The sequence below is a fragment of the Nicotiana tomentosiformis genome, chromosome 12 (assembly GCF_000390325.3).
Source record: "Nicotiana tomentosiformis chromosome 12, ASM39032v3, whole genome shotgun sequence".
NCBI classification, from domain to species: Eukaryota; Viridiplantae; Streptophyta; class Magnoliopsida; order Solanales; family Solanaceae; genus Nicotiana; species Nicotiana tomentosiformis.
In genome coordinates this window covers 63,360,612-63,432,700 of record NC_090823.1, presented here as the reverse complement: position 1 = coordinate 63,432,700, position 72,089 = coordinate 63,360,612, and the positions used below count along the sequence as shown (strand labels likewise).

Genomic DNA, 72,089 nt, shown 5'->3' with positions numbered 1-72,089 from the left:
CGAATTTTGACCAAGCGGGCCCGGGGTTGAATTTTTTACTTTTTTGGGAATTTTGTAAAGATCAAAGCTTTATTTATTGTAATTGTTTTTCCATGCATTGGTTGATGATATTAAGTCACTTTTGGTTAGATTTGAGCCGTATGAAGGAGAATTTTAGGGGAAAAGCTAATTCCGAGGGTTGAGTTGTCCTAGTTGAGGTAAGTATCTTGCCTAACTTTGTATGGGGGAACTACCCCATAGGATTTGGGATTGATTGTGCTATTTGTATTATGTTAAAGCCGTGTATGCAAGGTGATGAGTGGGTACACATATTATATCTAATATTTGACCAGTTTAAGTCATTTAGACTCTTTCCATGTCTTTATTTGAATTGTCATAACATGTTATATTCATCATGGTTAATCAACTATTACATGTGTTAAACTACCGTTACATGATTTATTTGGCATTGTTAAAACTTGTTGTACCTTTTACTTGTTATTTTTCTCTTATATGGTTTAGTCAAAGTTATTGTCTTCCTTATTTCCTTGTTGCATCTTTAATTGATGACTTGCTTTTACTTGAAGTTGTTATTTCATTAAGTATCTTCTTATTGAGTTATTGGTGTTGAAGTTGTGAAAGCCGTTATCACATTGAGGTGAAGTATTAATTGTTGAGATATCTTTCATGTTGAGCAATTCACATTCATTTTATTATTGTTGAGATTATTGTGGGCATTGTGGTTGAGCCATTGGCTATATTTAGTGGAAACATTGATATTGCTAACTTTTCGCAAGTTGTGGCATATGGGTTCTTGTGGTGCGAGTTGTTATTGTGTTGTGATTTTGATGCACATGTGGCGGTATAAGAATAGGGGTTAATGTGCACGCGGCGGTATAAGATGGGATTTATGTTCATATTGCTAGTAAGGGAATTACTTGACGCCATGCGGCGACTTAAGGTGGTCTAAAGTGCGTGTAGCTATTCGGAAAAACATTTTCAAAACTATCTAAATGTAAGTCTTCGCAATTGCAACATCTGCAGCTGAACAAAAGGTTAGAAAGTCAGATTCTTATCATTTTATCATATTTTAGAACCCTAGGCTCTGTAGGAAGCGATTTGGAGAGGGAATTTTCATCTACAGACATTGGGTAAGTTATTATAATCAATTTTCAACAATAGTTCATGAATATATCTTAGATTAAACATCAAATTTATGTGAATCAAATAGGAAAATTGCGAAATTTTATCAAGTTTTTGAAAAATAAGAATTTGAGTTTTGAGAGTTAATTTGGACTCAGATTTGAAAACTAATCACATAAATGGGCTCGTGGGGTTATGGGTAGTCGGAATCTACCCTTGGACCCAGGTTTTGACCAGGGGAGCCCGGGGTTGAATTTTGTTGACTTTTTGGGAATTTTGTAAAGATCAAAGCTTTATCTATTGTAATTGTTTTCCCTTGCATTGGTTGATGATATTAAGTAACTTTTGGTTAGATTTGAGCCGTGCGAAGGAGAATTTTAGGGGAAAAGCTAATTCCGAGGCTTGAGTTGTCCTAGTTGAGATAAGTATCTTGCCTAACTTTGTATGGGGGAACTACCCCATAGGATTTGGGATTGATTGTGCTATTTGTATTATGTTAAAACCGTGTACGCAAGGTGATGAGTGGGTACACATATTATATCTAATATTTGACCAGTTTAAGTCATTTAGACTCTTTCCATGTCTTTATTTGAATTGTCATAACATGTTATATTCATCATGGTTAATCAACTATTACATGTGTTAAACTACCGTTACATGATTAATTTGGCATTGTTAAAACTTGTTGTACCTTTTACTTGTTATTTTTCTCTTATATGGTTTAGTCAAAGTTATTGCCTTCCTTATTTCCTTGTTGCATCTTTAATTGATGACTTGCTTTTACTTGAAGTTGTTATTTCATTAAGTATCTTCTTATTGAGTTATTGGTGTTGAAGTTGTGAAAGCCGTTATCACATTGAGGTGAAGTATTAATTGTTGAGATATCTTTCATGTTGAGCAATTCACATTCATTTTATTATTGTTGAGATTATTGTCGGCATTGTGGTTGAGCCATTGGCTATATTTAGTGGAAATATTGGTATTGCTAACTTTTGGCAAGTTGTGGCATATGGGTTCTTGTGGTGCGAGTTGTTATTGTGTTGTGATTTTGATGCACATGTGGCGGTATAAGAATAGGGGTTAATGTGCACGCGGCGGTATAAGATGGGATTTATGTTCATATTGCTAGTAAGGGAATTACTTGACGCCATGCGGCGACTTAAGGCGGTCTAAAGTGCGTGTAGCTATTCGGAAAAACATTTTCAAAACTATCTAAATGTAAGTCTTCGCAATTGCAACATCTGCAGCTGAACAAAAAGGTTAGAAAGTCAGATTCTTAGCATTTTATCATATTTTAGAACCCTAGGCTCTGTAGGAAGCGATTTGGAGAGGGAATTTTCATCTACAGACATTGGGTAAGTGATTATAATCAATTTTCAACAATATTTCATGAATATATCTTAGATTAAACATCAAATTTATGTGAATCAAAGAGGAAAATTGCAAAATTTTATCAAGTTTTTGAAAAATAAGAATTTGAGTTTTGAGAGTTAATTTGGACTCAGATTTGAAAACTAATCACATAAATGGGCTCGTGGGGTTATGGGTAGTCGGAATCTACCCTTGGACCCAGGTTTTGACCAGGCGAGCCCGGGGTTGAATTTTGTTGACTTTTTGGGAATTTTGTAAAGATCAAAGCTTTATCTATTGTAATTGTTTTCCCTTGCATTGGTTGATGATATTAAGTCACTTTTGGTTAGATTTGAGCCGTGTGAAGGAGAATTTTAGGGGAAAAGCTAATTCCGAGGCTTGAGTTGTCCTAGTTGAGGTAAGTATCTTGCCTAACTTTGTATGGGGGAACTACCCCATAGGATTTGGGATTGATTGTGCTATTTGTATTATGTTAAAACCGTGTACGCAAGGTGATGAGTGGGTACACATATTATATCTAATATTTGACCAGTTTAAGTCATTTAGACTCTTTCCATGTCTTTATTTGAATTGTCATAACATGTTATATTCATCATGGTTAATCAACTATTACATGTGTTAAACTACCGTTACATGATTTATTTGGCATTGTTAAAACTTGTTGTACCTTTTACTTGTTATTTTTCTCTTATATGGTTTAGTCAAAGTTATTGCCTTCCTTATTTCCTTGTTGCATCTTTAATTGATGACTTGCTTTTACTTGAAGTTGTTATTTCATTAAGTATCTTCTTATTGAGTTATTGGTGTTGAAGTTGTGAAAGCCGTTATCACATTGAGGTGAAGTATTAATTGTTGAGATATCTTTCATGTTGAGCAATTCACATTCATTTTATTGTTGTTGAGATTATTGTCGGCATTGTGGTTGAGCCATTGGCTATATTTAGTGGAAACATTGATATTGCTAACTTTTGGCAAGTTGTGGCATATGGGTTCTTGTGGTGCGAGTTGTTATTGTGTTGTGATTTTGATGCACATGTGGCGGTATAAGAATAGGGGTTAATGTGCACGCGGCGGTATAAGATGGGATTTATGTTCATATTGCTAGTAAGGGAATTACTTGACGCCATGCGGCGACTTAAGGCGGTCTAAAGTGCGTGTAGCTATTCGGAAAAACATTTTCAAAACTATCTAAATGTAAGTCTTCGCAATTGCAACATCTGCAGCTGAACAAAAAGGTTAGAAAGTCAGATTCTTAGCATTTTATCATATTTTAGAACCCTAGGCTCTGTAGGAAGCGATTTGGAGAGGGAATTTTCATCTACAGACATTGGGTAAGTGATTATAATCAATTTTCAACAATATTTCATGAATATATCTTAGATTAAACATCAAATTTATGTGAATCAAAGAGGAAAATTGCAAAATTTTATCAAGTTTTTGAAAAATAAGAATTTGAGTTTTGAGAGTTAATTTGGACTCAGATTTGAAAACTAATCACATAAATGGGCTCGTGGGGTTATGGGTAGTCGGAATCTACCCTTGGACCCAGGTTTTGACCAGGCGAGCCCGGGGTTGAATTTTGTTGACTTTTTGGGAATTTTGTAAAGATCAAAGCTTTATCTATTGTAATTGCTTTCCCTTGCATTGGTTGATGATATTAAGTCACTTTTGGTTAGATTTGAGCCGTGTGAAGGAGAATTTTAGGGGAAAAGCTAATTCCGAGGCTTGAGTTGTCCTAGTTGAGGTAAGTATCTTGCCTAACTTTGTATGGGGGAACTACCCCATAGGATTTGGGATTGATTGTGCTATTTGTATTATGTTAAAACCGTGTACGCAAGGTGATGAGTGGGTACACATATTATATCTAATATTTGACCAGTTTAAGTCATTTAGACTCTTTCCATGTCTTTATTTGAATTGTCATAACATGTTATATTCATCATGGTTAATCAACTATTACATGTGTTAAACTACCGTTACATGATTTATTTGGCATTGTTAAAACTTGTTGTACCTTTTACTTGTTATTTTTCTCTTATATGGTTTAGTCAAAGTTATTGCCTTCCTTATTTCCTTGTTGCATCTTTAATTGATGACTTGCTTTTACTTGAAGTTGTTATTTCATTAAGTATCTTCTTATTGAGTTATTGGTGTTGAAGTTGTGAAAGCCGTTATCACATTGAGGTGAAGTATTAATTGTTGAGATATCTTTCATGTTGAGCAATTCACATTCATTTTATTATTGTTGAGATTATTGTCGGCATTGTGGTTGAGCCATTGGCTATATTTAGTGGAAACATTGATATTGCTAACTTTTGGCAAGTTGTGGCATATGGGTTCTTGTGGTGCGAGTTGTTATTGTGTTGTGATTTTGATGCACATGTGGCGGTATAAGAATAGGGGTTAATGTGCACGCGGCGGTATAAGATGGGATTTATGTTCATATTGCTAGTAAGGGAATTACTTGACGCCATGCGGCGACTTAAGGCGGTCTAAAGTGCGTGTAGCTATTCGGAAAAACATTTTCAAAACTATCTAAATGTAAGTCTTCGCAATTGCAACATCTGCAGCTGAACAAAAGGTTAGAAAGTCAGATTCTTATCATTTTATCATATTTTAGAACCCTAGGCTCTGTAGGAAGCGATTTGGAGAGGAAATTTTCATCTACAGACATTGGGTAAGTGATTATAATCAATTTTCAACAATATTTCATGAATATATCTTAGATTAAACATCAACTTTATGTGAATCAAAGAGGAAAATTGCGAAATTTTATCAAGTTTTTGAAAAAAAAGAATTTGAGTTTTGAGAGTTAATTTGGACTCAGATTTGAAAACTAATCATATAAATGAGCTCGTGGGGTTATGGGTAGTCGGAATCTACCCTTGGACCCAGGTTTTGACCAGGCGAGCCCGGGGTTGAATTTTGTTGACTTTTTGGGAATTTTGTAAAGATCAAAGCTTTATCTATTGTAATTGTTTTCCCTTGCATTGGTTGATGATATTAAGTCACTTTTGGTTAGATTTGAGCCGTGTGAAGGAGAATTTTAGGGGAAAAGCTAATTCCGAGGCTTGAGTTGTCCTAGTTGAGGTAAGTATCTTGCCTAACTTTGTATGGGGGAACTACCCCATAGGATTTGGGATTGATTGTGCTATTTGTATTATGTTAAAGCCGTGTACGCAAGGTGATGAGTGGGTACACATATTATATCTAATATTTGACCAGTTTAAGTCATTTAGACTCTTTCCATGTCTTTATTTGAATTGTCATAACATGTTATATTCATCATGGTTAATCAACTATTACATGTGTTAAACTACCGTTACATGATTTATTTGGCATTGTTAAAACTTGTTGTACCTTTTACTTGTTATTTTTCTCTTATATGGTTTAGTCAAAGTTATTGCCTTCCTTATTTCCTTGTTGCATCTTTAATTGATGATTTTCTTTTACTTGAAGTTGTTATTTCATTAAGTATCTTCTTATTGAGTTATTGGTGTTGAAGTTGTGAAAGCCGTTATCACATTGAGGTGAAGTATTAATTGTTGAGATATCTTTCATGTTGAGCAATTCACATTCATTTTATTATTGTTGAGATTATTGTGGGCATTGTGGTTGAGCCATTGGCTATATTTAGTGAAAACATTGATATTGCTAACTTTTGGCAAGTTGTGGCATATGGGTTCTTGTGGTGCGAGTTGTTATTGTGTTGTGATTTTGATGCACATGTGGCGGTATAAGAATAGGGGTTAATGTGCACGCGGCGGTATAAGATGGGATTTATGTTCATATTGCTAGTAAGGGAATTACTTGACGCCATGCGGCGACTTAAGGCGGTCTAAAGTGCGTGTAGCTATTCGGAAAAACATTTTCAAAACTATCTAAATGTAAGTCTTCGCAATTGCAACATCTGCAGCTGAACAAAAAGGTTAGAAAGTCAGATTCTTAGCATTTTATCATATTTTAGAACCCTAGGCTCTGTAGGAAGCGATTTGGAGAGGGAATTTTCATCTACAGACATTGGGTAAGTGATTATAATCAATTTTCAACAATATTTCATGAATATATCTTAGATTAAACATCAAATTTATGTGAATCAAAGAGGAAAATTGCGAAATTTTATCAAGTTTTTGAAAAATAAGAATTTGAGTTTTGAGAGTTAATTTGGACTCAGATTTGAAAACTAATCACATAAATGGGCTCGTGGGGTTATGGGTAGTCGGAATCTACCCTTGGACCCAGGTTTTGACCAGGCGAGCCCGGGGTTGAATTTTGTTGACTTTTTGGGAATTTTGTAAAGATCAAAGCTTTATCTATTGTAATTGTTTTCCCTTGCATTGGTTGATGATATTAAGTCACTTTTTGTTAGATTTGAGCCGTGTGAAGGAGAATTTTAGGGGAAAAGCTAATTCCGAGGCTTGAGTTGTCCTAGTTGAGGTAAGTATCTTGCCTAACTTTGTATGGGGGAACTACCCCATAGGATTTGGGATTGATTGTGCTATTTGTATTATGTTAAAGCCGTGTACGCAAGGTGATGAGTGGGTACACATATTATATCTAATATTTGACCAGTTTAAGTCATTTAGACTCTTTCCATGTCTTTATTTGAATTGTCATAACATGTTATATTCATCATGGTTAATCAACTATTACATGTGTTAAACTACCGTTACATGATTTATTTGGCATTGTTAAAACTTGTTGTACCTTTTACTTGTTATTTTTCTCTTATATGGTTTAGTCAAAGTTATTGCCTTCCTTATTTCCTTGTTGCATCTTTAATTGATGATTTTCTTTTACTTGAAGTTGTTATTTCATTAAGTATCTTCTTATTGAGTTATTGGTGTTGAAGTTGTGAAAGCCGTTATCACATTGAGGTGAAGTATTAATTGTTGAGATATCTTTCATGTTGAGCAATTCACATTCATTTTATTATTGTTGAGATTATTGTGGGCATTGTGGTTGAGCCATTGGCTATATTTAGTGAAAACATTGATATTGCTAACTTTTGGCAAGTTGTGGCATATGGGTTCTTGTGGTGCGAGTTGTTATTGTGTTGTGATTTTGATGCACATGTGGCGGTATAAGAATAGGGGTTAATGTGCACGCGGCGGTATAAGATGGGATTTATGTTCATATTGCTAGTAAGGGAATTACTTGACGTCATGCGGCGACTTAAGGTGGTCTAAAGTGCGTGTAGCTATTCGGAAAAACATTTTCAAAACTATCTAAATGTAAGTCTTCGCAATTGCAACATCTGCAGCTGAACAAAAGGTTAGAAAGTCAGATTCTTATCATTTCATCATATTTTAGAACCCTAGGCTCTGTAGGAAGCGATTTGGAGAGGGAATATTTATCTACAGACATTGGGTAAGTGATTATAATCAATTTTCAACAATATTTCATAAATATATCTTAGATTAAACATCAAATTTATGTGAATCAAAGAGGAAAATTGCGAAATTTTTTCAAGTTTTTGAAAAATAAGAATTTGAGTTTTGAGAGTTAATTTGGACTCAGATTTGAAAACTAATCACATAAATGGGCTCGTGGGGTTATGGGTAGTCGGAATCTACCCTTGGACCCAGGTTTTGACCAGGCGAGCCCGGGGTTGAATTTTGTTGACTTTTTGGGAATTTTGTAAAGATCAAAGCTTTATCTATTGTAATTGTTTTCCCTTGTATTGGTTGATGATATTAAGTCACTTTTGGTTAGATTTGAGCCGTGTGAAGGAGAATTTTAGGGGAAAAGCTAATTCTGAGGCTTGAGTTGTCCTAGTTGAGGTAAGTATCTTGCCTAACTTTGTATGGGGGAACTACCCCATAGGATTTGGGATTGATTGTGCTATTTGTATTATGTTAAAGCCGTGTACGCAAGGTGATGAGTGGGTACACATATTATATCTAATATTTGACCAGTTTAAGTCATTTAGACTCTTTCCATGTCTTTATTTGAATTGTCATAACATGTTATATTCATCATGGTTAATCAACTATTACATGTGTTAAACTACCGTTACATGATTTATTTGGCATTGTTAAAACTTGTTGTACCTTTTACTTGTTATTTTTCTCTTATATGGTTTAGTCAAAGTTATTGCCTTCCTTATTTCCTTGTTGCATCTTTAATTGATGACTTGCTTTTACTTGAAGTTGTTATTTCATTAAGTATCTTCTTATTGAGTTATTGGTGTTGAAGTTGTGAAAGCCGTTATCACATTGAGGTGAAGTATTAATTGTTGAGATATCTTTCATGTTGAGCGATTCATATTCATTTTATTATTGTTGAGATTATTGTGGGCATTGTGGTTGAGCCATTGGCTATATTTAGTGGAAACATTGATATTGCTAACTTTTGGCAAGTTGTGGCATATGGGTTCTTGTGGTGCGAGTTGTTATTGTGTTGTGATTTTGATGCACATGTGGCGGTATAAGAATAGGGGTTAATGTGCACGCGGCGGTATAAGATGGGATTTATGTTCATATTGCTAGTAAGGGAATTACTTGACGCCATGCGGCGACTTAAGGTGGTCTAAAGTGCGTGTAGCTATTCGGAAAAACATTTTCAAAACTATCTAAATGTAAGTCTTCGCAATTGCAACATCTGCAGCTGAACAAAAGGTTAGAAAGTCAGATTCTTATCATTTTATCATATTTTAGAACCCTAGGCTCTGTAGGAAGCGATTTGGAGAGGGAATTTTCATCTACAGACATTGGGTAAGTGATTATAATCAATTTTCAACAATATTTCATGAATATATCTTAGATTAAACATCAAATTTATGTGAATCAAATAGGAAAATTGCGAAATTTTATCAAGTTTTTGAAAAATAAGAATTTGAGTTTTGAGAGTTAATTTGGACTCAGATTTGAAAACTAATCACATAAATGGGCTCGTGGGGTTATGGGTAGTCGGAATCTACCCTTGGACCCAGGTTTTGACCAGGCGAGCCCGGGGTTGAATTTTGTTGACTTTTTGGAAATTTTGTAAAGATCAAAGCTTTATCTATTGTAATTGTTTTCCCTTGCATTGGTTGATGATAGTAAGTCACTTTTGGTTAGATTTGAGTTGTGTGGAGGCAAAGTTTAGGGCAAAAGCTATTTGCGAGGCTTGAGTTGGCCTAGTTGAGGTCTGTATCTTGAATTGAATTGTCATAACATGTTATATTCCCCATGGTTAATCAATTATTACATGTGTTAAACTACCCTTACATGCCTTATTTGATATTGTTAAAACTTGTTGTACCTCTTACTTGCTATTTTGCCCTTATATGCTTTAGTTGAAGTTATTTTCTTCCTTATTGCCTTGTTTCATCTTTAATTGATCACTTACTTTTACTTGAAGTTGTTATTTCGTGAAATATTTTGTTGTTGAGTTATTGGTGTTGAAGTTGTGAATATCGTTCTCACATTGAGGTGAAGTGTTAATTGTTGAGATTTCTTTCATGTTGAGCTATTCACATTCATTTTATTGTTGTTGAGATTCTTGCGTGCATTGTGGTTGAGCCATGGACTATTTATAGTGAAATTATTGATATTGTTGATTTTTGGCAATTGTGGAATATAGGCACTTATGGTATGAGTTGTTATTATGTGGTAATATTAATGCACATACGAATGTTTAAGGATAGGGGTTAATGTCCATGTGGTGGCATAAGGTGAGATTTATATGCGTGTTGCTAGTAAGGGAAGTACTTGAAACGACGCAGAGTCATAAGGTTGGCTAAAGTGTATGTAGCTAGTTCGAGAAAAATGTTTTAAAAAATATCTAAATGTAAAATTCACGCGGCGGTATAAGGAAAGATTGTGAAATGAGGAAAAATGGGTAAGGAAAAATGTTTTTATTATGAAATGAGGAATACGAGGCGACACCTCGGTTGTGATTCTTGTTGTGTATTTCATGTTGAAAAGTGTTATTGGTTGGGCAAACTCTTGTTGTTTTTATTCTTCATTGTCTTACCATTTTTTTTGTGATTGACTAATTGTGGTTCTCATTAATAGTTTCATTCTTGTTATCTTATGCCTACCATCCTATCATTAGTTTGCGATTTTAAATTTCTTCGTTATCATTCATTTCTCGGTTTTCCACTACTTCTTGTTATTATATTTTTGTTCTGTTTATTATGTCCTAGTAGTTGTCTTGACTTGGCCTCGTCACTACTCTACCGAGGTTAGTCTTGATACTTATTGGGTACCGTTGTAGTGTACTCATACTGCGCTTCTATACATTTTGTGCAGATCCAGGTACGTCAGCCCGTGTCGGACGCTAGAGGTTGATTGGCTATCTGCTTTTGGAGACTTCAAGGTATATCTGCCTGACGTCCGCATGGCTCGGAGTCACCTTTTGTTTCTAGACATTCCACTATTTATTTATTATTCCAAAATAGTATTGTATTACGAGACTATTAGTACATTCTTGTAGAGCTTATGACTCTGTTCCACAAGGTTTTTGAGAGTCGTTGTCAGCTATACTGTTGAGTTCAATTTTAAAAGTTTAGATGGTTTAACTTTGAAGTTTTTTTATTATTTCTACTATTTCTCCATGCATGTTAGGCTTACCTAGTCTTAGAGACAAGGTGCCATAACGACATCCTCCGGTGGAAAATTGAGGTCGTGACAGAAACACCCTTCGTGCCATGATCTCTTGTCCTCACATTATATTGTAAAAGCGATTGCACGGCATCACACTTCGTACTTTTACTCTCATCCTCACATATAATAATGTGAAAATAATTGCACGGCATCACCCTTCGTGCTTTTACTTTCATCCTCGCATAATAATGTAAAAAGAATTACAAGGCATCATCCTTCGGGCTTTTACTCTCATTCTCACATAATAATATAAAAACAAACACGGAAACACCCTTCGTGCAATTCGTCTTCCTTACCAAGCATATACACATCAACAACAAGCAATGTATGAAGCATGGATAACATCAAGAAGAGTGATTAAGCAAAATACACCACGTGAACGACAATCAGAACTTTTTTTACAACTAAGAAAATCAATAAGCTTCAAGAACCCCATTATTCAAGTATCTCAACAAAGCTCAAACATGATCATCCACATAAGTGTGGAACCCAAGTATCTCAAGAATAATGGACATAGACATGTATTCCTGATTTAGGTATAGTTATGACCGAATTTAGCACATCAACAGTCTCACAAAGATCCATTATATTTAATCAAGTTGTAATAAGTTGAAGCATGATATCTAGTATTGGTATTCGTGCTCAAATTATTAAAGAAATTAAGTAAAATATGAGGCAGTAAAGTCATAAGGTTTAAAAGCACGAAGAATCATATAATCTATCCCGAGTATGGATAACCCTGGTACATGCATATACGCTTGTCACCTCGCATATGCATCAACCCCGCATGTAGAATACAATATTATTTTATTAGAAAAAATTCCCCCAACAAAGCTAGTCAAGACACTTACCTTATTCTACAAAAAATTCCACAGTCCAATACCGCCGTCCTTAGAAATACTCCTCAAAACGATCAAAACCTATTCAAATATCATCTAAGGAAGTCATACAATGCTAAAGGAAACAACCCCAATCAATAAAAGTTCAATTTGAGCAAAATCCCAAAAGACAACAAAATGTTAACCCGGGCCCACATGGTCTAAATCCGAAATCAAGACCAAATCCTGATGACCATAATTCCACTAATCCAAATGTATAATTTGTTTCGAACTTCAACCTCAATGTGAGGTCTAAATCTCAATTTTACAAAATTCCTAAATTCTGCTCAAAATCCTCAATTTCTACCTTGAATCCTTAGATTTGATAATAAATTTCATAAAAAGTAATTGAAACTGAACAAAAACAAGTTAAGATTACTAACCTATAAATTGGGAAAGAAATTTCTCTCAAAGAATCGCCTCTATGGAGTCTATGGTTCAAAAATGGTGCAAAATGAGCTTACTCACGTGCTAACGACAAGCCACGAGTCCTAAATTACAAATCATACATACATGGCACCTTACAGAAACACCCTGAGGTACCACACCTCCTAGCGACAAGCCACGTGTCCTAAATTACAAATCATATATACATGGCACCTTGTACCCACATTATCAATCACAGCCGCACGGACAACTCACGTGCCAATATCTCAATCCACCCGGTATAGTAACATGCTCAATATCTCAATCTGCCCGGCATGGTCATAGGCCCAATATCACAATTAAAGCAGATATACAAGAATACATATGCATGATCAATAAAACTTTTTAAATTTCATACTCCTGAGCTGGTGTAAATGACATGTTACAGCGTATGCATGTGCGAGTGTACTATTAAAATCCTAGTCAACAAGTAATATAAGAGACATCGAGTACTCCATTAGAAACAACACAACAAGTCACGTAATGTGCATAACCCACACAAGATAAACCACACCATCAAACGAATATCATCAATAATATTCCCCTAGGCTATCATGTATCAACCCTAACATAGCCACCCTTATCCCACCCTGCTTACAATATCGTATTAGCCACTCGTATCGCTCTACCCAGACAATAAACACAATACCCACCCATATCTCTCCGCCCATACAATATATCAATAGCCACACGTCTCACTCCACCTAAATAAATATATCAGTAGCCACCCGTATCACTCCGCACGTCAACAACAGTGAAATTCCACACATATGCTCTACATAGCACCAACCAATCTACACATCAAATCCACACGTGCCAACATCACAATAACACGACATACCAACTTGTACCACACGTACCCATAGGTCAAAACGTTACCAAAATAAACAATACCAATGTTACCACAACACATAGCCTACGGCTCAATCATAATGTGTTCAAGAATCTCAAGAAACAACAAAATGAAACGAGAATTAACTCAATAATGAAGTATACTACATAAAACAACAACTTCAACTAAAACAGGTTAACAACTCTCAATAACTTCAATGTCAATTACTTGCTTAAAGAATGAACTTAACAATCAAAAGCATGACGCGTATGTCACGACCCAAAATTCAACTAGTTATGATGGCACCTAACCCAGTCCGCTAGGTAAGTAAAATAATAGTAACCACAATTTAATAATAAAATTGTAAGTCAAAAATGAAATAACTGAATCTTTATATAACTCCCCAAGGACTGGTAGTACAAGTCATGAGCCACTAAGACTTAGATTTATAAACTAAAATGAGAAATGATACAATATCTGTTTGAAATTTACATGAACAGAATCTCAAATCTAGAACTACCAAGAACTAGTGGTAGTGAAATCTGGAACACCGTACATCTTCAATGCTAGCTCCCGCCACACACAGCAACATCATGTCCAAAATCTGCACGCAAGGTTCAGAAGTCCAGTATGAGTACGACTGACCACATGTGTTCAATAAGAATCCTAACTAACCTTGGCGAGGTAATAGAAGCGGGAACTATAAATGATACTCACTATCAGCTGTACAATTCATAATTTCAACAACTATAGAACAGATATGTGATCAAAATAGGAAATTCTTAGGTAAAACCACTTTGATGGTCACAACTTTTTGTTTTAACGTTTTCTTCCCAGTCATCAATCTAGCATATAAGGAAGATATGCAAGTAAATCAGGTAAGCAGTCAAGGAAATTGCAAGTAAAGATGAAATGCAATAACCGCATATTAGTCTATTGCGGTGCACAACCCGATCCAATAACAGTAACCAGCTCTCCCAGAGCTCATATCAACCAGAAACCCGTCGGTTTCTCACAATCTGCATGTACACCATCAAGAGAGAAACATGAAAGGGTGACCCTAAGGGGATGGATCCGTATCCAAACGTTGTATGAACAACTGACGTGCTTCACGGACAACTTACATGCTAATAATATCAACCACACGGACAACTCACATGTTACACGGACAACTTGTGTGCTATAGTATCAATATCTGGATCCGCACGGACAACTCACATGCTACTAATATAATAACCGCATGAACAACTCACGTGCTGCATGGACAACTCATGTGCTAATTCTCACAAACCACCCGGCGTGGTCACAGGCTCAATATCAAAATCCGCACGGCATGGTCGTACGCATAACAACACAATCCGCCCGGCGTAGTCACATGCATCAAGTCCAAATCATATCACACAGAAGCAAATATACAAGAATACATGTATGTGATCAACGAATATCATATTTCTTGCTTCTGGACTGGTATAAGTGACATGCTGAAGTGTATGCATGTGCAAAGTGTGCTATCATAGCTCAAATCAGAATTTCATCACAGAATTAGCAATTACCAAGTTAAGTCAGGGAGTTAACCTCTTCTTATCCTCAAACATGGCTCAAATAGTTCAGAACAATGTTACAAATATGAGAAACATTATAATTTAAAGTTTGACAGTCAATTCTTGGCATATGATAGCCTAAGCACTACCACGGGCATGGATGAATACCCCGGTGCTCTCACATGGGATCAAACCACTCTTATATGCGCACCCATAGCACGTAGCTATCACAAATAATTCAGGCAACTAGTGCCTCAACCAAGTTTAGATAGGATATTTACCTTAAGCAAGCCAAATGAACTACCGAGCAAGCCAAAAAATACTCTATAAGCTCCATCCCGCAAATATCAACCTTCGAACAGCTCGAAACTAGCCAAAACCAACTCAAAAACATCAAATAATCCAATCGGAGACAAACCCAAACGATAAAGATCGAATCTTTAATCAATTACTCAAAGCCAACCAAAACATTAAACTAGGGCCCGCACCTCGGAACCCGACAAAACTTACAAATTCCGACAACCAATTCAATTATGAGTCCAATCATAAAAATTTCACTCAAATCCGACTCTGAATCGATATTTAAAACCAAAAATTCACTTCAGGGAAGTTTAGATAAAAAACCTCAATTTCACTTTCAAAATCACCAATTTATTACCAAAAATCGAAGATGGAATCACGAAATAAAATCAAAATCGAGTCAAAAATACATACCCCAGTCCATGTAGTGAAAATCGCCTAAAAATCATCCAAATGCGAGCTCCGTAGCTCAAAATATGATAAAATGACTCAAGGACCGGAAATAGAGTACTTATAATCACTGCTTAGAAATATGAATCGCGATCGCGAAGAAGATGAAAAAACCACACTGCCCTGAGATACTCTAAGCATTCACGAGCCTACTCATGCAAAGGCGATGCGCAAACACGGCCAAATCCACTTGGACGCAAAAGAGGATTCACCATATCCCAGCAGCCCAGCTCAACACTACGCGACCGTAATTTCGCATACGCGAATGCAATGCTCAAGTCCCCACAACCTACACGAACACGGTCTCCCAGTCGTGAACGTGATGAAGAAATTGCCCAGCTCCAAACATAGCCTATGCGATCGCAAAGAATAACTCTGACACAAGACAACAACAGTAAACTAGCTATGTATGAAGCTCCGAAATGATCTGAAATCTGTCTGAAACTCACCCGAGCCCCTCCGGACACCATCCAAAAACATGACAAGAAGTTCCAAAACATAACACGGACATAATCGAGGCCTCAAATCACACATAGCAACGTCAAAATCATGAATCACACCTCAAATCGAACTTTATGAACTTTTGAACTTTCAACTTCTAAATCTCGTGTCGAACCATATCAAATCAACCCGGAATGAGCTCAAATTTTGCACACAAGTACCAAATGACATAATGAAGCTATTTTAATCCCCAGAACCACAATCTGAACCTAATATCATCAAAGTCATCTCTCAGTCAAACCTATGAACTTTTCAATCCTTCAAAATGGCAACTTTTGCCAATTAACGCCAAAACTTTCAAGAAACATCCAAATGCAAATCCGGAAATACGCCCAAGTCCAAAATCACCATCTGGATCTAATGGAACCATCAAAACTCCAATCCAAGCTCAAATACACAAAATTCAAACTTGGTCAACTCTTCAAAGTTAAAGCTTGTAAGATGAGATTCATTCTTCCAAATCAAATTCTGAATCACTTGAAAACTAAAACCGATGATTTACACAAGTCATAATACATTATACAGATCTACTCAAGACTTCAAATAGGTGAACGGAATATAAATGCTCAAAACGACCGGTCGGGTCGTTACATTCTCCCTCACTTAAATATATGTTTGTCCTCGAACGTGCCAAGAGTCGTTCATAAGCCATCCAATCACTGTGTAATCTCACCATGCCCATACACGTGGGTGATATCACGTTACCCCAATCCATATAAGCCTGACAACACAACCCAACTAAAGATCTTTTCTTCAGCCTTGGCCCATAAAGCTTGGAATCATTTCTCCCACATCGGAAATCCAATTAAAAGAATCGGTTCTCTTATCTATACACTGTATCAGTCTGAACAAGCTGTACCAAGCCATAACTATAACTCAAGATGTAATCACATGATATACCACATAACTCAGATACTCTCCGTATTAACTTTCGGCCACAATAGCTACTCAAAAACAAACCCGGTACCGGTAACAAACCTCACATCAATTGAAACCTTGTTCCAAACCTTCATACACTGCCAAATGGTGAATGAAACACGCAAAAATGCATAACCACTCATCAGGTCAACCAGTCATGGAGCTCTCACGTTCGACAAGAACCATATCCAAATTCTAAGCCGATAGGTGACATTATCATTCCAAATATACCGCAATCAAATCTGATAGTACTCATTCTAGGTCCAATGACCTCATCCCATCAACTGCAGTTACTCTACTAACAAGCCACACCAATACCACCTCAAGCCACATATCGTGCAATCCATGCACCAAACAAGCAACAACTTAAATTCTCCCAATAATGGAAAGAGAATGAAATGAGAGAATCATCCTGCAATCTCAACAGATAGAACGACAAGCACCATGCTAAGAACCCATCACACATAGTAGAACTAAAAACACACGAACCTTACCCAAAGGATCATGACCCAACATTATTCTGTTGCGATGCGCGACCCAATTCAAACACCGGTCCACATGAAATACCCCGAGTCATAATGCTTAGAATCAACAACCATACACAAATCAACACTAAATACAAAGAGTGCATGACCATAACCATAGAGAAACGAATAGCACAATATACCGCGACCCCAGAAAGACCGTAACCAAGGTGCAATCAACCATTTGACATCTCAAGTACCATCTCGCTCTAATTCTGCCATAAGGCCCAAACAGAACCGCATCATGCCTGCAAATAACAAATAGATCACAGTCCATTGTAGCATAGAAGAGTAGCACAAAGAGAATATGAGAACACAAACAAGCTTACCGCTAATCGAATGACACACCCCTCAATAATAACAGTGATGAGTCAACAAATCCGACCCAGTGTAGAATACACATCCTCATTGAGCCTATCCATGGGACCTCAAATCAACTCCGGTCATCCCAAGATGGATAAATAACCCTCTAAAAGTCCACAATGACCTAACCATAACACGTACTACCATCTGGCTAACTCTTGCAACATCTTCACTGTCTGTAACCACGAAACAACCTTCTTCTGAGAACTCCCAATCCCCAAATCCATAGAATATATGAATCATCATAACCGATCCCAACTATACTACTCGAATGACTAACATATCTCTCATACACAATCATCCCACGAGAAATACTTCAATAATTCTCCCGCGCAGCATATCAAAATCTAAATAACAGTTGTCGATCAACCAGGCAAGTACCGCAATTTCAGTCAATCATCCTCAAGTTCAAACACAATGCACCTTTCTAAAATGTACACTCTTCCCAAATAATACCAAATAGTGCCAACATTCTTCTTTCATCTTAAACCTTCCATGTTGTCTAGAACTCATGACCTTCCCTTCGAAACTAAACCACAAACTTATATATATATAATTCTTAATTCCACATGTCGAACCGCATCTATCATTCCATCATTAAAAAACTCGAGAACCCTATTATCAACCCTGAGTCATACGTAGAATACACAACAGGTCAGTTAGAAACCTTCCACCCGATCCCATCCAGGAGAAAATCACAATACGCAATATAACCCTCATGCCGGTAGAAAATATCTATCTCAAATCCTCAAAGAAATCATCGAGAACCTTATGAATCCCATACGCACATAACCATGTCATCAGAACTGAATTCCTCTAACTCAACCAAGTCATGCAGGTCACCAAACTTAAGAGTATTGACACAAAGCACCTGTAGACACTCACCACATCATAAGAACCGAAAGAACCGATTTTACCCACTACCATGCTGATCCGATCTACCACCGAGCTGTCATAATTCTCTAAGTTCCTTCTGAATTGCCTTTATGTTAACACCTCTCCTTGCCAGAACACCACAATCCTCAATCAAAGCCCGCCACAAGAGATCCCAACATGAAACTACGTTGTCCTAAAGCTCATAAGCCAATGTATTCCCATTTAAACACTCATAATTGTGCATACCCATTGTGAAGAGACCTTATGTGAATCTAAAATTATTTCCTCTTACCTTCTGATAAATATAGAATCCATAGTGATATAGAAATACCGCCAGTCCCAACAACCTCCAACGCAAATCTCAGATCTTAGCCACTCACAAATCCGAAAATTCCTCAAATACTAGATATGAATCTTGAACCCATTAGAATGTTCTCGAGAGTTATCCACCATATTCTAATCTCAAACGCACAGCCCTAACAAGACAAACGATTTGTGCTCCATCATCACACCCACTCCAAAATAAGTAATCTCATCTTAACACAACCGAGTAAATCCATACTCCATGCACACTACACCATTTAAGAGTGACCAACTCAAACCATTTCATGTTTTCCATACACCCATAAAGGGTAAAACATCTTGTATCGAGAAAGTTCCTTACTCAAGTCATCCTCGATCTCAACCTTTACAAGTCATAACTGATCCACATACATGGCTCATACCGAAACCAATACAACACATAACTATTCAATCAAATCGTCGATAGCAGACTCCCCCACTTGGCTCATAGCCGTAGAACAAAACATTCTATAACTCACAATACCGACACTTTATTACTGCCATAATCCCGCACTATAATCCCACTAAAGTCTTCCTAAGCTCATGTTACACAAACCATAAAAATGCCTCAAATCAGCTGCTAAGCTCACATTCATCCTTATGACAATGAAATCAACTTCTTTAAAAGAACCAAACTCAAATTGAAACACATATAACCCACTGTTAGAAAGAAATTCTCCACACAAACATCATAAGGATCACACAACCTCAGATCATCCCGCAAGAGATAACCCACTTGCTTAGCCCCAAACTTGCATCTCTTAAGCTCTATCGTAGTCACAACCACTATGCATTCACTAATCCCTCCCGAGTCTAAGCTCTTCAACAAAATATAAGAATCTACTTCATCCCACAAACAAGCAACATGAAGATCCCTCAGCACGCTCATAACTTAAGACTGTACAACATATCAAGATAGAAATCAAGCACCCAATAGTCCTTTTCACATCTCGAGCAAACACTTCTCATCACATCAAAAACATCTGAGCACATCCCGCAGTCACATCATACTCATCATATAGCCATCCAACCACTCACCAAGCCATAAATCCTACTCCTAAGGACACTACCTGACATATAAGTCCGAAAGCACATGCTTGCATAACTGAAACTACCGAGCCCAAGCTGTGGTCCAACCTTGGCCTCAAGTCCTCCAGATTGTCCCATCATCAAAACACAGAAAATACATCGAACACCTCATCCATAGAATCACAAGGTGTCGATTCACAGCTGATACCTAGCGCTGACATAACATACGAGTGAGTGGGAGGAATTCAAAGAGATACGCTTCAAGCTGAATAAATGTCGCACGATAAGGAAATAAAGATAGGAAATTTATCGTAGACGCCATGTAGCCTCTCGAAGATAGGTATAGACGTCATCATACAGAACCGCAAGACTCTACTAGACATTTGCTTATGACTCGCAGAACCTATGAACCTAGAGCTCTGATACCAACTTGCATGACCCAAAATCCAACTAGTCGTGATGGCACCTATCCCAACCCGCTAGGTAAGCAAAATAATAGTAAACACAATTTAATAATAAAATTATGAGTCAAAAATAAAATAACTGAATCGTTATACAACTCCCCAAGGACTAGTAGAACAAGTCATGAGGCACTAAGACTTAGATTTACAAGCTGAAATGAGAAATGATACAACACCTATTTGAAATTTACATGAACAGAATCTCAAATCTAGAACTACCAGGAACTAGAGGAAGCAAAATCTAGAACGCGGTACATCTTCAATGCTAGCTCCCGCCATTCACGACAACATAAGCTCCAAAATCTACAGGCAAGGTGCAGAAGTGCAGTAAGAGTACAGCCGACCCCATGTACTCAATAAGAATCCTAACTGACCTCGACAAGGTAAAGGAAGCGGGAACTATAAATGATATTCACTATCACCTATACAGATCATAATTTCAACAAGTATAGAACAAATATGTGATCAAAATAGGAAAATCATAGGTAAAACCACATTGATGCTCACAATTCTTTGTTTTAAAGTGTTTTGATCAGTCAATAATCCAGCATATAAGGAAGATATGCAATTAAATCATGTTAACAGTCAAGGAAATTGCAAGTAAAGATGAAATGCAATAACCACATATCAGTTCATTGCGGTGTGCAACCCAATCCAATAACAGTAACCAGCTCTCCCAGAGCTCATATCAACTAGAAACAATCGGTTTCTCACAATCCGCGTGTACACTATCAAGAGAGAAACATGAGAGAGTGACCCTTGGGGAATGGATCCGTATCCACACACTTCACAGACAACCCATGTGCTATAGTATCAATATATATATCCACACGGACAACTCACGGGTTACTAATATAATGACCGCACGAACAACTCTTGTGCTGCACGTACAACTCATGTGCTAATACTCACAAAGACATAGACTCAATATCACAATCCGCCCGGCGTGGTCATAGGCATAACAACACTATCCTCCCGGCAAGGTCACAGGCATTCAGTCCAAATCATATCACACAGAAGCAAATATACAAGAATACATGTATGTGATAAACGAATATTAGATTTCATGCTTCTGACCTGGTATAAGTGACATGATAAAGTGTATGCATGAACAAGGTGTGCTATCATAGCTCAAATCAGAATTTCATCACAGAATTAGCAATTACCAAGTTGAGTCATGGAATTACCCTCTTCGTATCCTTAAACATAGTTCAAATAGTTCACAACAATGTTATAAAAATGGGAAACGTTATAGCTTAAAGTTTGACAGTCAATTATAGGCATATCATAGCCTAAGTACTACCCCGAGCATGGATGATTACCCCAGTGCTTGCTTATGGGCTCAAACCCCTCACATACGAGCACCCATAACACATAGCTATCACAAATAATTTAGACAACTAGTGCCTCAACCAAGTTTAGATAAGATACTTACCTCAAGCAAGCCAAATCAACTACCGAACAAGCCAAACAATACTCAATAAGATCCATCCCGCTCAAATCGACCTCCGAGCGGCTCAAAACTAGCCAAAAATAACTCAAAAATATCAAATAAAGCCATAGGAGACAAACCCAAACAATAAATATTGAATCTTTATTCATTTACGCAAAGATAACTAAAAAGACAAACTAGGGCCCCCACCTCGGAAAATGACAAAACTTATAAATTTCTATAACCCATTCAATTATGAGTCCAAGCATACCAATTTCACTCAAATCCGACTCCGCATCGATGTTCAAAACCCAAAATTCACTTTAGGAAAGTTTAGAGAAAAACCCCCAATTTCTCTTTCAAAATCACAAATTAATTACCAAAAAACGGAGACAGAGCTCCATAGCTTAAGATATGATAAAATGACTCAAGGGCCCGAAATAGAGTATTTATAATCACTGCTCAGATATATGAATCGCGATCGCGGAAATACCCTCTTGATCGCAAAGAAGAAAAACAATCCACACTGTTGTATGACACTCTACGAGTTCGCGAGCATACACATGCGAACACGATGCCCACAGATGCCAACGATCCGCGAACGTGGCCAAATCTACACGAATGCAAAAGAGGATTCACCAGCTCCCAGTTGCCCAGCTTAACACTACGCGACCGCGATTCCACATACGTGAACGCGATGCTCAAGTCCCCACAACCTATGCGAACGCTGTCTCCCAGTCGACAACGCGATGAAGAAAGTGCCCAGCTGCAGACATAGCCTACGCGATAGCGTCTATATATACGTGATCGCGATGAATAATTGTGACACCAGATAACAACAGTAAACCAACTATGCATAAAGCTCCAAAATGATCTGAAATCCGTCCAAATCTCACCCGAGCCCCTCGGGATCCCGTCCAAGCATGCCAACAAGTACCAAAACATAACACGGACCTACTCGAGGCCTCAAATCACACATAACAATATCAAAATCTTGTATCGCACCTCAAATCAAACTTTTTGAACTTTTAAACTTTCAACTTCCAAAACTAGTGCCGAACCATATCAAATCAACTCGGAATGGCCTCAAATTTTAGAATTTTCCTCTCAAATATGCCTCCAAACCAATCGAATTTAACCCAAATCGACTTAATATCATCAAACAATGCTAGGAAAATCATTTACAATAGATAAAGATAAGATCTTTACACCTTTCCCACGAAGTCAATAAAAGTCAACTCAGGGCTCGGCCGGTCAAAACATGGGTCCAATGGTAGATTTCGACTACCCATGACCCCACGAGTTCATATATGTGATTAGTTTCAAAATCCGAGTCCAAATCGACTCTCAAAACTCAATTTCTTATTTTTCAAACACTTGGCAAGGTTTCACAAATTTTCACTTTGATTTACATGATTTTGAGGTAAAAATCTAAGATAAATTGATGGAATATAATTAGAATGGATTAGAATCACTTACCCAAAGTTTGTAGGTGAAAATCCCCTCTCTAAATCGTCTCTTACCGAATCCAGGGTTCGAAAATATGAAAATGAGGCTAAAAATCTTGTCCCTCAACCTTTTGTCCAGTTGCAGGTGTCGCAAATGCGACTTGGGGCTCGCAAATGCGAACCCCGCAAATGCGAAGAATTCATCATAAAATTGAACTCCTCACATCTCTGCTGTCATCATAATTGCGATGACAGGTTCGCAAATGCAAACATTGGATCTTCGCAAAAGCGATCAAATGATCTAAATGCGATCACTGTTGATCCCAAGCCCTCTTCGCAATTGTGAACAATGGGTTCGCAAATGCGATCCTATAGACTAGGCCATACTTTGCAAATGCGACTTCCAACCTCGCATTTGTGAAGCCTGCAATACCAGTTCACACCAGCAACACCAAAACTCTCCCAAATACTTTGGAGCGCATCCGAAACTTACCCAAGCCCCTCGGGCTCCAAGCCAAACATGCGCACAAGTGTAATAACATCATACAAACTCGCTCGCGTGATCAAAACACCAAAATATCACCTATAACCATGAACTGGACATCAAAATGTATGAAATTTTCAGTGAAACTTAAGAACTTTCAAATTTACAACCGGACGTCCGAATTACGTCAAATCAACTCCATTTTGCGCCAAATTTTGCAGACAAGTTATAAATAGTAAAATGAACCTTTACCAAGTTCCAGAACCGAAATTCGAACCCGATAGCAGCAAAGTCAACTTACGGTCAAACTTATGAATTCTTTAAACTTTCAAATTATTAGTTTTCAACAAATCACGTTAAATCAAGTTAAGGACTTCTGAATTCAATTCCGGGCATACGCCAAAGACCCAAATCACAATACGTACCCACTAGGACTGTCAAAACATTAATCGGGGTCAGTTTTCATAAAACGTTGACCGTAGTCAACTCAAATTATTTTTAAGGCAAACTTTCACATTTTCTTCAATTTTCCACATAAAAATATTCTGGAACGAGACACAGACTACACACACATATTGAGGAACTCTAAACATAGCTAGTCGAGGTCTCGGAACACGAAAATAAAGGCTAAAGCTCAAAATGACCTATTGGGTCATCACATTCTCCACCTCTAAAACAAACTTTCATCCTCGAACAGATATAGAAAGGTACCTACACTGGTGAAAAGGTATGGGTATCTACTCTGCATGTCGGACTCGAACTACCACATGGTTGCCTCTATCGGCTGACCTCTCCAATGTAATCTAACCAAAAAATAACTCTTAGACCTCAACTTCCGGACCTGCCTGGCTAGAATGGCGACCAACTCCTCCTCATAAGTCAAATCTTTGTCCAATTGGACTAAGCTGAATCTAACACATGGGACGGATCACCGTGATACTTCTGGAGCATGGAGACATGGAACACCAGATGAACTGCTGATAAGCTAGGTGACAATGCAAGCTTGTAGGCCACCTCACCCACTCTCTTAAGAATCTCAAAGGGTCTGATATACCCAGGGCTCAACTGGCCCTTCTTTCCGAACCTGATCGCACCCTTCATAGGTGAAAGCCAAAGCAATACCCTCTCTCCAACCATGAATGTAACATCACGAACTCTCCGATCAACATAACTCTTCTACCTAGACTGAGCTGTGTGAAGTCAATCCTGAATCATCTTGGCCTTTTCCAAGGCATCGTAGACAAAATCAGTACCCAACAATCGAGCCTCTCCCGACTCAAACCAACCAACTGGCGAACGGCACCGTTGCCTATATAATATCTCATAGGGAGCCATCTGAATACTCGATTGGTAACTGTTGTTGTAGGCAAACTCCACAAGCGGAAAGAACGGATCCCATGAACCCCCGAAATCCATAACACAGGTGTGAATCATATCCTCCAATATCTGAATGGTGCACTCGAACTGTTCGTCCGTCTGGGGGTGAAATGTTGTATTCAACTCAACCCGTGTGCCCAACTCACATTGTACGGCCCTCTAGAAGTGCGAGGTGAAATGCATACCCCAGTTAGAAATGATGGACACCGGCACACCGTGAAGACGAGCGATCTCACGGATATAGATCTCAGCCAACCACTTTGAAGAATAGGTAACTACTACTGGAATGAAATGTGCCTACTTAGTCAAACTGTACACAATGACCCATACCGCGTCGAATTTCTTCGAAGTCCGTGGGATCCCAAAAACCAAATCCATGGTAATACGCTCTCACTTCCACTAGGAAATCTCAAGCTTTTGAAGCAAACCGTTAGTCCTCTGATGCTCGTACTTTACTTACTAACAATTCAGACACCGAGCCACATATGAAACTATATCCTTCTTCATTCTTCTCCACCAATAATTCTACCTCAGGTCCTGATATATCTTGGCGGCACCCGGATGAATGGAATACCATTAATTGTGGACCTGCTCAAGAATCTACTCACGAAGCCCATCAACATTGGGCAAACAAATCCGACCCTACATCTGCAACACCCTATCATCTCCAATAGTAATCTGCTTGGCACCACTGTGCCATACTGTGTCCTTAAGGACAAGTAAATGGGGGTCATCATACTGACGCTCTCTGATGCACTCATATAAAGATGACCGAAAGATCGTGCAAGCAAGGACATGACTGGGTGACACGACTGGGCTCCAAAACATCTAACATCACGAACTGATTGGCCAAAGCCTGAACATCTGATGCTAGTGGTCTCTCACCAACTGGAATATACACAAGGCTACCCATACTTACAGCCTTTCTATTCAAGGCATCGGCCACCACATTAGCCTTCCCAGAATGATACAAAATTATGATATCACTGTGTTTCGACAGCTCCAACCACCTCCACTACGTCAAGTTGAGATCCTTTTTCTTGAACAAATACTGCAGTGTTCGATGATCCGTGAACACCTCACACGAAACGACGTAGAGTTAAAGCCTCTGAATCTTCAGTGCATGAACTATGGCTGCCAACTCTAAGTCATGAACATGGTAATTCTTCTTATGCTCCTTCAACTGCCGTGACGCGTATGCAATCACCCTGTCATCCTGCATCAACACTGCACTAAGCCCAATACACGATGCACCACAATACAACTTAAAGGATCCTGAACCTGTGGGCAACACCAATACTGATATTGTAGTCAAAGCAGTCTTGAGCTTCTGAAAGCTCAACTCACACTCATACTTCCACCTGAATGGAGCACCCTTCTGGGTCAATCTAGTCAATAGGGCTGCTATGGATTAAAACTCTTCCATTAACTAGCGATAATAACCCGCCAAACCTAGGAAACTCCGAATCTCTGTAGCTGAAGTAGGTGTAGGCCAGTTTTGAACTGCCTCAATCTTCTTAGGATCCACTTTTATGCCCTCGATCGAAACAACATACCCCAAAAGGCTATCGAGTCTAACCAAATCTCACACTTTGAAAACTTGTCATATAACTGACTATCTCTCAGAGTCTGAAGTACAACTCGAAGGTGTTGTTCATGCTCCTCTCGACCGCCATAGTAGATCAAGATATCGTCAATGAATACGATCACAAATGAATCCAAATAGAGCTTAAATACCCAGTTCATCAAGTTCGTGAATGCTGGTGGGTCATTTGTCAACCCAAATGACATCACTTGGAACTCATAATGCCCATACCGAGTTCGAATAGTTGTTTTAGGGACATCTGATGCACTAATCTTCTATTGATAGTATCTAGACCTCAAGTAAATCTTCAAAAACACCTTGGCACCCTAGAGCTGATCAAATAAGTCATCAATCCTCAGCAACAGATACTTGTTCTTGATATTGACTTTGTTCAATTGCCGATAGTCTATACAAATCCTCATCGAACCATCTTTCTTCTTCACGAACAACACGGTCGTACCCCAAGGCGAGATACTAGGTCTAATGAATCCCTTATCAAGTAAATCTTGCAACTGCTCCTTCGGTTCCTTCAACTCCGGCGGGGCCATACGGTATGGTGGAATAGAAATGGGCTGAGTGCGCAGAGCCAAATCAATACAGAAGTTAATATCTCAATCGGGTGGCATCCCCGACAGATATGCATGAAACACTTTTGGAAACTCATGCACAACAGGTACCGAATCCATGGAAGGAACCTCCACACTATAGTCACGAATATAGGCAAAATAAGATAGACATCCCTTCTCGATCAGATGTCGAACTGTCACTAAAGAAATAACATTGCTGGTAGAATGGCCAAGAGTCCCCCTTTACTCTAATCAAGGCAACCCCGGCATGTCTAAGGTCATCGTCTTGGCATGACAATCCAATATAGCATGATAAGGTGACAGACCATCCATGCCAAAAATAACATCAAAGTCTACCATATCAAGAAGTAAGAGATCTACACTAGTCTCAAGACTCCCAATAGTAATAACACACGAGCGATAAACATGATCTACAATAATAGAATCTCCCACCGGCATGGACACATACATAGGAGCACTCAAAGAATCACAAGGCACAACCAGATGTGAAGCAAAATAGGATGACACGTAGGAATAAGTAGAGCCCGGTTCAAATAAAACTAAAGCATCTCTATGGCAAATTGGAACAATACCTATGATAACAGTATCAGATGACTCCACCTCAGGTCTAGTTGGGAATGCATAAAAACGAGGTCCAATCCCGCCACCCTGACCTTCGCCTCTCAACAGCCTCTAGCTGGCTGGCCTCCACCTCTAACGGCCTAACCTCCACCTCTAATGACATGACCTCTACCTCTGGCTTGCTGAGCGAGTGGTGAAGCAACTGGTACTGGAACAAAGGCATGAAAACTCTGTTGTGTCATGCTGCTCAATAATATAGGACAGTACCTCCTGATGTGACATGTACCCCCACGCTCAAAAAACCCATCCCGCTGTTATGGCTGCTGAAGCTGAAACTCAGCTGAATTGGCTGGATAACCACGGTGATAGCTCTGGATTGGAGACGCACTAATAGGAGCGGATGGTGCATTGTAGTTTTGCTGCCCATAATGAAATATATAGGGGCCATGACTACCTGAGACATTGTGGGATGCCTGAAGCGCTTACTGAAATGGCCTAGGTAGATGGTCACTACCAAAAGTACCCTACCTCCAGATGAGGCACCACAAAAACCACCGGAATGACGAGGCCTCTAATCAGACATCGGCCTCCTCTCCTAACCACGAACTATCTCAATCTGTCTAGCAATATCTACCGCCCTCTGGAAAGAAATATTATCTCTAGTCTCCTTGGCCATCTGTAGACTGATGCTAAAATTGAGCCCATCAATGAATATCCTCACTATCTCCCTCTCAGTAGGGAGTAAAACAATGGCATAGTGAGCCAAGTCTACAGATCGAGTCTCATACTGGGTTACAATCATGCAACCCTTATGAAGGCACTCAAACTGCCTGCGATACTCCTCTCTCAGAGTGAAAGGAATGAACTTCTCTAGAAATAGCTGTGAAAAAGGATCCCAGGTGAGTGCAGGCGAACCAGCTGGTCTATTAAACACATAATCTCTCCACCATCTTTTAGCAGAACCGGTCATTTGAAACACTACAAAGTCGACCCCATTGGTCTCAACAATACCCATGTTGCACAACACCTCGTGGCAATGATCCAAATAATCATGTGGGTCCTTAGAAGGTGCACCACTGAAATGAACAGGAAAGAGCTTGGAAAACTTATCCAACTTTATCAAGGCCTCAGAAGACATAGCGGGCCTGTCCTCGGTCTATGCCGCAAAACCTGACTTAACTACCCCTACTGCTGAGCTACTGGAGTCTAATATAGGCGAGCCACATGCTCCAGGGTGTGAGTAGCGGGAGTCTGTGCTCCTTCCCCAGCCTGAGAGATGGCTGGTGCCACTGAAAATACACCGATCTGGGCCACACTCTCCATAAGACCCACCAAGCGGACTAGAGCGTCCTAAAGCACTTCAATGGCTATGAATCCCTTCGGGACCTGAGGATCCACTGCGGGTGCTACTGCTCAAGCTCTAAGCTGAGCCCTGCCTCTGCTTCAACCTCTAGCTCGACCTCGACCTCGGCCTCTGCCATTGGTGGTAGCTACCACAAGGGGCTATGGCTCCTGTCTGGCTGCAGATGTTGTGTGTGTTCTCGCCATCTACGAGAAAACAAGAATATAATGGTTCAATCATTAATGATAGAATGAAATCGCATGATAGAGAAAGAAACAAGTGAAATTTTTCCTAAAACTCCATAGCCTCTAGAAGATAAGTACAGACGTCTCTGTACCAATCCTCTAGACTCTACTAAGCTTGCTCATGACTTGTGTGACCTAGGCAACCTAGTGCTCTGATACCAACTTGTCATGACCCGGAATCCCAACCTCAGGGTAGTAGAGTTTATTTAGTTATTGAGTAATTCAAATAGAGTTTATGAATTCTATTCTAAATTTTATCCCTTTTAATATATGTGAAGTAAAGCTCTATATAATGAATGTGTGTAGATCTAATATGTGATTACAATGAGATATTCTAAAGAAGTTGGAAATTTTGAATAAGATGTAATAGGAGATTGTTAAAAGCAGTTAAAGCAAATAAATACAATTATTTGTACTTCATGTGTACTCTGGTTTTTCCGTTCATGAATTTGCCCTCTTATTTATTAGCTTTCATTTGAATGTGCTGGATGGATATAATCTATGACTATGTGAAACAGTGAGATATTCTAGAAATGCTGAAAATTTTGAATGGGTGTAGATGGAGATTTCTATCGGGTTTGTTCTGCTTTTTATATGCTTGACTACTTGAGTAAGTTGTAGATATGTATTCTCTACTCCTTGCTGATAAAAATATGGTTGGCTGTAAGACAACGCACCAGAAAATTTACAAAGATTCTTCTAAGTAATCCAAAGAGAATCCGAATAATAAAATCAAATTAATTGGTGAAGCTAGCAACAAGCTAAAACTTTTATTTGAATGTGCTTTTTAGATCTAATGTGTGATTTTGTAACAATGAGATATTCTAAAATATACAAAATCTTATGAATGGGATGTAGTAGGAGATTGATAAGAATTGTGTAATGACCCGGCCGGCCGTTTTGAGTATTGTAGCCTCGTTCCCCTATTTATCGCTTCTTTTATGTTCATTTGTAGTTACGTGACTTGCCGGGATGGTTGATTTGGTTTTGGGGATGTTTCAGTGAATTGGGACACTTAGTCCCAAGGTTGAATGCATAAGTTGGAAGAGTTGACCAGAGTTTGACTTTTATATAGACGACTCTGGAATTGAGTTTTGATGGTTCTGATAGGTTCGTATGGTAATTTTGTACTTAGGCGTATGTCTGGAATTGGATTTGGAGGTCCATGTGTTGATTTGGCTTGAATTGGCGAAAGTTGGAAAGTTCAAGGTTTGGAAGTTTAGAGGTTTGACCAAGAGTTCACTTTCTTGATATCGGGTTTGGATTTTAGTTTTGGAAGTTGGGATAGGTCTGTTGTGTCATTTAGGTCTAGTGTGAAAATATTTAAGTCATTCAGAGTTGATTTTGTATAGTTCGGCGTTAGTTTTAGATGTTGGAAGTTCATTAGTTATATAGGCTTGAATTCGGGTGCAATTCATGGCATTGATGTTGTTTGGTATGAATTGAGACTTCAAGTAAGTTTGTAACGTGTTTTAGGACTGGTTGATGTATTTGGATGGGGTACCGGGGGCCTCGGGTGAGAACCGGATGGTTGGCAGATCATATTTGGACTTAAGAGAAGTGTTGAAGCTCCAGGTACTGGTGTGATCGTACCTACGAAATTATGAACGTAGGTGCGAAGCCGTAGAAATGGCAGATGAATCGCAAAAGCGGCCGATAGCTTGGCTTGGCAATGGTCGCAAATGCAGACGGGGAGCTGCATTTGCGAAAGCGAAGGTGCGCTAAGTTTCCTGTAGATGCGGAAACGACTGGAGGTTTCAGAGTTCACAGGTGCGAGGCTATTCCGCAAAAGTGGAATCGTAGATGCGGAGCCTTAGTCCGCAGATGCGGAAGGATGGAGGCAACTGAAGGATCGTAGATGCGTAACTTGGCCGCACCTAGTTTATGTGTATTTGAGGTGAAAATTTGGAATTTTAGGCAATGTTGTTGGACACTGAGATTTTGTGATTTGGGGGTCGATTTGTGGATGGAATTGGATAAAATTAGTATGGTTGGACTCGTAATTGAATGGGTGTTCGAAATTTGTGAATTTTGTTAGGTTCTGGTGTGCGGGCCCGGTTTGACTTTCCATTTTTTATTAAAGACTTTAGCTTTATCATTTTTCATTTTTTCCTACGATTTTATTGATGGTATTAAGTTGTTTGTGACTAGATTCGAGTCCTTTGGAAGTCGATTCACGAGTTAAGGGATTGTAAGACTATTGAGTTGCACGCTTTGAGGTAAGTATCATTACTTAACTCGAAGTTGAGGGTATTTATCCCTAGAAACATGTTATGTGTGATATGTTGGGTAACGTACATGTTAGGTAACGAGCGTGTGGGCGTGCATCAGGGTAATCATGTTCCAGGTTGACTGTTGCACTATGTTGCTATCATATCTTATTTTATCCACATCTTTCCTACTTGTTAGATTAATTGAGCCATGATTCGTGTTAGAAATCATATTTAGGCTATGTGGTTATTTGATTGAGACATGATAAGGCTATTTCTATTGTTCTAGATTATCTGATTTAAATGAATTTTTACACTCAGCCATGATTCTTTATTGGCATGTCATATCTCAGTCTCTATTTATCATTCATTATTACATTGCATGTTATCATTGCTATTCCATATGTGGAGTTATTGGGCTGAGTGATACAAGATTGTGAGCCCTTGAGACTTGAAGGATTGATATCTGAGGTGGGCCTTAGAGCCGTATTGAGAGTGTTATTGTGGATCAGGCTAGACGTTGTGGCAGGCCATATTGGCTTTACTATTATTATTACTATTATGTGGATCAGGCTGCACGCCGTAGCATGCTTTATTGCCTTTTGATTAGTGCTTGGGCAGGATCCGCCCCTCCGGAGTCTGACATACTAGTAGTGTGTGCAAGCACATTGATATATATACACGTGCTTGGTGAGGGGCATTGATGCCAGGAACCCGTACAGTGCTGAGTGATTGTATGTGTGTGATGAAGTGGGCATTTGAGACAAACAACTTGAGTATGTTGAGGGTGAGAGTATCTGGGGATATCAGCGTGTGATCATTTATTTGACATACATACTTGACATGTAGGCATAGAGATGTATCAATCCTCATGTGAGACGTAACTGACATGTTCTTATCGGTGTTGGGCTTAAATTGATATACTTGAAAGCATGTCTATAATCCAGTAAAATGAACGAGCTGATTATGATAATTCCTTCGAGTTACTTATTGTTGTTGTCATCATCATATATGTGTTGTTATTTATTCTGGTTTCTGACTTTCTTCGTCTGAGCTCGTCACTACTTTCGGCCCAAGGTTAGTTCTGTTACTTATTGAGTACATGGGGTCGGTTGTACTCACACTACACTCTGCACTAGGGGATTGCTAGATACATGCTAGTACCAGTGCTTAGAGACTTCAAGGTAGCTGCTATGACGCCCGCAGACCTTGACTCGCTTTCCCTTTATTTTCTTTTGTATTGTTGTATTACTTAGACAATTGTACTAAGGATTTGGTTTATTGTCACGACTCTAATTTCTCTCCTTAGGATGTTGTGCTAGCACATTATCTCTAAGACTAGGTAAGCCTAGCATATGCTGATTTAATAACAGAACTGAACTATGTAATCATTAATCATAAACCATTAAATGACTTACATAGCCGAAAACGGCCAATAGTTATACATTTCTCAAAACAGGTAGTACGGAGTCATAAGCACCACTGAAACACACTAGAATTTCTAAACATAGTACTATGTTAAATTACAATTTAACAGTACCATAATAAAGTAAGATGGTGACTCTGAGGCCTGCGAACGTCAAGCAGGTATACCTTGAAGTCTCCCGCCACGTAGACGCAACTCTCAATAACACGATGAGAATACATCGATCTGTACAAAATATACAAAAGCGTAGCATGAGTACACCACAATGGTACCAGCAAGTATATAGCCTAATCTCGGTAGAGTAGTGACGAGGCTAGGTCAAGACACCTACTAGACATAGAAACATGTTCATGATATACATAAGCTAACAATGCAAAGAACATCAATGTAAGACCAACGACGGAAAGATTATTTATTTACAACCAATAATGAAATAATAGAAGTACAAATGGCAGTAAGTAGTATGCGAGTAATAAAGAAATAACATAATCATAACACCGCTGAGATGTAAATAGACTGAATTAAGGAAAAAGGGATGACAACTCAAATAATCAAATCGCTCCCAACGCATGGACTTACAACAAGAATTATCCCGAGGCACCACACCTCTTAAACCACAAGTCATGAACCACAATTTTTAAATATTACACATATGGTAGCTCGTGCCCACAATAACAATCATCTTCGCGCGGCAAAGCCTACGTGCTACCATGTACTTTGCAACTATGGCAAATATCAATTTAGATGAATGAGAGATATATTTAAATACCATAAAACATAATAAAAATCTTGAATAAAGTAAGGTGTCAAATGAATAATGAGTTAATTTTAAAAATCAAGTAAAGTGAAATAATATACAATTTATACGAAACAGAGTATCAGATGGGTTTAGTTTAGAAATCAATAAAATTGAGTAAAAGTATCATTTTTAAACAAAGCAAAACATCAGTTAAATTAACGAATTAAATATAGAATTTGTTAAAGAAAAACATGATAACAATTTTAAATAAGGTAAACATCTAACAAGGTGATAAGTATAATTTGAGAACCCAATTATAGTAAAAGTGCGATAACAATTTAGAATAATAAGGCACCGAGTGAGATAACGAGTTCTATCTTAAGAAATACATATAATAAAGCATGTTAATAATTCATTTATTTAAACTATTGTGTTACCAACGACTCAATAGAATATGATATAATGACTCCACGCAATTAAATTCACATTGACAATTAATTCACCAAGTTATAATGGTGGTATAATTTATCATTTTAAAGAAATACAACAAATCACATAGAATGCATGACTCACACAAGAAATTACAATCGTTCCAACACCAAGATAACAATGAATAACCAAACACAATCAAAATACAGATGAATGATTGAAGGAAGAACAATAACCGTTCAAATCAACAAGTTGTTTCAACATGAAATGTACAATGAAAATCATAACCGAGGTACCAACTCGTATTCCCATTTCACAATTTCAATCACAATATTTCCTTATATCACCGCATGAACCTTACATTTAGTTTTGAAAATTATTTTTCCCAAAATAGCTACACGCTTTTTAGCCCACCTTATCTCACCGCTTGGCTTCAAGTAGTTCCCCTACTAGCAACACGTATATCAAGCCCACCTTATCTCACAGCATGTGTATCAACCCCTAGCCTTATACCACCGCATGCATATTAATATCACAACATAATCACAACTTGCACCGCAAGTGCCCATATGCCACAACTTGCCACAAAGTCAACAACACAAATGTTTCCACAACAAATAGCCTATGGCTCCATCACAATGTGCACAAATATTTCAACAATAACAAAATGAATGAGAACGCTCAACAAGGAAAGGTATCTCAACAATTAACAACTTCGGCTCAATGTGCGGCTATTACAACTTCAACACCAATAACTTAACAAGATGATATTCCATGAAATAACAACTTCAATTAAAAGTGATTCAACAATTAAGAAGTAACAAGATAACAAGGAAGGCAATAACTTCAACTTAAGTATATAAGAGAAAAATAACAAGTAAGAGGTAGAACAAGTGCTAACAACATCAAATAGAGCATGGAAGAGTACATTAACAATGAGAGATATAGCATGTTATAACAATTCAATTAAAGTCATGGAAAGAGTCTAGATAACCTTACATGGCCAAATATAACATATAGCCCGTGTACCCACTCATCACCTTGCGTACACGGCTTTCACATAACATAAATAGCACAATCAATCCAAATCCTAAGGGGTAATTTTCCCCACACAAAGTTAGGCAAGATACTTACCTCAACTAGGCTAACTCAGCCCTCCGAAATAGCTTTTCCCCTAAAATTCGCCTCTACACGGCTCAAATCTAAACCAAAAATGACTTAATAATTTAAAACAATGCAAGAGAAACCAATTATAATAAATAAGGCTATGAGCTTTACATTTTCTCCAAAAAGTCAACAAAAGTCAACGCCCAATCCGTCCGGTCAAAATGCGGGTCCAAAGATAGATTCTGACTACCCATAACCCCACGAGTTCATATATGTATTTTTTTTTCAAATCCGAGTCCAAATCGACTTTCAAAACTCAATTCTTCATTTTTCAAAACCTTAGACACAATTTCTCAATTTTTCTCTTTGATTCTCATAAATTTGATGTTAAAATCTAAGGTATATTCATAAAATACAATTGGAAATGATTAGAATCACTTATCCAATGTTTGTAGATTAAAATCCCCTCTAAAATCGCCCACCGAGCTCCAAAACCTTGTGAGAAAAAGTAACTAAATTCCGGAACAAGAAAAAAATGCAGCAGCTATCCCAGCTCCATTCAGGTCCTAGATGATCTCGAAGCTCACGCTTGATCATCCCAACACTTTCCTTTCGAGATTACACCCAAGATAGCCTCTCAAATCACCAAATTTGGCTTTAAAATGGGGGAGATATGATATTCTGAAGTTTTAAAAGAAATCTGAAAATTTCAATGGCATTGTTGTAATTATATACACCAGAAAAAACCCAACAACATGAAAATCTTCGTTTTAGCACCCAAAACTCATTCGAGAACTCCCGCACACAAATCATATATGCATTTCAATTATAAAACACACTACGAACCTGCTCGCATACTCAAAACATCGAAAAGAGGTTATCTTGACCCGATATGGACCACGGTCAAACTTCAAATCTTTAATATAACTAGTTTCTCAACCAATGATCTAAAATACACCTGAGCCCCTCGGAACCCCATCTAATCATACCAAAAAGTACAAATAGATCATACAAACGTATCCAAAGCCTCAAAATATCCACGGGAACATCATAATAAAGAATCTAGGCTCAAACCGAATAGAATTTCTCTTAAGTTGTTAAATCTTCATTCTTTCAAAAAAAATGTCTGAATCACACTTAAACACTTCATATTACTTTCAAACTTTGCATATAAGTTCAATTCAACTATATAGATCTATCTAAAGTCTGAATCACACTTAAACACTTCAGATTACTTTCAAACTTTGCACATAAGTTCAATTCAATTGTATAGACCTATCTAAAGTCTCGGAACAATAATTGGAGTGCAATAAAATGTTTGGTCAAACTTATGAACTCTTAAGTTTTTCAAATTGCCAAATTTAGACAAACAGTGTTGAATTCTTCAAGGAACCTCCGAAATCAAATACGAACATACGTACAAGTCCAAAGTCATTATACGAACATATCAATAAAATCAATGCCCGATTCTGAGTCCGTCTACCCAAAAGTCAAACTTTGGTTAACTCTTCTAACTTATTGCTTCTAGAACGAGAATCGTTCTTTCAAATCAATCCCGAACCGCTCGAAAATCAAAACCAACAATACACACAAGTCATAATACATAATATGAAGCTAATCAATGTCTCAAACCACCGAATGGAAAGCTAAAGCTCAAAACAACCGGACGGGTTATTACATTTATGTTTTGATACTCAGTAGTGCTCATGTATTCATTGACACCTGATTTTGGGAACAGTTGTAGTAGTCTTGCTATTTCTTTTATCAGATAATTAAACCATGTTTATCCCATATGCTTAGTTATGTTGTGAACTGTTGTCTATCCTGACATGTAGTGTTATGCGTCGTCCCGGCTCCGGTGAGAGTTGGGTCCTGACAAGTTGGTATCAGATCGCTAGGTTATTTGTATCTCATGACTCAAGCGCAAGTTTAGTAGAGACTTGTAGATCGGTACAGAGAGGTATGCACTTATCTTCGAGAGGCTACCTAACCATTAGGAAACATCACTTTCTTACATACTAGTCATGCAGATATGTTATTTCCGAAGCTTGAAACTTAACTCTTCTATTCTCTCACAGATGGTGAGGACACGGACGACCGGATCGGGCGGACGACCACCAATACTACCAGTTAGGGCTGAGAGAGGTCGGGGCCACGGTACAGGCCGAGGCGTAGGTCGTACTATAGTTATAGCGGCACCTTTGGAGCCACCAGTTGCTGCAGGTGAGGATCAGACACCAGATGTTTTTGAGCCGGTGGGACTAGCTCAGGAACCAACAATGCCCATTGTTATCCCTGGCCTTCAAGAGGCCTTTGCCAAATGTTTGAATATATGCATGATCCTTGATCAGGCAGTTTTGGTTCAAGCTAGTCCAACCACTTCATAGGCCAGGGTGAGGTGCCCACTTTGCTCCTGGTTCCACTTATTCATATGTGTCATCGTACCTTGTTCGTAATTTGGATGTGCACCATGATTCTTTAGTTACGCCTGCTCATGTATCTACACCGGTGGGTGATTCTATTATTGTGGACCATGTGTATCGGTCATGTGTGGTGACTATTGGGCGATTGGAGACGAGAGTTGATCTTTTAGTGCTTAGCATGGTTGATTTTGACGTAATTTTTGACATGGATTGGTTGTCACCATGTCACGCTATTCCAGATTGTCACGCCAAGACCGTGACATTGGCGGTGCTGGGATTTCCTAGGGTTGAATGGAGAGGTTCCCTGGATTATGTCCCTAGTAGAGTGATTTCATATTTGAAGGCTCAACAGATGGTTGAAAAGGGATGTATGGCCAATTTAGCCTTTGTGAGGGATATTGGTGCTGATACTCCTACCATTGAGTCCATTCTAGTAGTGAGAAACTTTTCAGATGTGTTTCCTGCAGACCTGCAAGGCATGCCACCAGACAAGGATATAAATTTTGCTATTAATATGGTGCCGGGAACCCAACCTATATCTATTCCACCATATCGCATGGCACCAGCAGAATTGAAAGAGTTAAAGGAGCAACTTTAAGAGTTGCTTGATAAGTGTTTCATCAGGCCCAGTGTCTCACCTTGGGGTGCGCCAGTTCTATTTTTTAAGAAAAATGATGGTACTATGTGGATGTGCATTGATTACAGACAGTTGAACAAAGTTATAATTAAGAACAAATATCCTTTACCGCTCATTAATGACTTCTTTGACCAGCTTCAGGGTGCCAGAGTGTTCTTGAAGATTGATGTGAGGTCGGGGTATCATTATTTGAAGATTCAGGATTTTGATATTCTGAAGACGACTTTCATGACCCGCTATGGGCACTACGAGTTTCTTGTGATGTCTTTTGGGCTGACAAATGCCCCGGTAGCCTTCATGCACTTGATGAACAGTGCATTCCAACCGTATCTTTATTCATTCATCATTGTGTTCATTGACGACATATTGGTGTACTCACGTATCCAGGAGGATCATGAGCAGCATTTGAGGATTGTACTCCAGACCTTGAGGGACAAAAAGCTATATGCTAAATTCTCCAAGTGTGATTTTTGGCTTTACTCGGTGGTGTTCTTGGGCCATGTGATGCCTAGTGAGGGCATCAAGGTAGATTCGGAGAAGATTGAGGCAGTTGAGAGTTGGCCTAGACCTTCTTCAACTACAGAGGTTTGGAGCTTCTTGTGTTTGGCAGGTTATTATCGCCGTTTTGTGGAGGGTTTTTCATCCATTACCGCACCTTTGACTTGATTTACCTAGAAGAGTGCCCTATTCAGATGGACTAATGAGTGTGAGGAGAGATTTTAGAAGCTTAAGATTGCTTTGACCATAACTCCAGTTTTATTTTTACCGTCAGCATCAGGTTCATATACAGTTTATTGTGACGCTTTATGGATTGGTATCGGCTGTGTCTTGATGCAGGAGGGTAGAGTGATTACTTATGCTTCGCGTCAGCTAATGCCCCATGAGAAGAACTACCCCGTTCATGATATAGAGTTGGCAGCCATTATTCACGCATTGAAGATTTGGAGGCACTATCTCTATTTTTTTGTCTTGTGAGATATTCATAGATTAGCGGAGTCTGCAACACTTGTTTATGAAAAAGGATCAAACCTTGAGGCAGCGCAGGTGGCTGGAGCTGTTAAAAGAATATTATATCATAATTTTGTACCATCCCGAGAAGGCCAATATTGTGGCCGATGCCTTGATTAGAATGGTTGTGAGTATGGGTAGCCTTGCATATACTCCAGTTGGTAAGAGACCACTAGTATTGGATGTTCGGGCTTTGGCCAATCAGCTCGTGAGGTTATTTGTTTCGGCACCTAGCCGGGTTCTTGCTTGTGTGTTTTCTCGGTCTTCTTTTTATGAGCACATACGAGCGCGTCAGTTTGATGACCCCATTTGCTTGTCCTTAATGACACGGTGCATCACGGTGATGCCAAGGAGGTTTCTATTGGAAATGATGAGGGTGTTGCAGATGTAGGGTAGGATTTGGGTGCCCAATGTGGATGTGTTACATGAGTTAATTCTCGAAAAGGCCCACAATTCATGGTATTCCATTCATCCGGGTGCCGCTAAGATGTATCAGGATTTGAGGCAGCATTATTGGTGGAGAAGAATGAAGAAAGATAAAATTAGAGTTTGTGGCTTGGTGTTTGAATTGCCAGCAGGTGAAGTACGAGCATCAGAGACCAGTCAGTTTGCTTCAAAGGCTTAAGATTTCCAAGTGAAAGTGGGAGCGTATTACCAGGGATTTCATTGTTGGGCTCCCACGGACTTTGAAGAAATTCGACTCAGTGTGGGTTATTGTGGATAGACTAACCAAGTCTGCCCACTTCATTCCGGTTGTGACTACCTATTCTTCAGAGCAGCTGGCACAGATCTATATCCGTGAGGTATTTCATCATCATGGTGTGCCGATGTCCATTATCTCCGATTAAGGCACGCAGTTCATATCGCATTTCTAGAAAGCTGTGTAGCATGAGTTAGGTAAACAGTTTGATTTGAGTACATCATTTCACCCAAGACGGACGGGCAGTCCGACCATACAGATCTTGGAGAATATGTCACGCGATTGTGTTATGGATTTTGGGGGTTCATGGGATCAGTTCTTATCACTTGCAGAGTTTGCCTACAATAATAGCTACTAATTGAGTATTCAGATAGCTCCTTATATGGCCTTATATGGTAGGTGGTGTCATTCTCCACTTGGTTGGTTTGAGCCAGGAGAGGCTAGATTGTTGGGCACTGATTTGGTTCTGGATGCCTTGGAGAAAGTCAAGGTGATTCAGGATCAGCTTCGTACAGCACAGTCCAGACAAATGGGTTATGCGGATAGGAAGGTTTGGGATGTTGCATACGTTGTGGGTGAGAAGGTGTTACTCAGAGTTTCGCCCATGAAGGGTGTTATGAGGTTTAGAAAGAAGGGCAAGTTGAGCCCTCGGTATTGGTCCTTTTGAGTTGCTTATGAGGATTGGAGAGGTGGCCTACAGACTTTCCTTGCCACCGAGTCTATCGGGTGTTCACCCAGTGTTTTATGTTTCTATGCTCCAAAAGTATAATGGTGATCCTTCGCATGTTTTGGACTTTAGCACGATTTAGTTATACGGGTATTTGACTTATGATGTGGAGCCGGTGGCTATTTTGGACCAAAAGGTTTGGAAGTTGAGGTCGAAGCATATAGCATTACTAAAGGTTCATTGGAGAGGTCGGCCGGTCGAGGAGGCTATATAAGAGGACAAGCGGCAGATGCAGAGCAGATATCCACAACTATTTGAGACTCCAAGTATGGTTCTAGACCTATTCGAGGATGAACATTTGTTTAAAAAGGGGAGAATGTAACAACACATCCAGTCATTTCGTGTATTGTAGCCCTGTTTCCCTGTTTATTGCTTTTTCTATGTTCATTTGTGGTTTTTTGACTTACCAGGGTGGTTGGTTTTGCTTTAAGGATGTTTCGAAGTGAATTGGGACACTTAGTCCCAAGGTTGGAAGCTTAAGTTGGAAGAGTTGACCGGAGTTTGACTTTTGTGTAGACAACTCCGTAATGGAGTTTTTATGGTTCTGATAACTTATATGATAATTTTGGACTCAAGCCTATGTTCAGATGTTGATTTGGAGGTCCGTAGGTTGGTTTGAGGCTTTTGAGCAAAAGTTGGAAAGTTGAAGGTTTGGAAGATTGAGAGGTTTGATCGAGAGTTGACATTGTTGATATCGGGTTCAGATTTTGGTCGAGGGAGTCGGAATAGGTACTTTGTTTTATTTGGGACTAGTGTGCAAAATTGAGGTCATTCGAAAATGATTTGATATGATTCGGCATCAGGTTTAGACAATGGAAGTTCATTAGGCTTGGATCGATCTGTAATTCGTAGTTTTAGTGTTGTTTGACATGACTGGAGACTTCGAGCGAGTTCGTATAGTATTTTAGAACTTGTTGGTATGTTTGGACGAGGTCCGAGGGGCATATTTCGGATGGTTAATAGATCATTTCATACTTGGGGATGATGAATGATGGTTCCAGTTCTGGTTCAATCGCACCTGCGAGGTATTTGTTGCAGGCGCGACGCCACAGAAGCGACCCTGGAATTGTAGATGCGGACTTAGTTGGGGCTATAGAAGGGTCACATGTGCAAATGGATTACCACATCTGCGATCCCGCAGATGCATACAAGGGGATTGCAGAAGCGAAAAGAGAAGCTATTGAGGAAGTCCGTAGATGCAGACAGTTGGGCGCACTGCGCAAGGAGTCCACAGGTACGGAGTTGCAAAAGCGGCTAGGAGCCCGCAGAGGTGGATGGTTGGGGATTTAATGTTTCCCGCATCAGCGATGGATTTTTCGTAGATGCAGCATCACAGGTGCGATGTATTTTACAGTAGGCGCGGTTTAGATATGTAGTATACATATGTCGAAGGGTTTGGGATTTTTTTCTCATTTTTGGACTTGTGGACTTCGACTAAAGGCGATTTTTGGAGTACTTTTCACTATAATTGAGGAGGTAAGTGAAGATTAATCTCTTTTGTTGATAAATATTAATTACCCATTGATTACTACGCCAAATTTTCATGAACCTAAGATAGAATTTGGGGACTTTTGGACTATGTTATTGGAGAGTGAAAAATGAGGATTTGAGGGTCGATTTTTGGATAGAATTGGATGATTTTTCTATAGTTGTACTCGCAATTGAATGGGTATTCGAAATTTGTGAATTTTTTCGGGTTCCGAGGTAAGAGCCCAGGGTTAACTTTTTGAGTTGACTTTTTGATTTGAGTTAAAGATCTTAGCTTTGTCTTTTTGAATCACCTCTTATGGGTTTTATTGTTTGTATTGCATTATCTTGGCTAGATTCGAGCCGTCCGGAGATTGATACGCGCCGGAAGGGCTTGTTAGAGGAGAGATTTATCTTGCTTGAGGTAAGTATATTACCTAAACTTAGTTGAGGCACTAGTTGCATGAATTATTTGTGATAGCTACACGCTACGGGGGCGCACATGTGTGGGGTTTGAACCCATGTGCGAGCACTGACGTGTTCGGGGTACGGTTTAGGCTATGATATGCCTATAATTGACTATTAAGCTATAAGATATAATTTTTCTCATATTTGTAACCTTGTTATGGACTACTGGAGACATGTTTGAGGTTACATAGAGGCTAATTCCCTTATTGAACTTGATAATTGCTATTTCTGTGATGAAATTGCCAATTTGAGCTATGATAACATACTTTGCACATGCCTACACTTTAGCATGTCATTTATACTAATGCAGGAGCATGAGAACTGTTACTAATTCGTCATATACATGTATACTTGTATATTTGTCTCTGTGTGAAAGATTTGGACTGGGTGCTTTTGACCAAGTCGGGCGGATTGTATTGTGATGCCTTTGAGCACGCCGGGCAGATTGTGTTGTTATGTCAGTGATCACGCCGGGCAGATTGTGTCGTTATGCCTATGACCATGTCGGGTGGATTGTATTATTATGCCTGTGACCACGGCAGGCGAATTGTGTTGTTATGCCCGTGACCACACCTGGCAGATTGTACTGTTATACCTGCGAACATGTCGGGTGGATTATGATATTAAGCTTGTGACCACGCTGGGCCGGTAGCACATTGAGTTGGCCGTGCTTCGTGTGGATACATATCCATCCTCTGAGGGTCACCCTCACATATTTCTCTCTTGATGGTGTACACGCAGATATTGAGGAAACCTGATAAGTGGTTTTGTACGAAAATGGAAAGGTTGAGGAAAGTCTGGCCAGTGTTTGCTTGGATTTGCATTTCGTCTGTACTTGTAACTTCCGTGGTTATTTACCTGATTCATTTGCATATGACCCTCATATGCTGTATCATTTACTGAGCAGAGTACTTGAGAAATTGCACATAGACACATATAGTTTCTTCTATGCTTTATACTTGATCACATTATTATTCTGTACTTGTTAAATTGATGAAACTTTACAGGTTTAGTAAGTATCATTTATAATTCTGCTTCTTTTACCTCACCGAAGTTAGATATGATATTTGCTAAGTATATTGGGTCGGTTGTACTCATACTATACTCTGCACTTAATTGTGCAGATCCAGGTGTTGGAACCAGTTATCAGTAACATATTTGCTTGTTGAGCTGAGTTTCGAGAGACGGAGTAGAGTTGCATTCTCGCCCGCAGTCTTGGCGTCTCTTTTCTTATGTACTATTGTCTTTATTTCAAACAGTATTATATTTAGTCATTTCGAATTTGTATTCCTGTATTAAAGCTCATAACTATGTATTTACCAGTTCTGAGGAGGATTTATCATGTATTCGTTGTATTTTGTTACATTGAGATTTCAAACTTATGTTATTTCTATAAATTCCATTATTTTGAGTTCTTTATTGTTATGTGTGACTTGCCTAGTAAGTGTGTTAGGTGCCATCATGACGGGTTAGGATTTTGGGTCAGTAACATATATAGTAGTAGTAAGGTTCATATATCAATATTTATCGATTGTTCTCATCACCATCAAAGTAACATTACTCTATTCATTCAGTATCTTTTAGGGATTTTTATACTATAGAGCCAAGCACCCGAAAATTTAACAGTTAAGCCCTTTTTCTTTTGCTTGTGATAAGTGAGTTTCAGTTAACCAAGTGGATAGCATTCTTGTCTTTGTTACCTTGCCATATGAAGTTCTAGGTGTTCCAAGTAGTTGTTTATTTCTTTGTGGTTCTGTAGAAAGTAGTAATTACTTGTGGAGGACTTTACTGTGAAGTGCTAGAAGACTTAGTAAAACAAAATTCTTACGTCAAGTATTGTCTATATAGTATATCCTTGACCTATTAATAGTTGCCACATTCATTATTATGCATATTCAGTAATTCATATGACTTGGGAAATATGCAGAGTCGTAAAAAGATTAATTAACATTCTGGATGTGAAGTTTTTGAGTGTAATGAACTTGAAAAAGAAAGATAACATTTTTCATCAAAAAAAACTTGATAGAGAAACACTAAGTTGTCCTGTTTTGCTTATAGACTTATTTATTTAGTTTTTTCGTCTTTCTTCAGTAACTTTTAGTGCTTTTGGCTGAATGCATAAGTTTAGAAGTCTGCTTTGATGATGTGGATTAGTTATTGAATTTTGGCTTCATTTGTGTAACTTTTTTCTTTCCAGGAAGCTTTATGCTTTCAAAGTTCGTCATGGAAACTACAATACTCTTATAAAACCAACCCTTGAAAGGTAATAACTTTATTTATCTTCTTTTGTGGATGGATGTCACGATCCAAATGTTACATGTTGTGATTGCATCTATCACAGTACTAGGCAAGCAGACAAAATCAAATAGCTACACATTTTTAAATTGAAAACATGATGAAATAAGCTTAACAGTGAAAAATTATATAAATAACCGATAAGAAAATCTCCGACTCAAATACCAAATCTTCAAAATTCGGGTGTCACCAAGTACATGAGCCACTAAATGACAATACAGTCAAAACTTCTAATTCAACTGTCTGGAAAGCAGCTACCTTAAAGTCTCTAAGCAGGTAATGCTCCAAGTCTAGCAACCACCGGGTCCAAATGTACCTGGATATGCACACGAAGTGCAGAGTGTAGTATGGGTACAACCGACCCAATGTACTCAATAAGTAACAGGACTAACCTTGGATTGAAAGTTGTAACGAGTTCAGAAAGATACAATCCAAGTCCAGATATTAACAGTACATATATGATAGGAAAATGACAGTAATAACTAAGAGAAATCTCATAATAAGTTTGTACACAGTACATAATTGTAGACATTCTTTCAAGTTTAACAGTTTAAGCTCAACATTGATAAAATATGCCAAATATGACTGATATGAGGAATGTTACATCTCTATATCTACATGTCAAATGTTCGTGTCACATGTAATCCATCATAGTGATAAACTCATGTACTCGCACTCTCATAGTACTCAATATGACTCTCACAACTCTCACTCATCACACGCAATCACTTAGCACTGTACGGTACCTGCGCTCACTGCTAGTATGTCAGATTTCGGAGGGACGGATCCTGCCCAAGCGCTAATATAAAGCCACGATGGCCTGCTGCGGTGTGCAATCCGATCCTATAATAATATATAAAGCCTATAAGACCTGTTGCGGCATGCAACGCGATCCATAATAATTATATATATATAAAGCCAAGAAGGTCTGTTGTATCGTGCAGCCCGATCCACAACCTCACTCATAACACAACTCTTAGGCCCCAACTTAGTCATCAAACTCTCTAGTCTCTCGGGCTCACAAATCTCATGCCAATCAGCCCAAACAATGATACATAATGTAATAATAAATAATAACAGAGACTAAGATATGATATGAAAATGATGGATGTGACTAAATATATAATTGCAATTCAAGCAAATAATTCAATAGCAGAAATGACCTCAGTGGGTCCCAACAGAATAAGCGTATAGCCTAAACATGATTTCTAACATGGATTACAGCTCAATTACTCTAACACGTAGGGATTACATGAATAGCAATATGGTTTGATAACTACAAAGTACCACGCAATCAACCGAGTCACAATTACTATAGTGCACGCTCACACGCCCGTCACCTAGCATGTGTGTCACCTTAATACCAATCACATAACACGTATTCCAGGGATTCATACCCTCATAACCAAGTTTAGTAGTGTTACTTACCTCAAACCATGAAAAGCCCTACTATAACAAGCCCTTGCCTCATGAATCGGTAGCCTCTGAACGACTCAAATCTAGCTACAAATAACTTAATACAATCAATACAAGCTATAGGAATTGATTCCATACGATAAAGCTAAGTTCTTTAACCAAAGTCAAAAAGTCAACCCAAAAAGTCAAACCTATGCCCACATCTTGGGATCCGACAAAATTCACAAAATCTGAACACCCATTCAATAACGAGTCCAATCATACCAAAATCATCCAATTTCGACCTCAAATCGCCTTTCAAACCAACAAAATATAGTTTATGAAGTTTCTACATTTTTTTCCAATTTTTTCAACCCAAGATACTAATTAAATGGTAAAAACAATGATAGATTCATGTATAACAACCAAATCTGAGTTAGAATCACTTACCCAAATCAACTCCTTGAAAATCCCTTCAAGAATTTCCCAAAACCGAGGTCTCAAGCTCAAAATATGAAAAATGGATCCAAACCCTCGATTTTGGAATTAAATATTTGTTGCCCATATGTCCTTCTTCGCAAACGCAGAAAGTACCTCGCGTTCGCGAAGCACAAAAACTCAACTGCCCAAAAATCCTCTTATGCGAATGTGAAGGCTCCCTCGCGAATGCTATGTCCAATGATCCCATGACTACAAGATCGTGAACCGTCTCCCGTGAACGCGAAAGCTTACAAGCCTGGTACCCCACCTGCCTCCTCTTTCCACGCAGACGCGAGCCCCCTCTCGCGATCGCGATGCACAACTTCCCTATACCTTCGCGAACGCATGGCCTTCTTCACGAACTTGAAGAATAAACATGACATACCTCCTAGATACACTTCGCGAACGCGTATAAGGAAACCAGACACCAGAAAATCTGCACCTCTATAAGGCCAAACTCAATCTGCAATAAACTCGAAACTCACCCGAGGCCCCCGCGATCGCATCCCAACATACCAAAAAATTTTAAAATATCATACGAACTTAGTCGACCCCTCATATCACATCAAACAATATCGAAAACACAAGTCGCACCCCAATTCAAACCTAATGAACTATTAAACTTTCAAGTTCTTAAACCAATGCCGAAACACAGTGAATCAACTCCGATTGACCTCAAATTTTGCACACAAGTCACAAATGACACAACGGACCTATTCCAACTTCCGGAACCAAACTTCGAGCCTGATAATAACAAAGTCAACTCTCGGTCAAACTTCTCAACTCTCCAAACTTCAACTTTTGCCAATTCAAACCAAAATCACCTAAGAACCTCCAAATCAATATTCGGACATACTCCTAATACCAAAATTACCATACGAAGCTATCAAAACCATCAAACCTCAATTTTGGAGTCTTTTACACATAAGTCAATATCAAGTCAACTCTTTCAACTTAGGCTTCCAACCTTGGGACTTAGTGTCCCAAATCATTCCGAAACATCCCCGCAACCAAACCAACCACCTCGGCAAGTCACATAACAAAAAATGAACACATAATTAGCAATAAATTGAGGAACAAGGCTATAATACTCAAAATGACCGGTCGAATAGTTACATTCTCCGAACGTTCATCCTCGAACGGGTCTAGAATCATATCGGGAGACTCAAATAAGTGTGGATATCTGCTCCATATCTCCCTCTCGGTCTCCCAAGTAGCCTCCTCAACTGACTGACCTCTCCACTGCACCTTCACTGAAGTTATATCCTTTGACCTCAACTTTCAAACCTGCCGATCCAAAATAGCCACCAGCTCCACATCATAAGTCAAATCCCCATCTAACAGAACCATGCTGAAGTCCAAAACATGAGACTGATCACTAAAATACTTCCGGAGCATGGAAACATGAAACACTGGATGAACACTCGATAGACTAGGTGGCAATGCAAGCTTGTAAGCCACCTCTCCAATCCTCTCAAGCTCCTCAAAAGGGCCAGCATACCGAGGGCTCAACTTGTCCTTATTTCCGATCCTCATAACACCCTTCATTGGTCACACTCTAAGCAATACCTTCTCTCCCACAATGTATGCAACATCATGAACCTTCTGATCGGTATACCTCTTCTATCTAGACTATGCTGTACGAAGCAGATCCTGAATCAACTTAACCTTTTCCAAGGCATCCTGAACCAAGTCAGTACCTAATAGCCTAGCCTCACCGGGCTTAAACCAACCAACCGGAGACCGACACTGCCTCCCATACAAGGCCTCATACGGAGCCATCTAAATACTCGATTTGTAGCTGTTGTTGTAGGCAAACACTGCAGGCGGTAGAAACTGATCCCAGGAACCAAAATCCATCACACAAGAGCATAGCATATCCTCCAATATCTAAATGGTGCGCTCGGACTATCCATCCGTCTGAGGGTGGAATGTTGTACTCCACTCAACCCATGTGCCTAACTCTCGCTGGTGTGTTCTCCATAACTGCGATGTGAACTGCGTACCCGGATTTGAAATAATGAACACTGGAACACCGTGAAGGCAAACAATCTCGCGAATATAGATCTCAGCCAGCCGCTCCAAAGAATAGGTAGTCCCAACTTGAATGAAATGAGTGGACTTAATCAGCCGGTCCACAATCACCCAAATAGCATCAATGTTCTTCAATGTCCGTGAGAAACTAACTACAAAGTCCATGGTGATACGCTCCCATTTCCACTCAGGAATTTCAAGCCTATGAAGCAAACCGCCCGGCCTCTGATGCTCGTACTTCACCTGCTGTCTATTCAAGCACTGAGCTACAAACTCCACTGTCTTTCTTAATTCTTCTCCTCCACCAATAGAGATGCCTCAAGTCCTGGTACATCTTTGCATCACCCGAATGAATGGAATACCGCGAACTATGGGCCTCCTCAAGAATCAACTCACGTAACCCATCTAAATTGGGCACACAGATCCGACCCTACATCTGTAACACCCAATCATCTCTAATAGAAACCTCCTTGGAATCACTGTACTGAATCGTGTACTTAAGGACAAGAAAATGGGGATCTTCATACTGATGCTCTCTGATGCAATCATATAAAGAAGACCAAGAAATCACGCAAGATAGAACCCGTCTAGGCTTTGAACATCTAACATTACGAACTGATCGGCCAAAGCCTGAAAATTTAATGCAAGTGGTCTCTCACAAACATGAATATATGCAAGGCTACCCATACTTTCTACTCAAGGCATCAGCCACCATATTGGCCTTCTCAAGATGATACAAAATGGTAATATCATAGTCTTTTGAATAGCTCCAACTATCTCCATTGCCTCAAACTTAGATCCTTTTGCTTGAACAAGTGCTGAAGACTGCGACGATCTGTAAATTTCTCACAAGACACGCCGTAGAGATAATGCATCCAAATATTCAATGCATGAACAATGGCTGCCAAATCAAAATCGTGAACGGGGTAGTTCTACTCATGAGGCTTCAACTGGCATAAAGCATAAGCAATCACTCTACCCTCGTGCATCAAGACACACCCAATACCAATCCGAGAAGCATTACAATACAATGTATAAGAACCTGATGCTGAAGGCAAAATTAGAACTGGAGTTGTGGTCAAGGCAGTCTTGAGCTTCTGAAAGCTCTCCTCACACTCATCAGACCATCTGAATAGAGCACCTTTCTGGGTCAACCTGGTCAAAGGCGCTGCAATGGACGAGAAATCCTCCACGAAGTGGCAATAATATCCGTCCAAGCCAAGAAAACTCCAAATATTAATAGCTGAAGACGGTATGGGCCAATGTTGAACTGCCTCACTTTTCTTCAGATCCACCTTGATCCCCTCACTAGACACCACGTGGCCCAAGAATGCCACCGAATTGTGCCAAAACTCACACATGGAGAACTTAACATAAAGCTTCTCCTCCCTCAACGTCTGTAGTACAATCATCAGATGATGTGCATGCTCCTCCTGGCTACGTGAGTACACCAGAATATCATCAATAAATACTATGACAAACGAATCAAGAAATGGATGGAATACACTATTCATCAAATGCATGAATGCTGCTGAGGCATTGGTAAGCCCAAAAGACATCACAAGGAACTCGTAGTGACCATAGCGGGTATTGAATGTTGTCTTTAGAATATCAGAGTCCAAAATCTTCAACTAGTGATACCCAGACCTCAAATCAATCTTGAAGAACAATCTAGCTCCCTGAAGCTGGTCAAATAAGTCATCAATGCGCGGCAGAGGTTACTTAATCTTAATTGTAACTTTGTTCAACTGTCTATATTCAATGCATATCCGCATAGTACCATCCTTCTTATTCCCAAGCAGAACTAGTGCACCCCAAGGAGACATACTAGGCCTAATGAACCCCTTATCAAAAAGCTCCAGAAGCTGCTCTTTCAATTCCTTCAACTCAGCTGGTGCCATACGATACGGAGGAATAGAAATGCGTTGAGTGCCCGGCACCAAGTCAATACCAAAGTTAATATCCCTGTCAGGTGGCATTCCCGGCAGGTCTGCAGGAAACATATCCGGAAAGTCTCACACTACTGGGACAGAATCAATGGTAGGAGTATCAACACCAACAACCCTCACAAAGGCCAAATATGACAAACACCCCTTCCCAACCATATGTTGGGCCTTTAGATATGAAATCACCCTACTGGGAATATATTCCAGAGAACCTCTCCACTCGATCCTAGGTAACCCCAGCATCGCCAACGTCACGGGCTTAGCGTGACAATCAAGAATAGCATGACATGGGGATAACCAATCCATGCCCAGAATCATGCCAAAATCAACCATACTAAGCAATAAGAGATCAATTCGCGTCTGCATTCCCCCAATGGTCACAACACACGACCGATACACACAGTCCAAAAAAATTGAATCGCCTACCGACGTAGATACATAAACATGCAAAACTAAAGACTCACGGGGCAAATCCAAATAATGGGTAAAATATGATAATACACATGAATAGGTAGAACCAAGGTCAAATAATATGGAAGCATCCCTGTGGCATGCTGAGACAATACCTGTGATCACTGCGTCTTAAGAAACGGGCTCTGGCCTAGCAGGTAAACCATAGCATCCAGCCTGACCGCCACCTGATCGGTCTCCCCCTCTATGGCGACCTCTAGATGCCTGAGATCCACCCTGAGCTGGCTGAGCGGGTGGTGAAGTAACTGGTGCGAAAGTCATAACCTGACCTCTCTGCTGAACTGGACCCCCCAAAAGATGGGGACAATACCTCCCAACATGTCCAAACTCCCCACACTCATAGCAACTCCGATCCGTCAATAGTGGTGGAGACTGAATCGGACCTAGAGAACCAGAATAGCTACTAGATAAACCTGGTACAGATGAACCCTGATATGATGGAGCACGAGATGAACTCTGCGTTATGATGGCACTCAAAGATGACTGACCCAAACGAGCACTATATGAACCATGGCTAGCTGATGCACCACAATGAACCGCACGAGCCATCTAAGCGGGACTGTATGGGCGACCCCTGTTGTGGTTGGACTGCCCTCCAGAAGAAACACCGCTGAAACCACCCGAACCACGAGGCCTCTTGGCCTTTATCTCCTCACACTCCTGAATATGCACCTGCTCTAGCCGCCTAGCAATATCAACCACCTCGTTAAACCTAGCACCCGAGGCAATATCCCGAGTCATGACGAAGCGCAGTCCATAGTTGAGGCCATCAATGAACCTCCTAATCCTCTCCCTCTTTGTGGGAACCAAACAGATCACATGACGAGCCACCTCTACAAATCTCATCTCATATTGGGTCATGGACGTACCCTTCTAGCGTAGCTGCTCAAACTGCCTACGTAACTCTTCCCTGCGGGTATGTGGAACAAACTTCTCTAAGAAGAGAACTAAGAACTCATGCCACGTAAGTGGTGCAACGCTGGCTGGCCTGCTCACATCATAGGCCTCCCAAATCTAAAGGCTGCCCCCGACAATTGAAAAGTAGTAAATGAGACTCCACTAGTCTCCAGAATACCCGTCGTGCGAAGGATCTGCTGGCATCGGTCTAAGAAATCCTGAGCATCCTGTGACTCAGCCCCTCTGAACTCTGGAGGCTTGAGCCTCCTAAACCGCTCTAGTCTTTTCTTCTCCTCATCACTCATAAGTGGGACAAACGGGCCTAAGTCGCTGCAATCGGCTGGGCTGCTAGTACCCCAGTGTCGGAAGTCCCTAAGATACCTGCTCTGGAGTACGAGTAGTGAGAGTCTGAGCACCTCCCCCGGCCTTAGAAGTGGCCGGTGTGGTCGGAATTGAAACCGCCTAAGTAAGGCTAGTGCATACAGTCAATATCTAGGCCAGAGCCTCCTGAAGGCCTGGAATCACAATGGGCACAACTGGTGCCTGAGCTCATATATCTCCTCCTGAGCTGGAGCAACTGGTGGATCCACAGGTGCTGCTCTAGCTGTTGTACGAGCTGCACCTCAGCCTCTACCGCAGCCCTGACCTCTCGCGGCCCTAGCTGGTGGTTATCCGCTTGATTCGATAGCACGTGTCCTTACCATTTGTGAGAGAATATAATAATAGAAGTTTAGTTTTCGGAATCCACAAATTCGCACGACATGAATACAAGAAAGTGAAGTTTTCCTAATGGTTTGGTAGCCTCTCGACGATAAGTATAGCTGTCTCCATACCGATCCGCAAGACTCTACTAAACCTGCTCATAATCCGTACTGACAAATTCAAATAGCTATGCATTTTTAAATTGAAAACATGATGAAATAAGCTTAACAGTGAAAAATCTTATAAATAACCGATAAGAGTAACTGCGACTCAAATACAAAATCCCCAAAATCTAAGTGTCACCGAGTACATGAGCTACTAAATGACAACACACTCAAAACTTTTAATACAACTATCTGGAATATAGAACAGTGCTAAATAAACTAAAAAGAAGGAGAGTCGAGGTCTTCGGACACCAAAGCAACTACCTCAAAGGTCTCCAAGTAGGTAATGCTCCAAGTATAGCAACCAACAGGTCCATATGTACCTGGATCTGCACACAAAGTACAGAGTGTAGTATGAGTACAACCTACCCAATATACTCATTAAGTAACAGGACTAACCTTGGGCTGAAAGCAGTGACGAGTTTAGAAAGGTACAATCTAAGTCCGGATAATAACAGTACAGATATGACAGGAAAATGACAAATATCACTCAGAGAAATCTCATAATCCGTTTTTACACAGTAAAAAATTGTAGACATTCTTTTAAGTTTAACAGTTTAAGCTCAACACTGATAAAATATGCCAAGTATGATGGATATGAGGAATGTTATATCTCTATATCTACATGTCAAATGTTCGTGTCACATGTAATAGATCATAGTGATAAACTCATGTACTCACACTCTCAGAGTACTCAATATGACTCTCACAACTCTCACTCATCATACTCAATCACTTAACACTGTACGGTACCTACGCTCATTGCTAGTATGTCAGACTCCGGAAGGGCAGATCCTGCCCAAGCGCTAATATAAAGCCAAGATGGCCTGTTGCGGCGTGCAACCTGATCCTATAATAATATATAAATCCTATAAGACCTGTTGCAGCATGCAGCGCGATCCATAATAATAATATATATAAAGCCAAGAAGGCCTGCTGCATCGTGCAGCCCAATCCACAACCTCACTCATAACATGGCTCTTAGGCCCCAACTCAGTCATCAATCTTTCCAGTCTAAACACGTACGGATGTTAAGATATGATACATGATCAATCTCATGCCAATCATCCCAAACAATGATACATGATGTAACAATAAATAATAACAGAGACTAAGATATGATATGTAAATAATGGATGTGACTGAGTATTAAATTATAATTGAAGAAAATAATTCAACTGCAAAAATGACCTCAGTGGGTCCCAACTGAATAAGCTTATAGCCTAAACATGATTTCTAACATGGATTGCACCTGAATAACTCTAAAACGTAGGGATTACATGAATAACAACAAGGTTTGATAACTACATAGTACCACGGAATCGACCGAGTCACACTTACAATGGTGCACGCCCACATGCCCATCACCTAGCATGTGCGTCACCTCAATACCAACCACATAACACTTATTTCAGGGATTTATACCCTCATAACCAAGTTTAGAAAATTTACTTACCTCAAATCGTGCAAAACTCTGATCTAACAAGCCCTTGCCTCGCAAATCGGCCTCCGAACGACTCGAATCTAGCCATAAATAACTTAATACAATCAATACAAGCTATAGGAATTGATTTCATACGATAAAGCTAAGTTCTTTAACCAAAGTCAAAAAGTCAACCCCAGGCCCACATCTCGTAATCCGACAAAATTTACAAAATCCAAACACCCATTCAATGAAGAGCGCAATCATACCAAAATCATCCAATTCCGACCTCAAATCGCCTTTCAAATCCTCAAAATATATTTTATGAAGTATCTACAATTGTTTCAACCCAAAACACTAATTAAATGGTAAAAACAATAACAGATTCATGTATAACAACCAAATACGAGTTAGAATCACTTACCCCAATCAACTCCTTGAAAATCCCTTCAAGAATCACCCACAACAGAGGTCTCTATTTCAAAATATGAAAAATGGTTCAAAACCCTCGATTTTGAAATTAAATATCTGCTGCCCAAATGTCATTCTTCGCGAATGTGAAAAGTTCCTCGCGTTCGCGAAGCACAAAAACTCAACTCCCCAAAAATCTTCTTACGCAAACGCGATGGCTCCCTCACGAACGTGATGTCCAATGAACCCATGCCCACCCGATCGCGAACTGTCTCCCGCGAACGTAAAAGCTTACAAGCCTGTGCCCCACCTACCTTCTCCTTCTACGCGAACACGAGCCCCCTCTCGCGATCGCCATTCAAAACTTCTCTATACCTTCGCAAACATGTGGCCTTCTTCGCGAACACGAAGAAAAAACTTCACCTGCCTCCCAGATACACTTCGCGAACGCGAGGCCTCACACGCGAACGCGTATATGGAAACCGGACTCAATCCGCAATTAACTCGAAACTCACCCGAGGCCCCCGGGACCCCATCCAAACATCCCAACCCATCCTAAAATATCATACGAACTTAGTCGACCCCTCAAATCACATCAAACAACATTGAAAACATAAGTCGCACCCCAATTCAAGCCTAGTGAACTATTGAACTTACAACTTCTAAAACCAATGCCGAAACATACCAAATCAACTCCGATTGACCTCAAATTTTGTACACAAGTGACAAATAACACAACAGACCTATTCTAACTTCTAGAATCAAAATCCAAGCTCGGTAACCACAAAGTCAACTCTCGATCAAACTTCTCAACTCTCCAAACTTCAAGTTTTCCAACTTTTGCCAATTCAAACCAAAATCACCTTGGACCTCCAAATCAATATCCGGACACACTCCTAAGTCCAAAAAAATTATATGAAGCTATCAGAATCATCCAAACTCCATTCTGGAGTCATTTACACATAAGTCAATATCCGATCAACTCTTTCCACTTAGGCTTCCAACTTTGGGACAAAGTGTCCCAATTCAATCCGAAACATCCCCGGAACCAAACCAACCACCCCAACAAGTTACATAACAACAAATGAACATAGATTAAGAAACACTTTTAATTGTTGTAGATCTTCTTGGAATCTTTTATTATCAATATTTTGAAACTTACTCTAGCTCTTGAAGTCTTGAAATGTAAAACTTATATATGGAGCTTGGGTTAAAACATTTTATTTTATGAATATTATTATTAGCTTATTGGAAAATATAGATTATGAATAGTTTTATTTTGTGTTTTATATGAATTTTAGTTTATAATAATTTTTTACGTATACATATATTTATTTACAACCATGGCTATATTAAAACTGCTACAATAGCCTACTACAACCATTCCAATAAGAAAGAAATGTTGTTTCCATAGACCATGTAAACCATTCCAATAGGTCCTGTAAATCATTCCAAAATGTATGAAAACCGTTGCATTGGGTACTTTAAACCGATGCAACTAATTTTTTTAGCTTGCCGCAGTTTATAAAAAACTGTAGCAATAGAGATAAACCGTTACAATAGCATAATGAAACTGTTTGAATATCTGTAAGTCGTCCTTACAATAGCTTACATAACCACTGAAATAAATTGTATGGTAACAGTTTTCAAAAGTTGTAGTAAATAATATGGTAACAGTTTTAAACCGTTGCATTAAAGTCTATGGTAATGGTATTCGATCGTTACAGTTGAAAGAATACTCATTGTTTCAGATAGAGGAAAGACCATTGCGATAGCTGTACTATAGCAACGATTTTGGAAACTATTGCACGAATCGTTACGTTAGCTCTATTGGCACGCGGGCTGGTCGAATAGTTGGTAAACCGTTCCTATAGATGTAAGGCAACAATTTCCCTATCTTTTGCAATGGTTTTCTAACCGTTGCCATAGGCTCATTTTCCAGTAGTGGGTGATATTTAAATTAGGTGTATGTTCGGATTTGGATTTGGAGGTTCCTAGGTCGATGTGGTTCTATTTGGCGAAAGTTAAAAAGTTGAAGGTTTGGAAGGTTGATAGATTTGATCGAGAGTTGACTTTGATGGTATTTGGTTTGGATTGTGGTTTCGGGAGTTAGAATAGGTCTGTTGTGTCTTTGGACTTGCATACAAAATTTGAGGTCATTTTGAGTTGTTTAGACTTGTTCGGCGTAAGTTTTGAATTTGAAAATTTGGATTAGTTCATTAGACTTGAATTAAGGTGTGATTTGTTGTTTCCATATTGTTTGGTGTGATTTGAGTCCTCGAGTAGGTTTGTGTTATGTTTTGGGATTGGTTGGTGTGAGTGGACGGAGTCCCGAGGGCCTCATATGCTTTTCGGATAGGTTTCAGACCACTTCACCATGTTTTGGATTGCTGGTTTCTGATGTATGGTTTTCTTCTACTTGAGCGAGACAAGGAATCCGCGTTCGTGGAGGGTATTTTGATGGCAAGGGTGATTTTTCAGAGATCACGTTCAGGGAGCTTGGGGAGGCAGTGGTCGCGTAGAAGGGGAGGCTGTTAGGGCATTAGGCCTTTAGCCTTCGCGATTGCAGGTGGAGGACCACGTCCGTGTAGGATCAGTGATGGTGTGCATTGCATTCGCGACCAGGAACTCATGTTTGCACAGGGAATTTTTGAGGCAGTGTTTGGTTGTGCTTCGCGATCGCGAAGCTGGTTCCGTGATCGTGAAGGGTATCCCTGGGTAGACCTTAAGTATTCTATTTTATAGGGTTTTGGTTATTTTAACATATTTTGAGATCTAGAGCTAAGATTTGGATGATTTTCTAGGGTATTTTCACGATTCAGATTGGGGTAAGTGTTATTGACCCAGATTTTGTTATTATTCATGATTTCAACCTTGATTTTAGTAATTTATTGATGAATCTAAGTGGATAACCTGTGGATTTTAGTAAAAACATTTCTAATGTAAAAATTGACAATTTGGGGGTTGATTTGAGGTCGGATTTTGATGAAACACATATATTTAGACTCGTACTGGAATGGGTGTTCGAAATTTGTGAGTTTTGTCGCATTCAAACATGCAGCTCCAAAGTTAACGTTTTTGGTTGACTTTCCATAATATCAAGATCTTAGCTTTATTGTTTGGGCTTATTTCCTATTGCTTCTATTGATATTATTAAGTTATTTTGAATAGATTTGGATCGTCCAGAGGTTGATTCACACCAAAAGGGATTTTTAGAGTATTGATTTGGGTTGTTTAAGGTAAGTATCTTACGTAAACATGGTTGAGGCACTAGTTGCCTAAGTTATTTGTGATAGCTACGTGCTATGGGTGGCGCACATGTGTTAGGTTCAGCCTATGTGTGTTAACCGAGGTATTATTCTTGCTCGAGGTAGTCCTTAGGCTATAATATGCCTTGAGTTGCTTGATAAGCTTTATATTGTGATATTTCTATTATTTGTACGCCTTTTGTGAGCTATTTGTACCATGTTTGAGTCACATAGAGGTTAATCTCCTGGTTCAACCTTATAATTGCTACTTTCATGAGAGCACACTTTGCACATACATACACTTTAACACGTCACTTATACCAATCCTGGATTATGAAATTGATATTTATTGATTATGTACATGTAATCTTGTATATCTGCCTTCTCTGTGTGTGGATTGGACTGGTAGCACATGCGTTGTCCGTGCAGCATGTGAGTAGTCCGTGTGTTTGCGATGTGATAGCACGTGAGCTTTCCATGCGATCTGAGATATTGTTACTATGAGCATGTGAGTTGGTTGTGCAGCACGGGCGTTGTGTGTGCGGATCCAAGATATTGATGTTATTAGCACATGAACTGTACATGTAGCACGTAAGTTGTTTGTGCGGTTGATATATTATTAGAATGTGAGTTGTCCATGCAGCACCTGAGTTATTCGTGCAACGCGTAGATATGGATCCATCCCCTAGTGTCACTCTCTCATGTTCGTTCTTGATGGTGTACATGCGGTATGAGGAAAGCTGATCAATGGTGTAATGACCCGATCAGTCGCTTTGAGCTCTAGCACGTCGTTTGGCGATATGAGGCCTTGAGTAGCTTCACTTTATGTATTACAACTTGCACGTGCACTTGGTTTTGATTTTTTAGAAGTTCGGAGTTTATTTGAAAGTGTAATCCTCAATTTAGAAGCTTTATATTGAAAGGGTTGACCAAGGTTTGATCATTGAGTAAACGACCTCAGAATCAGGATTTGAAGGTTCCAATAGGTTCTTATGATAATTTTTAACTTGGGTGTATGTTCGTATCGAGTTACGGGTGGACTGGAAGCGTTTCAGTGCTTATTGGGGAAAGTTGGCATTTTGAAGGTTTTAAAATTTCCTAAGTTTTATTTGAAGTGGACTTTGGCATTATCGACGTCTGTTTGGGATCCCGAGCCTTGTAATAGGTTAGTATTGTTATTTGTCATTTCTACGTAAATTTTGGCATCATTCCGGAATGTTAATGTGTGATTGGGACGCGTTCGTCTTTGTAAGTTAAGAGAAGGTTTTGGTCATCGATTCGTGGTTTCGATGTTATTCGTGGCATTTCGAGCCTTTTGGATAAGTTTGGATAAGGTATTGGCACTTGTTGGTGTGATTGGCCGCAGTCCCGGGTGTGTTTCAAACTAATATTTCTTTGTTTTGCAACTGTTAGTGCTGGTTCTGGTGTTGTCCTTCGAGAACACGCTGGGGAGCATGCATTAGCGAAGAAAGATTTTGACCTAGAGGAAATTTATTCTTTTCGTCCGGGACAGGTTCATCGCGTTCGCGAAGGTCTGGGCAGTGGTGCTACGCATTCGCGATATAGGCGTCACATTCACAAAAGGGATTTGAGCTGAAGATCGTTTGTTGTTCGCATTCGCGATCAGAGGGTCACGTTCGCGAAGAGTCGCCTGATAGAGCATCATGTTCGCCAGTCATGCCTTACGTTCGCGAAGAAGAATTTTGTAGATGGAGCTGGTTGTGCTTCATGAACGCGAGGGACATGCCGCATTCACGAACAAGGTTCAACTGAGCCGAATGCTTTTTATTTCGGGAATGTGCCCATTTCTCTCAAATTTCACTTGTTTGGGTAATATTTGGAGCTCTCTAAGGGGATATTTTCATCATCTATTGTAAGGTTAGTAATTCCCACGCAATGTGAGCTAAATACATGAATTCTATATGACTTTGAACATGAAAATTGGTAGAAATTGTGGGATTTTTGATAAAAAACTAGAAATTATATTTTTGGATTTTGATCACAAAATTAGACATGGAATTGAGAATAAATTATATATTTGAGTTTGTGATGCTATGGGTAATGTTTATATCCGAGAATTTTTAGTTTCCGAGCACGTGGGCCTGGGGTTTGACATTGTTGACTTTTCTAGCGGAGTTAGGAATTGTTATAAACTGTTAAATTACGAGTTTTTGAGTGTTTTTATTGGTTTGCACGTTCTTTGACTAGTTTTGGATCGTTTGGCGTTGATTTGAGGAGTTAGAGTGGTGTTGGAGCTAATTATCTGATTTCAGAGCGAGGTAAGTCTCTTGTCTAACCTTGTGAGGGGGGAAATTACCTCGTATGTGTTATATTTCTTATATGCTACATGTTATGGGAGCTACGCACGTATGAGGTAACGAGTGTCCGTGCGTATGCTAGAATTCTTGATTATGTATGGGTAGACATAGACTCACGCCATGATTTAATTGTGCTATTTGAGTTATTCTTGCATGTTTAAATATTTTAATTCACATTATAACTTGGGATTACACTCGCATAAGTAATTGCTATTTTAAATTGTACTTCCTTTACGGATTTCTCCCGTATTGTTCATATTCATCGAAAGTTTTCTTGAATTTCATAACTCACACGTATACTCGTGAGTGGGGTCATGGACTGGTTAAAGTTTCATATTCTAATGGAATCGGGTCGAATGCCTCATCAATACTTTTATGGGATCGGGTCGATTGCCTCGGCAGTATGATGAAATATACTCTTATGGGATCGGGCCATTCTCCTCATGACGAGCTCGAAATACACACTTAAATTATGCTCGCTAGTCAAAGATAGTATAGTATAATATCGTTTCCATATGGATTGGAGTTAAATAGTATTTTCTTAGTTTTTAGCTTGATTGCTATCCAAAAAAATCAACAATTGAGATTTATATGATTAATAACTAAAATTAACTAAGAATCTAAAGCTATTGACTAATGACTATCGCAACAAAGGTAAGCAAGGAAGTTATCAGTGGGAGAAACTAGGGGTTGATAGGATAGGTGCAAGATAATTTTTTGAGATGTAACTCTAATAATTCACTTCTAATGTTTGAGTCTCTCCAATTCACTCAGTTATTAATTCAAACGTTTAGTAGAAACTCCTCTCTCGATTAAGTCTCAACCTCACGAGATGAACCAATTTAAGCACGTGAAGATATGCAATAATGCATAGTGTATTGGTCTTTAGGAGAACCCCTCTCGATTATTCTCCTAACTAGGTTTAATCAATGATTCAACTAGCCTCTTTCGATTACTAAGAAGAATTAATGAACTCACCCAACAATATAATGCAAAGATATCACAAGTTATGCCTCTCTCGATTACATGAACAAGTGAATATAGATGCAACAATGAAATCATCCAAAAATGCTTCAATAAATAAAACAAAAGTTATAATCCACAAACAATCATCAATACACCCAATCCATAAAACTCTAAAGAGAACTACTCCATAGATATGGAGCACTTCATCACAAATATAATTAAAAGATAGGAAAACATAAATTCGATCCAAACTCGGGTCTTGAGTAAGGAAGGAATGATGAAATCCTTATGCTTTTGCTTCTCCCACTCCTCCTTGGCCTCCTTAGGTCTAATATATGTCAAAAGTCCAGGAAATAACGTATTTCCATATATTTATACCAAGTAGGGTCGAGCTCAGATAAAATCACCTTCTCCTAGCCGAAATAGGAAAATTACTCAGTAAATATTGCACAGGCACGCCGCATGGGGTGACGTGCCATGTGTGGCATTACTGGGGAAATCCAGAGATTTAGTTCTGATAGGCAGCAGGAATTTGCACAGTCACGGCGCCCCACGCGCTACGACAGTTAGGTTTTCTTAGAGTACAGATTTTTCTTGCGTTTTGGCGTCCATACTTGGTCCTCGAACCCCAACATGATCCCGGCTTAATCCCTTGGGCTTTTACTTAGAATTCAAAGCTCCAAATCACTCAAATTCATTCCATAACATCTACATAGCTCGGAATCACTCCTATAAGGCATAAAACACACTATAAGTGCAAAACACTATCAATGAAAGCTCAAAACAAGTAAAGTGCAGTGAATTAGAGTGCAATAAGCGACTAACATACAAGGTTATAGCCTACCATCACCTCAGCAGAGTAACATATTCTTATGGGATCAGGTCGTTCGCCTCGGCAAGATTATTGTATTACACTCTTATGGGATCGGTATGTTCACCTCGGCAGTATATTATATCACACTCTTATGGGATCGGGCCATTCTCCTCAACGGTTCTATGAGACACACTTACGGGATCAGGCCGCTCGCCTCGACAGAATCATGAGCAATATTTGATAAGAAGTCAGTGTACCCGTGAGTTTTCTTGACTTGAGATGTGACCTTTTATCTGGTGTTGACCATTATGTATTCCATTCGAGGTAGTATCCGATTATTGAAGACCTCGTGTTTATTCTTTTGTTGAGGATCATATTATGCACTTAAATTTATTTTGTTGTTTTACCTTCTAGGCGTCATATCTGTTTACTTTCATTGTATTTGATTTTTTGGACCACTAGTAAGTGTCGATGTCGACCCATTGTCACTATTTCTTCGGGGTTATGCTAGGTATGTATTGGTACGCATTTATTTGCATACGCATGCTACACTTCTGCACTAATTGTGTAGGTACTAAGGTAGGTTCATTTGGTGGTCATCTTTGCGCATAGGCGTAGCTGCTAAGGGGACTTTATGGCGAGACGTATTTTGTGTTACGATCCGCGGCAGACATAGTCTGCATCATATTCATTTATTTTATCCTGTCTATTTTATATTCTAGACAAATTTTGTAGTTGTGTTGTGTTGTTCTAGTAGATGCTCATGCACTAGTGACACCGGGTTTTGGGGTTTTCTAGCGGACGTTCATAGTTGTAATTCATGTTATTATTATCACTTCCCTTTATGATTTATTTATACTCGGAAACATGGTAATGAAAAGCACATGTGTGTGCTAGATTTTATTCTATTTATATAATAAAATTCCTGATTTTTAAGAATTAAAATGGATAATTAAGTGATGGTTCGTGCGTTGGATTGCCTAGCAGCATCGTTGGGCCCCATCACGGCCTATTATGGGATTTGGGTCTCGACAAGTGGTTGGGTTCGGTTATTGAGACTCTGAGGAAAGTTTGGACAATGTTTGATTTAGTTATTGCATTTCATCATTACTTGAAATTTTTCTTTGTTATTTACCTGATTTATTTTGTATATCTTCTTTATATGGTGGATTGTTGAATGAGCAGAGTGCGTTAAGTAATTATGTGCACCAATATGAGGCCAGTCACATTACAGGTGATTAGCGAATATCATTTGCAATTCTTTCTTCTATTACCTCCCCGAGGTTAGTTATGATACTTGCTGAGTAGATGGGGTCAGATGTACTCATACTACACTCTGCACTAGGGCTGTTCAAAACCGAACCATAACCATTAACCGAACCGAACCGATGGCTTATTAGCTTATTGGTATCAGGTTATCGGAGTAATGGATGGTGAAAGGATTGATATTTTATAATTAACGGTTTAACGGTTTGGGGACAAATTACTCATTTTTCTTATCGGATAAATGGTCAACCCATTTAGAATTTTTATATTTATACTTATCCCTATGTATATAAAGTATTATTGAAACCCTAAATGGATAAATCCCTAATTTCTAATTCTCAATTGAACATCATAGGAACAATCTCAGTGTTAATTCTCAAGTTATGTCTCTCGAACCGCCACTCTCGATTTTCTCCTTTGATTTTTCTTATCCATTGATGGGTAGTTGTAATGGCTTGTTATGTATGATCTATAGCCGCATAGTAGTATTACTGAATTCTGTTATTAACAAATGCAAAATGGTTCCCAATCCTGACCGTTACCTTTTGGGACGTGCTAATATTTGTCATTACGAATCAACACTATATGATTTTGCCTATGATTCTGTTACTGAAGATTATATGGTGGTCGCTACACTTGTGATTAATGCAAAGGATAGCAATTACATTGTTGGAATGTACTCAGTGAATAATAAATCTTGGAGAAAGATTGGCACTATTCCTGGTGGTTATCGGTTGTTCGACCAAAAATTAATTTCACTATATGGTACAATTAACATGATGGCTAGTACTTCAGTTCAAGAAAATGGAAGCAGTACATTTAATAAATTCACGATCATTTCCTTATAGTGACTGATAAAAATTTATTGTAACGCTTGTTCCATCGGAATATTGTGGAAGTCTTATGAAATTGTCTAATTTTGCTAATTGTCTGTGTGTTTCCATATTTGTTGAGATGGATATTTTGGTGTGTTCGCTGGATAAAAATGGAGAAATCAGCTGGACCTACCCATATGTTTATTAAAAGTATTCAAAAAGTTTGTTCCGGAGATTGTTTTTGTACTCCATGACAAGTCTTCATTGAGTATGTAGTGAGGATTTTGAATGGTAAGTTGAAATGGTAAAAGCCAGTGAATTATGCAGTTTGGCCTTTTGGTATTAACAAGACAAGGATTGTTAAAAAATTTCTATTTAGTTTAGACGATAAATTGCCCGATAACAGCCCGATAATCATTAATCTGATACCAATCCGTCTGTTGTATTATTGGATGGCTAGCGAATTACTACATTTATAATCCGATAACCGATAAGCCGAACTGTTATGTGTAATTATCCGCACGATCCACCCGATAAGCACCCCTACTCTGTACTTAATTGTGCAAATCCAGGTGTTGAACCGAGCCACCAGTAGCTGAGGCTTGTTGCTGAGTTTTCCTTAGAGAGACTAGGTAGAGCTGCATCTAGACTGCAGTCTTGGCATCTCTTTTCAATTTGTATTGTTGTCTTTCATTCACACAGTATTGTTCTTTGGTATTTCAGACTTGTATTTTTGTTTTAGAGATCATGACTCCGTATTTACCAATTCTGGCTGATTATTATATTTTGACGCAGTTATTTATATCATTGGCATTAGACTTATACTATTTGTGCTATTTCTATAACTATTTTATGTTACTATTATGTTGGCTTGCCTAACAAGTGAGTTAGGAGCCATCACAGCCAATTCGTTGTCTTGGGTCGTGACAAGTTGATATCAGACACCTAGGTTCATAGGTTCTACGGGTCATGAGAAAGTTTAGTAGAGTCCTACGGATCGGTATGGAGACATTTGTACTTATCTTCGAGAGGCTACCAACTATTAGGAAACTTCACTTTCTTGCATTCTTGTCGTGCGAATTTATTAATTCTAAAGTTTGAACCTATACTCTTCTATTCTCTCACATATGGTGAGGACACGTTCACCTGAATCACGTGAGCATGCACCAGTGCCACAAGTCAGGGCCGCGAAATGCCGGGGTCTAAGTAGAGGCCTAGATGGGGCTCGCACTACAGCTACATAAGCACTTGTAGAGCCACCATTCTTTCCAGTAGAGGAGTAGGTTACAGATACTGCTGAGCCGGTAGGACCAGCTCAGACACCGACGATACCTAATGTTATACTTGGTCTTCAAAAGTCCTTGGCTCAGATTGTAAGCATGTGCACAAGCTTGGCTGAAGCGAGAATGGTACCAGTTGCACTACCTACCACACAGGCCAGGGAAGGAGCCATGATACCCACTACCCGTACACCGGAGCATCTAACTCAGGGTTATCAGACACGCGAGATGTTACCAGTTCAGCCAGTTTTTGCTGCTCGGGCCGAGGTTGATCCATCTATGACTGACGAAGAGCAGAAGAGGTTGGAGTGATTTAAGAATCTTTATCCTCTCGCGTTCAGTGGAGGAGAGTTAGAGGATGCTCAGAGTTTTCGGAATCGATGTCATCGAATTCTTCGCATAGTGGGTGCGGTAGACACTAATGGTGTGGCCTTTGCTACTTTTCAGCTAATAGGGGCAGCCTACAGATTGAGGCAGACCTATGAGTAAGGCAGGCTAGCTGACGCAGCACCACTTACATGGAATCAGTTCCCGGTTCTCTTCTTAGAGAAGTTTGTCCCACTGAATCACAAGGAGAAGTTGCGTAGGGAGTTTGAGCAGCTACGCTAAGGGGATACGACTGTGACCCAGTATGAGATAAGATTCGTAGATTTTGCACGTCATGCAGTATGGTTGGTTCCCACTGAGAGGGAGAAGATCAGGAGGTTCATTGATGGCCTCAACTATGGTCTACATTATAGATTTGCTCGAGAGGCCGAGACAGATGCTTGGTTTTACAGGGTTGTTGAGATTGCTAGGTAGTTGGAGCATGTTCGCAGCCTTGAGCGAGAGGAGAAGGAGGCCAAGAGGCCGTCTGGAGGCGAGTCACATTACAGCAAAGGTCATACTTTTAGGCCTGCATAGGCAGCTCATCAGGTTCCTCGTGGTTCATCAGTTAGCCACAGTTCATATGTTGCTCGCCCAGTTCAGTCTTCATTCAATGTGCTACCAACACAAAGTTCTTACCATGCTCCATCTTCTCAAAGTTTCACAGAAAGCTATTCGGGTTATTAGGGTTAGCAGACTCGTCTAAGGAATGGTTGATTCGAGTGTAGAGAATTGAGTCATCTTAAGAGGGATTACCTAGACTTCTCAGTAGAATCCCACAACAGAGCATGCAGTGTATGGTTTTAGCAATAGTAGTCACACTACCCGCACAACCAGTTAGGCATGGGGCTTAGTCAGTTCGAGGTCGTCCTAAGGGGGAGGTCGGTTGGGCGGTGGTCAGGCCCATTGCTATGCATTTCTCGCCTGAACAGAGGTATTTTCTTCTGACACAGCGATCATATGTATTGTTTATGTGTTCCACAGTGATACATTAGTGTTATTTGACCTAGGTTCCACTTACTCTTATGTGTCATCCTATTTTTCTCATTATTAAGATATGCCTCATTATTCTTTTGATATTCTTGTTCATGTATCTACACCGGTGGGTGATTTTATTGTGGTAGATCATGTATATCAATCGTATGTGGTTATCATTGGGGGTTATGAGACTAGATTTAATCTTTTACTACTTAGTATTGTTGATTTTGAGGTGATTTTAGGTGTGGATTGGCTATCTCTTTACCATGCTATTCTTTATTGTCATGCTAAGACTGTTGCATTGGCGATGACGGGGTTCCCTAGGTTGGAGTGGAGAGGTTCTCTTAGTCACACTCCTAGTAGAGTGATTTCATATTTGAAGGCTCAACGAATGGTTGAGAAGGGGTGTTTAGCATATTTGACCATCGTAAGGGATGTTAGTGTTGAAACTCCTACTGTTCATCAATCCCAGTAGTGAGGGAGTTTCCATATGTGTTTCTTGCATGCCTACCGGGCATGCCACCCGACAAAGATATTGAATTTTGTATTGATTTAGTGTCGGGTACTCAGCCCATCTCTATTCCACATATCACATGGCACAAGTAGAGTTGAAGAAGTTGAATGAACAGTTATAGCAGTTGCTTGATAAGGGTTTCATCATGCCTAGTGTGTCACCTTGGGGTGCACCAGAACTATTTGTGAAGAAGAAAAATGGTTCTATGAGGATGTGTATTGACTATAGGTAGTTGAACAAGGTTACTATCAAGAACATTTACCCACTACCACGTATTAAAGATTTGTTGGATAAGCTTCAGAGTGCTAGGATATTCTCGAAGAGAGATTTGAGATAGGGGTACCATCAGTTGAAGATTCGTGCTTCAGATATTCCGAAGACGGCTTTCCAGACCCACTATGGTCACTATGAATTTTTGGTGTTGTCTTTCAGGATGACCAATGCCCTAGCAACTTTTATGCACTTGATGAACAACTATTTCAGCCTTATCTTGATCCTTTGTCATAGTTTTCATTGATGATATATTGGTGTATTCTCGCATCTAGGAGGATCATCAGCAGCATTTGAGGATTGTGCTTTAGACTTTGAGGGAGAAGAAGCTATATGTTAAATTCTCTAAGTGTGAGTTTTGGTTAGACTCAGTGGCATTCTTGGGCCACGTGGTGTCCAATGAGGGGATTAAGGTGGATCCGAAGAAGATTGAGACAGTTTGGAGTTAGCCCAGACCGTGTACTGATATTGAGATCCAGAGTTTCCTTGGGTTGGCTAGGTGTTATCGCCATTTTGTATGGGGGGGAGGGGGTGGGTGGGTTCATCAATAGCAGCCCCATTGAATAGATTGACGCATAAAGGTGTCCCATTCAAGTGTGGTCTGATGAGTGTAAGGAGAGCTTTCAAAAGCTCGAGACTAACTTGACTACAGCTCCAGTTCTAGTTTTTCCTTCGGGATCGGGTTCTTATACAGTCTGTTGTGATGCTTCACAAATTGGATTTGGATGTTCAGGCTTTGTCCAATCGGTTTGTGAGGTTGGATATTTCCGAACCTTGCAGGGTTCTTGCCTATGTTATGTCATGATCGTCCTTGTTTGAGCGCATCAAGGCATGTCAGCATGATGATCCCCACTTGCTTGTCCTATGGGACATGGTGTATCACGGTGATGCTAAGGAGGTAACTATTGGAGATGATGGGGTATTGAGGCTGCTAGGTCAGATTTGTGTTCCGAATGTGGATGGGTTGCTAGAGTTGATTCTTAAGGAGGCCCATAGTTCGCGGTATTCCATTCATCCAAGGGCCGCAAAAATCTACCATGATTTGTGGCTGCACTATTAGTGGCAGAGGATAAAGAAGGATATTGTTGAGTATGTGGCTCGGTGTTTGAAGTGTCAAAAGGTGAAGTACAAGCATCAGAGACCCGGTGGTTTGCTTCAGAGGCTTGATATTCCAGAGTGGAAGCGTAAGTATATCACTATGGATTTTGTAGTTGGGCTTCCACGTACCTTAAGGAGATTCGATGTGGTGTGTGTCATTATGGAGAGAGTGACCAAGTCTGCATACATCATTCCAGTCATGACTACCTACTCTTCATAGCAGCTGACTAAGATTTATCTTGGTTAATATTGTTCAATTTCAAGGCGTGCCCGTGTCTATTATCTCGGATCAAGGCACGCAGTTGAAATCGTAGTTTTGGAGAGATGCACAGTGTTATTTGGGCACACATGTAGAGCAGAGTATAAAAGTTCATCCCCAGATAGACGGGTTGTCCTAGCGCACTATTCAAATTTAAGAAGATATGTTACGAGCATATGTCGTTGATTTTGGGGGATCATGGTATCAGTTTCATCCGTTAGCGGAGTTCGCCTACGATAACAACTACCATTAGAGTATCCATATGGATCTATATGAGGCATAATATGGGAGGCGATGTCGTTCTTCGGTTGGTTGGTTTGAGCCTGGGGAGGCTAGGTTGTTGGGCACTGATTTGGTCTGTGATGCTTTGGAGAGGGTGAAGTTGATTCAGGAGCGGCTTCCTATAGTGCAGTCCAGGCAAAAGAGTTATGTTGATAGGAAGGCTTATGATGTGACATATATGGTGGGTGAGAAGGTTCTTTTCAGAGTTTTGCCTATGAAGGGTATGATGAGGTTCGGGAGGAAGGACAAGTTGAGCCCTAGGTATATTGGTCCTTTTGAGGTGCTTGAGAGAGTTGAAGAGGTGGCCAACAAATTTACCTTGCTACCTAGTTTACCGGGAGTCATCTAGTGGTTCATGTCTCTATGCTCTAGAAGTATTATGGGGATCCGTCACATATTTTGGACTTCAGCACGGTACAGTTTTATGATGATTTGACTTATGATGTGGAACTGATGGCCATTTTGGACCGACAAGTTCGAAAGTTGAGATCGAAGAATATAGCATCGGTGAAGGTTCATTAGAGAGGTCAGCCGGTCGAGGAGGCTACTTAGGAGGCTGACCAGGAGATGCGGATCAGATATCCTCACCTTTTTGAGACTCCAGGTATGATTCTAGACTCGTTCGAGAATGAATATTTTTTAAGAGGGGGAGAATGTAACGACCCAGCCGGTCGCTTTTGAGTATTTAGCCTCGTTTCCCCTATTTGATGCTTTACATATGTGTATTTGTGATTTTGGGACGTGCCCAGGTGGTTGGTTTGGTTTTGGAGAAGTTTTGGATTGAATTGGGACCCTTAGTCCCATGGTTGGAGGCTTAAGTTGTAAGAGTTGACCGATGTCTGACTTTTATGTAGACGACCCAGTAATGGTATTTTGATGGCTCCAACAGGTTCACATGGTGATTTTGGACTTAGGTGTATGTCCGGATTTTGATTTGGAGGTTCCTAGGTTGATTTGGTTCTATTTGGCGAAAGCAGGAAAGTTGAAGGTTTGGAAGATTTATAAGTTTGACCGAGAGTTTACTTTGATGGTTTCGGGTTTGGATTGTGGTTCTGAAAGTTTGAAGAAGTATGTTGTGTCATTTGGGACTTGCATGCATAATTTGAGGTCATTCCAAGTTGTTTAGACATATTCGGTGTAAGTTCTAAATTTTTAAATATGGATTAGTTTCTTAGGCTTGAATTGAGGTGTGACCGTGGTTTTGATATTGTTTGGTGTTATTTGAGGCCTCGAGTAGGTCCATATTATATTTTGAGATTGGTTGTTCTGTTTGGATGGGGTCCTGGGGGCCTCGGGTGTTTTTCGGATAGGTTTCAGACCACTTCACCATGTTTTAGATTGTTCGTTTCTGATGTTTGGTTTCATTTTTTGCGATCACGACAAGGCAGTCACATTCGCAAAGGGTATTTCGATGGCACAGGTGATTGTCCTTTGCGTTCGCGAAGGGGAGATCATGTTCGCGGAGCTTGGGGAAGCAGTGGTCTTCGCGATCAATTGTTGGGTGATGCGTTCGTATAGAAGGGGAGGTCGTTGGGGACGTCAAGCTTTTGGCCTTCGCTATCGCGGGTGGAGGACTATGTCCGCGTAGGCTCAGCGGTGGTGTGCGTCATGTTCAAAACCAGGAACTCGCATTCACGTAGAGCTTTTTTAAGGCAGAATTTTGTTGCTCTTCCCGATCGTGAAGTTGTTTCCGCGATGACGAAGGGTATGCTTGGGCAGACGTTAAGTATTCTATTTTCGAGGGTTTTAGTCATTTTAACATATTTTGAGATTCAGAGCTTGGATTTGGGCGATTTTCGAGGTGATTTTCACGATTTGGATTGGGGTATGTATTTTTCACTCGGATTTGGCTATTATTCAAGATTTCAACCTTGAATTTAGCAATATATTGATGAATATAAGTGGATAACTTGGGGATTTTAGTAAAAACGTTTCTAAAGTAAAAATTGATGATTTGAGGGTCAATTTGATGTCGGATATGGATGAAACACATATATCGGTTGTACTCATACTAAGCTCTACACTTAATTGTATAGATCCGGGTGTTGGACCGAGCCACCAGTAGCTGAGGCTTAGAGCTGAGTTATCCTTGGAGCGATGAGGTAGAGCTGCATCTCGATCGCAGTCTTGGCATCTCTCTTCATTTTGTACTATTGTCTTTCATTCAGACAGTATTGTTATTTGGTATTTTAGACTTGTACTTTTATTTTCGAGCTCTTGACTTTATATTTACTAGTTATGTCGATGATTATTTTATTTCGACGCAGTTATTTATATCATTGGCATTAGACTTATACTGCTTCTGCTATTTCTGTTATTATTTTCTTTTGCTGTTATGTTGGCTTGCTTAGTAAGTGAGTTAGACACCATCACAGTCGTTTGGTGGTTTTGGGTCGTGACACTTCTTTTGTCTATTTTCTTGTTTAATATTGTTACTTTGAGCTTAGTTTCTTTGCACGGTATTAGCACG

At 39.5% G+C, this 72,089-nt stretch overlaps 3 protein-coding genes across 3 annotated transcripts; 1 reads left to right on the top strand and 2 right to left on the bottom strand.

Annotated features, from left to right (window-relative positions):
• Positions 1–28,594: 28,594 nt before the first annotated feature.
• On the bottom strand, positions 28,595–29,137 carry LOC138902758 (uncharacterized). Its single transcript, XM_070190655.1, has one exon. The coding sequence runs from the start codon at positions 29,135–29,137 to the stop codon at positions 28,595–28,597; it is 543 nt and encodes a 180-aa protein (XP_070046756.1).
• Positions 29,138–38,098: 8,961 nt separating this feature from the next.
• Positions 38,099–38,518, top strand: LOC138902757 (uncharacterized). The gene has a single exon (XM_070190654.1). It carries the CDS (start codon positions 38,099–38,101, stop codon positions 38,516–38,518), a length of 420 nt encoding a protein of 139 aa, XP_070046755.1.
• Positions 38,519–50,063: 11,545 nt separating this feature from the next.
• Positions 50,064–51,032, bottom strand: LOC138902756 (uncharacterized mitochondrial protein AtMg00860-like). Its single transcript, XM_070190653.1, has 2 exons — positions 50,912–51,032; positions 50,064–50,602 (listed from the first exon to the last, which is right to left on the bottom strand). The coding sequence occupies exons 1-2, from the start codon at positions 51,030–51,032 to the stop codon at positions 50,064–50,066; spliced, it is 660 nt and encodes a 219-aa protein (XP_070046754.1).
• Positions 51,033–72,089: the final 21,057 nt, after the last annotated feature.

Bases quoted from the DNA above. Each gene is read 5' to 3' on its own strand.
- LOC138902756 (XM_070190653.1), bottom strand. From the start codon at position 51,032: ATGGCACCAGCTGAGTTGAAGGAATTGAAAGAGCAGCTTCTGGAGCTT. The intron at 50,603-50,911 runs GTACTATGCGGA...CGTTTGTCATAG, and splicing joins GCTTGGGAATAAGAAGGATG to TATTTATTGATGATATTCTG.
- LOC138902757 (XM_070190654.1), top strand. From the start codon at position 38,099: ATGGTTGATTTTGACGTAATTTTTGACATGGATTGGTTGTCACCATGT.
- LOC138902758 (XM_070190655.1), bottom strand. From the start codon at position 29,137: ATGTCTTCTGAGGCCTTGATAAAGTTGGATAAGTTTTCCAAGCTCTTT.